Source organism: Mangifera indica, unplaced genomic scaffold (genome assembly GCF_011075055.1).
Source record: "Mangifera indica cultivar Alphonso unplaced genomic scaffold, CATAS_Mindica_2.1 Un_0034, whole genome shotgun sequence".
Classification (NCBI taxonomy): domain Eukaryota; kingdom Viridiplantae; phylum Streptophyta; class Magnoliopsida; order Sapindales; family Anacardiaceae; genus Mangifera; species Mangifera indica.
Genome location: NW_025401126.1, coordinates 1 through 72,089, shown reverse-complemented (window position 1 = coordinate 72,089; position 72,089 = coordinate 1). Strand labels below are relative to the sequence as shown.

The 72,089-nt window shown below is 33.0% G+C and overlaps 2 protein-coding genes and 11 non-coding genes across 13 annotated transcripts; all 13 read left to right on the top strand.

Annotated features, from left to right (window-relative positions):
• The first annotated feature begins 40,336 nt into the window (after positions 1–40,336).
• On the top strand, positions 40,337–43,686 carry LOC123206391 (amino acid transporter AVT1H-like). The gene is made up of 3 exons (XM_044623588.1): positions 40,337–40,674; positions 40,771–41,378; positions 42,859–43,686. Exons 1-3 carry the CDS (start codon positions 40,440–40,442, stop codon positions 43,402–43,404), a joined length of 1,389 nt encoding a protein of 462 aa, XP_044479523.1. The 5' UTR covers positions 40,337–40,439; the 3' UTR covers positions 43,405–43,686.
• An 8,367-nt stretch (positions 43,687–52,053) lies between these two features.
• LOC123206385 (phosphoglucan, water dikinase, chloroplastic) lies at positions 52,054–66,009 on the top strand. The gene is made up of 19 exons (XM_044623577.1): positions 52,054–52,432; positions 52,673–53,291; positions 54,376–54,462; positions 54,549–54,680; positions 55,910–56,035; positions 56,137–56,315; positions 57,343–57,427; positions 59,032–59,181; positions 59,284–59,336; positions 60,304–60,512; positions 60,621–60,739; positions 61,123–61,193; positions 61,339–61,456; positions 62,777–62,860; positions 62,974–63,060; positions 63,152–63,228; positions 63,352–63,517; positions 63,601–63,709; positions 64,900–66,009. The coding sequence occupies exons 1-19, from the start codon at positions 52,092–52,094 to the stop codon at positions 65,802–65,804; spliced, it is 3,717 nt and encodes a 1,238-aa protein (XP_044479512.1). The 5' UTR covers positions 52,054–52,091; the 3' UTR covers positions 65,805–66,009.
• Positions 66,010–67,328: 1,319 nt separating this feature from the next.
• Positions 67,329–67,447, top strand: LOC123206397. The gene has a single exon (XR_006500008.1). It is a non-coding gene; the product is annotated as a 5S ribosomal RNA (ribosomal RNA).
• Positions 67,448–67,780: 333 nt separating this feature from the next.
• On the top strand, positions 67,781–67,899 carry LOC123206396. Its single transcript, XR_006500007.1, has one exon. It is a non-coding gene; the product is annotated as a 5S ribosomal RNA (ribosomal RNA).
• A 333-nt stretch (positions 67,900–68,232) lies between these two features.
• Positions 68,233–68,351, top strand: LOC123206395. Its single transcript, XR_006500006.1, has one exon. It is a non-coding gene; the product is annotated as a 5S ribosomal RNA (ribosomal RNA).
• Positions 68,352–68,683: 332 nt separating this feature from the next.
• On the top strand, positions 68,684–68,802 carry LOC123206394. Its single transcript, XR_006500005.1, has one exon. It is a non-coding gene; the product is annotated as a 5S ribosomal RNA (ribosomal RNA).
• A 333-nt stretch (positions 68,803–69,135) lies between these two features.
• LOC123206403 lies at positions 69,136–69,254 on the top strand. The gene has a single exon (XR_006500014.1). It is a non-coding gene; the product is annotated as a 5S ribosomal RNA (ribosomal RNA).
• Positions 69,255–69,587: 333 nt separating this feature from the next.
• LOC123206402 lies at positions 69,588–69,706 on the top strand. The gene has a single exon (XR_006500013.1). It is a non-coding gene; the product is annotated as a 5S ribosomal RNA (ribosomal RNA).
• Positions 69,707–70,039: 333 nt separating this feature from the next.
• On the top strand, positions 70,040–70,158 carry LOC123206401. Its single transcript, XR_006500012.1, has one exon. It is a non-coding gene; the product is annotated as a 5S ribosomal RNA (ribosomal RNA).
• A 333-nt stretch (positions 70,159–70,491) lies between these two features.
• On the top strand, positions 70,492–70,610 carry LOC123206400. Its single transcript, XR_006500011.1, has one exon. It is a non-coding gene; the product is annotated as a 5S ribosomal RNA (ribosomal RNA).
• Positions 70,611–70,943: 333 nt separating this feature from the next.
• Positions 70,944–71,062, top strand: LOC123206393. Its single transcript, XR_006500004.1, has one exon. It is a non-coding gene; the product is annotated as a 5S ribosomal RNA (ribosomal RNA).
• A 333-nt stretch (positions 71,063–71,395) lies between these two features.
• LOC123206399 lies at positions 71,396–71,514 on the top strand. The gene has a single exon (XR_006500010.1). It is a non-coding gene; the product is annotated as a 5S ribosomal RNA (ribosomal RNA).
• Positions 71,515–71,844: 330 nt separating this feature from the next.
• LOC123206398 lies at positions 71,845–71,963 on the top strand. Its single transcript, XR_006500009.1, has one exon. It is a non-coding gene; the product is annotated as a 5S ribosomal RNA (ribosomal RNA).
• The last annotated feature ends 126 nt before the right edge of the window (positions 71,964–72,089 follow it).

The following is a 72,089-nucleotide window of genomic DNA, read 5'->3' as shown; positions in this document are numbered from 1 at the left end:
CAGTTATCGAGCATCGAGCGTGAGGAAATATTCAAGAAGTGGTATACAGAGTCAAACCTGTTCAAGAAACATTATGTATATAACATAGGTGAGAGAACCAAAATTGCATTTTGGGGTACACTCATGGACACATCCGGATGGTTGTCTGACGAGGTGAGTTCACTTTAACAAATGAATTTCGTATTTTGCTTAGATAATCCTTTTATGGCCTGATAACGTTATATTTCCTGTTTTTCCAGCATGTTGATTCGTTTTTGGGGTTATTACGTCGATGCTAGCATAGTGATACTACGAATGTTCGACAGAACTGGACGACAGTTTTGAGTTGCTTTGTTGGATACATCCCTCATGAGTATGCCACCTGGATGAGAGATCAGTATAACTATCAGTTCCCTCCGCTTTTTACACACATGGTGGATGCAGATTATCCATCTGAGTTGCATTTGCAGCCTTGGGGTGTGATCGATGAGATTAGTATTCGAATCCCAAGTACCTTTCGTAGAATAATGGATTAAGATCTAATGTATGTATTATATCAATGTATGCAGATTTATATCCCAATAAACTTCGATAATACGCATTGGGTAGCAGGGGTGTTAGATTTGAAGGAGTGGAAGATTACGGTTTACGATTCCTTACAGAGTTTCATTGCTGACCCAGAGCTATTTAGGCGAAAGATGTTGGGATATACGTCGATAATACCACATTTGCTAACTGTGACATCATTTTAGTCTGACACGGGCCGGAGTCCACGGGACGATCTATTTGTATTACATAGGGTGGTGGATATACCGCAGCAGGCACCCCTATCAGGTGACTGTGGTGTGTTCATGTTATAATACATCGAGTGTTTAGCACTTTGCCGATCATTATCTTTTGAGGGGGATGACTCGTTACGCCTGCACACACGTTTAGACACGCAGGTATTTTTTCAGGATATTGATTGACGATTATTTTATATGTTATTTGTATTTGTAAATATGTTTATTTATTCATATGTATATATGTTTATCCATATATTAATTCATTTATATGCATTTGTCTTTTATATAGTTACCATAAGCGAAAAATATAATGAAAAAAAACTATATAAAAAGATAACATCTTATAATCAGAATCTATCCTCTGTAACAATCACAAACATTAGATTTATAGAAACAAGTACAAAGACAACATTTATATTAAAATTAACAACCACAAACATTAGAGTTACAGAAACAAGTACAAAAACAACTACTATATTAAAATTAACAAGTACAATTAACAGGTACAATTATTTTCCATCCTTCTTTTTCTTCTTGAACTTGATGGTACAGAATTAGGTACTGGAACAGAGCTTTTGCAATATTGTCTTGTATGTCTAGGTTGGTGACATTGGTTACAGATAAGTTGTTCAACAACCTCTCCTTGCGAAGGACGTCTGTTTTTATTTATTAGACAGTCCGCATGACGACGATGCACAAACGGTGGGTGGATAACACTTACCTCATCTGGATGAATCCACTCTGACTGATCTCCTAATGGATCAACTGCCTCCGTATATACTGTATGATAAAAAGCTGTGTTGTAGTATGGATGCACCTATTGAATGCAGGTTATGAGCTTCATATATCTGGCTACAACAACAACATATATGCAGGGAATTTGTGATAATTGAAATTTTCTACAGGTACATGTCCGCTCCGTCAGGTTGACCAGGGCATCATATTGGCCACTACCAAGGACCTGGTATTGGTCAGATGTTATAAGACGCACCTCCAAGTTCGAAGACTTCCGTATACGTTTGGCGATCTTATCTTCAACTCAAGGTGTGACTGGGTTGGTACAAGCATCTGTAAATCATATAAATATAAACAGATCTAGTGAGTAATCAAGTATAAGTTTAGTAACAGACATTTATAACATATTATAACATTGAATATGAACTTACTGACATGATTTCTTCTTTCATAAAACCATCGCTGCAATGTACCTTTGATGAACTCGATTAGCATCGTAATAGGTAAGCCTCGAGTGTGTTTAACCAAGGCATTAAATGACTCAGTAATATTGGTAGTCATTACATTGTACTCATGCCCTAGAAAATATGCTTGTGCCCATCGATCGAAACCCACCTCACACAGGTATATAGCTGCATCAGGGTGTATACGGGCTAGTGACTTCATAACCTATTGGAATTCATTCTCTGTGTATGCCTTAGCTGTTTTCCAATACATCCATGTGACTTTGGCATTCTTTTTGTACTTGGACCGCATGTTACAATGGAGGTGGTGACAACAATAACTGTGGTGCACACTAGAGAATACTTTAGCCATTGCAGAAAATATGCTGACATGTCAATCTGAAATGATGGCTAAATGAGGCACCCCACCAATACAATCCCTCATCTTTGTTAAAAACCAACACTATGTGTCATGATCTTCCCTAGGACCAATCCCAAAAGCAAGTGGATATATATGATTATTCCAATCCAATGTAACAACAATAAATAGGTGACCCAAATATCTACCCTTTAAGAAAGCAGCATCAATACAAATAGCCGATTGAATATGTTGTTGGAATGCACGGATACTACAACCGAATGTCATGTAAAAGTATTTAAATCGATCTTGCTCATCTATTAGTGTATGTGTCACCGTTCATGGATTATAACGTTCTAAATTAAGGTAATATTTTGGTAGCAACATAAACGACTCTTCTGGTGTCCCCCTTAATGATTAAAGCGCCCAATTTCTCGCCCGCCATGCTTGTGCGTATGATATATCAATTTTATATCGGCCAGCGATATCAACAATGATCTCATTTGGTCGATAAACACGGTCAACTAATATGAATTTGGTCATCAAAATTTGTCCTAAAGCTCGGGCACCTGCTTACCTATGATGAGATAATATTTGATCTCTGCAACATGTGTGACGGCTATCCATACTACGTAATTCAAAACTATCACTTTCTCCCACCCTAACTGCTCGTGCATGCCATTTACATTCTTTGTTATGATATTTAACCACCCATCTAATCGTGTCTGATTTGTTCACCAAAAATTGATATCCCCTACAAAACTCGTCTTGATATATCGCATCAATGACATATTGTTTACTTGGAAATAATGTACCAACTTTTGGAGAATCACTATTAGTCGATACTTTTAAGCTTCTGAATGTAAATGGTTGATCAGGAAAAGGTGGTAACCAATGAAATGTATTCCCACCAGTAGGATTTGTTTCTGGAAAACAACTTGTACCTCCAATATCTTTATTAACATAGGTCTTCTCTTCAACCTTTGATTCTTCATTTGGAATATCATGTACAACCTTTCCATCAAATTCACTCTACTTTGAAAAAGTTGCTTCGTACCCATTAAGAAATTCTTCTACGTGATACAATGCATTAACATTAACTTCATTTATATATGCAAAATCTTCCTCTAAAAATTCTTGTTTCGGATTGATCTCGATATTTTGAATTTCTTCTACACCAATAGTTTGATTTTTTGGATAACTGCTCGGCTCACCACCTTATAAATCTTCATCTGTTTGTTGAGCCTCATAACTATCATCATTAACTGTAATTATAACAAAAACTAGAACACATTCTTTGAAGAGGTTAGATAGATCGTTAAGAACTTCAACATCTTCATCATTCGAAATTTCTACCGGAATACCGTCGTCGAGATGCTTCGATTTCATGCTTAACTGAATGTTAAATATCCTTCGATCTATATTACACTTGTCGCTCACTATTTGGATTAATTCTTCGAATGATGTGTGTTCTAGAATTTTAATCAATTTCCTATTACCTCCAACATATTTTATAACATTGTCACCCTTTTTCTATCCGTTTCCCCTCATATCTAATTGAAGCATATCCAACCATTTAGATTAATCCTATAATGAAATATATAATCAACATAAATAATATGACTGAAAATACTATTTACAGATGTCTATTACACAACTATACCTATTTCATAATTCAATTATATATTGTGACTATTTAAATATATAATGTTTTGGTATTACCCTTAAAAAAAAATAATTTAATTTAGAAGGGTAGTTTTGGTATTTAAGGAGATATTTGGGGTATTTTCGTTTAAATACTTTAATATAACGGTATTTTTGCTTAAATCCTAAAATTTGGGATAAATTTGTAAATTGCCCAAATAAAATGTATAATCAACATAAATAATACGACTGAAAATACTATTTACAGATGTCTATTGCACAATTATAGCTATTCCATAATTCAATTTGACAGAATAATATTATTAAACATAACCTATCTAATTTTTATTATTTTACTTATTACACACAACTATATATAAAATATTACATATAATTGCATTATTAATAAAATAATAACGATTAAAGTAATATCATATTATCTTATACTACTATAATATTTATAACATAACTTATCTAATTTTTATTATTTTACTTATTACATACAACTATAATTTATTATATAAAATATCACATATAATTGCATTATTAAAAAAATAATAATAATTGAAGTTATGACAGAGATAAATACCTCGAAATGACGAACTTTTCTCTTCTCGCCCGAAATCCTGAATACGAACTTCTTTTCTCTTTTCAAAAATTTCTTTCAAATATGTTAAAAATGAAAGAAAAGATGTGGTTTATATAGAAATAGAAGAAGAGTAGTTTTGGTATTATTTTGGGACATTTTTGTTTAAATGCCTTAAATTAAGGGTAATTTGGTTTAAACCCCAACATTAGGGGTAAATTTGTTTATTACTCTTAAAAAATTTAATTTAGAAGGGTAGTTTTGATATTTAAGGGGATATTTAAGGCATTTTCGTTTAATCACTTTAATATAAGGGTATTTTTGCTTAAACCCCAAAATTTGGGATAAATTTTATATTGCCCAATAAAAGAGGTAATTGTTTTAATTTCTCTAAAAAAATTGCATAATCTTAGAGAAAAGTACGAGCAAATACTAGGATTATTTATTTGTCACCAAAATTTGAATTTTCGAGTATTTTTTTAGAATCTATAAATGCATACAACCTCTAGATCTGGAGGTAATTAATTAAAATGGATTTTTTAAAATGTGAAAATATATCTATTATTTAAAATTACTGGTTGAGTTTAGAATTTATTATCCATGAAATTATTTAAAGGGAAATTATATTAAATGCCTATTTTTCCTATTTTTAAGCAAAAATGCCCAATTTTACTATTCCTAAGAAAAATGCCCTAAACTTTTTTTAAATACCAAAATTACCCTTCACCACATCTATATAAACCCTCTCACTCACTCTTATTATACACACTTCTCATATCACTCAAATACTCACTCTTACTCTCATTTTTACTCAATATCAATTAGTACGAGTTCATTCGGAAGGAAGAAATTCGTATTTTTGAATTCAAATAAAAAAAGTCAGTTCGTTAAAAAAAAGTATTTATACAAATCTTAACTCTAAACTTAATTTTATTTGTTAAATCTAGTTTGTATGTCATGTAAAAGGGGTATTTGAATATTAGATAATAATATAAGGGTTAAATGAAATGTTAGAAAAAGATGTGGGGCATTTTGATAGTACACAATATATAAAGGATTTAAATAACATGTTAATAATAGATAGATATATTTTGACACAAGACAACATATAAGAGTGTTAAATGAAATGTTATAAAGATATGAAAGGTATTTTGGATATTAAAATGAATTAATCGATGACAATTAATTAAAAAATAGAGTTTCACTAATAAGTGATATACCTCAGATTGGAGAGGTGATGTAACAAAAGCGTCAACCGATGCCCCCTCATGGCGACTACCCTAAGGTAATAGTAATAATAACTTGATTAGTGACATTTCATAAAAATAAAATCAAAATATAGTAACAACATTTAACATTAAATATTTCTAAGAAATTAAATACAGACCTCATGTGGCTGATAGGATGGTATTGACCTGTCAATGGGAGAGGTCGTCTTGACACCATCATGTCTATCTTGTACGAAGTTAATATAGTTGTCAGAGTAATAACAACATATAAATTTTTATAAGCAATAAATGAGATGTGGTTTTACAACCTCCTCGATTGGGGGCTAGACATGTACTCGTGACAATTTCCTATAAACGAGTTAGACGATCCTCTAATCGAGTTATCTGAGAGGATACATCATCGCGTAATCGAGTCATTTGTGAAGACACCTTATCGCAAAAATAGAAAATCTCACGTAAAATCATAGCACCCCAGTACGCTAATGCAATATCTACTATGGATAGACTGGGTGATACATGGGGGACACTCCTTTGTGACAGGATGGGTAGCGCGATCCTCAACCCCAGAAAAGTCTACAGTCTTGGCCGCTGGTATCTGAACTACAGGGGGACATGAAGGCTGATCCATAACAAGAGGTTAAGATGGCTCATCAAGTGTCCTAGGAGTACTGACGGGTATATCTGAATATGGCGTGATAGGAGAAGTCTCGTCTCCTATCGAAGGAGGGATCGAAGACAATGAAGAGGAATGCACATCTGGCAAACCGGTGTACTCATAGATGTCTGCATACCATGGTAAACCCTCCTCACTCGATGACGGAACGAAGCGGAAATGTGACATCATCCTATTCATGAAGATATATAACTCAAAATAATTGCAATATTCAATGAATCAATCGACTGACTAATTAACGATTACATACCAGGTCACGAGTGAAAATAGTGTCCATATGACTCCAGCTAGGGACATCCCACATACGCCACCTAAACATCTATAGAGATGCATGGATATCAATCATATCAACCCAATCATACAAGGTGTCCGACGTCTCATATATCTAATACTGCAATATAACCATTAATGATTAAAATAAATCAATTCGTATTTTTTCCAATTAATATATATAATCAATAAATTTAAACTTACCTAAAATGCAAAAGGAAATCCGTAGAGGTCATATTTATGCATTTTAGGCATCCGTTCGGAGCAAACTTTGTCACTCGCTTGTGACATAGACTTGTACATCATCTGCCACATGACAACACCCCAGGGGTAGGAATTAAACCCATCCAGATGATCAACCAACTGTAAGTATTCGACAGATACTTTCTTTCGTCGATCATTCCCTAACAACACCATATGAAGATAGTACAACAAGGCCATCTTGACGACATCAATATCGTCATTCCCTTATGGTTTGGCCAACAAAACACATTTTATGTCATGATACTGCACCTTTGAACAACCTCAAAAGTATGTATCTCTGATCTTATGTCTGAATGAACACTGAATATACGATAAAAGAGTAGTGAGTCGGCTAAATGATAACCCTGTTATCAAAGAAAACTCAAACGAGTTGAATCTCACGTCAACCCCATTAACCCTAAACCATAACTTGTCTCTGAAAGAAGGCCGATATAGCTGTCGTAGGAGAAATGCATGAACTAACTCTCTGAAAAATTTGGTTTCGGGCAGACAAAGGAGATGCTCGAAATATCCTCTCAAATAGTCAAAGTTGATCCAGGGTCAGTGTAAAAGTAATCTTGGACAATACGATGTGTTGTGCACGACATATAACCTCTGCCCAAAAGTATATGGACTCATCGAGGATTCGCAACTCACCTTTGACACGTTTCCTTTTACGAGAAGTATCCTGCAAAAAATTTTAAAAATTGATAAGACATTCATAAAAAACATATATGTAAACAAATGTAGAAATGACAAATAAAAAAACATAGAAAGATAAAAAATAGAAAAACAATCAAGACAAAAATGGCAAAAATAAAAAAAAATGAAACTGAAATTCGAATTCTATATGTTGAAATATCCTAGAATGTCAACAATCGAAAAATCTTTAAGAAATCTGAAAATTTGAGTCGATCTATCCTAAAATGACAAAAATCGAAAAAACGAAACTGAAATTCGAATTCTATATGTTGAAATACCCTAGATCTATCCTAAAAAAGTGAGAATAAAAAAACAGAATTGAAATTCGAATTATATATATTGAAATATCCTAGAATGTCAATAATAAAAAAATCGTTTGAAAATCTGAAAATATAAGTCGATATATCCTAAAACGATGAAAATAAAAAAAACAAAATTCAAATTCAAATTCTACACCTTGAAATACCCTTGAATATCAACAATCAAAAAATCGTTTAGAAATCTAAAAATACGAGTCGATCTATCCTAAAAAGGTTAAAATAAAAAATACGGAACTAAAATTCGAATTCGATATGGTGAAGTACCTTAAAATATCAATAATAAAAAATCTTTCAAAAATCTAAAAATACGAGTCGATTTATCCTAAAAAGGCGAAAATAAAAAAAAGGAACTGAAATTCGAACTCTACACATTGAAATACCCTAAAATATCAACAATCGAAAAATCAATGAAAAATCCGAAAATACGAATCGATATATCCTAAAAAGGCGAAAATAAAAAAAACGAAATTGAAATTCGAATTTTATACATTGAAATACCCTAGAATGTCAACAATCAAAAAATCGTTTTGAAATCTTAAAATACGAGTTGATATATCCTAAAACGACGAAAATAAAAAAAGCAGAATTGAAATTCGAATTTTATATATTGAAATACCCTAAAATGTCAATAATTGAAAATTCATTCAGAAATCAAAAAATATGTGTCGATATATCCTAAACGGCGAAAGTTGAAAAAACGAAACTGAAATTCGAATTCTATACGTTTAAATACCTTTGAATGTTAATAATCAAAAAATCGTTCGAAAATCTAAAAAATACGAATCGATATATCTTAAAACGGTGAAAATCGAAAAAGCAAAACTGAAATTTGAACTCTATACGTTGAAATACTCTAGAATGTCAACAATAAAAAAATCTTTAGAAAATCTAAAAAATACGAATCGTTTTATCCTAAAACGACGAAAATCGAAAAAACAGAATTGAAATTCAAATTTTATAAGTTGAAATACGTTAGAATGTCACCAATTAAAAAATTGTTTAGAAATCTAAAAAATACGAGTTGATATATCCTAAAATGGCGAAATTTGAAAAACCAAAACTGAAATTCGAAATACGAATCGATATATCCTATAACTAAAAAACCGAAATATCGAGCTAAAATTTCGTCATTACATTGTAAAATACGCCAAAAAAACACAAAAATAAAAAAACCGAATGTCAAATTTGGAAATTAAATATCGAAAAACCCTAAAACAAAAAAATGGATATAAAATTCGAAAACTACACATCGAGAAACCCTAGATATAGAAAATATCAATTTACCCCATCAGAAAATTTCTATTACAAACAGGTTCAATATTTATCCCTTGCCCCCTCAACAATTTTCTACTCTTTTAGTGCCCCTACAATTTAAAAAAGTAAATTTCCCCCAACCTATAGTTTTCACAACATTAACCCACTGTCTCATAACAAATTTCGCAAACACCCCCCGTGGACTAATCGCTCTCTCCCAACTCTCTAATGTTTTGAAAAAGCTACTTCACCCCCTAACCCACAGTCAATCTCTCCTGATTGTGGGAGAATTTGTCCTAACCATGGGATCCGCTGTTCCCACGGACAGAAGCTTCGGTTGTTCTAACCCTTTTTATGGTACAAAAATCGTCGTTTCTGCCTCCAATTTCAACACAAATCAAATGTACATATCCTATAGCAATAAACCCGTCAAGAAATTCAACCAAAACAACCAAGAATCAAAACATTTTATGTATTGTTCAAAATCGGAACCCTAGAATTTCAAACCAAAAAATCTCCCTCAAATCTCAATAATCTTAACAATAAATTCATTCAAACAACAGGAGGAAAAATGTACTAACCTTCTATGTCATTTTCGATCATCGAAAAATACAAAAATTGACAAAAATCTCTTCGCCGGTAGAACTACCGTGGGATGACTATGGGAGATGAGAAAATTTTAGAATTTGTACAGTGAAACCATGGGAAAATTAAGTGGAAAATAAGTAAAATCCTTGGTTTATATATAGGGGCAGTTTGGTTATTTCACAAAAAGGGATATTTTTGTTTAAACCTGATTGTTTTAGGTAATTTTTTTAGACCCCCTTAATTTTGATCATTTAATATAATTTCTGTTAATTAAATTAAGCAAAAAATAAGCAGTTACAATAATTAAGGAACTCTCCCAACCCTGTACTTATGCAACAGAATTATTTAATTAAATATAATATTATCCACATTCCTATAGACAAAAAAATATCCTTAGTTTTTTCATACTCTAAAGCCGTAAATATTTTATATTTAATTAAGATTAACATGTTTTTAGTTTAATACTATAATATTAATTATATTTTTAGTTTAATAAAAACTATAATATTCCAATGATGTTATTAGATTCAGTGTTCTATAACTTTGAATTAATTATTGATTTGTGCGTTCTAATAATTATGTTATTTATAATAAATATTTGTAAATTATTATCCATGATTTTATCGAATTTTTATAATAGATCATCCCAACTAAATAACCTTATATCTTTACATTTTTTGTATTTGTTAGTTGGTAAAAGGTGTTTGAATTAGGCTTGTAAGTAGGAATTTATTTTGATCGATATTTTATTATAGTATTTTTTAAGATGTTTTGGTGAATTTATATAATATTTATTATATGATAAAATTATATATATTTATTTTGATTATATAAATATATAAACATCTAATTATTTTATATAAGTATGTACATATAATATTACTCTATTTTATAACGTTGTTAAAAAGATTAAATTTTTTTTAATTATTTTGTTAAACACAAATTCTAAGATTTATACTTCTATTTACAAAACTCTGCCCATTCAAATGCCTCTTCTAAATTATTTTATGCCTAAACCATACCAGGCATTTTCTTTTTGTTCCCTCCAAAACTATAATCATTCATGAAAAATCTTGGTTTCTAAACCAGGTGACAATCTTGGACTATCTAATTCAATTTTATCTTTTTATTTTTTATTGTTTAATTTTCAAATTAAGTTTTATGTGTAAAATTACGAATTTAGTGTTTAATAAGAATAATATATTATTTTCCTTTATTTGTATATGTCCTATTCATTTAATTGATGAGTGTTGCTTTTTAAATTAACCACATATTTCATATTCCAGTACCATAACATGCAAGAAATATTAATGAACAAAAAGAAAAATTGTTCAAAGGATATTTACTTGGTTTGGATTCATTAGATGAATCTTATATCCAAGACAAAAGAAATCCTCTAGTTAAATCTAATAGAAAAACAAAATATTACAATTTATAATACAAGAAATCTAGCACATGAGCTTCAACACTAAGAAATACTCAACAAGGCACAACATGAGTTTCAACACTAAGAAAAACAAAGGGTTAGTAAAATGTCAGAACATGAAAAGACCCATATGCCCTTGCTAGGAAATGACTCATAAGTCCTTGCTATAATGAACTACAATTTGACCCTTCAATTAAAGTTTAAGACACTCAAATCTCACAAAACTCCACTTTGTCTTAAACTAAAACATGACTATAAACTAGAATATGTTAGTGGATATCCTAGAAACCAATTGTGTTATCAGTTTTAAGATATTTAATCTTGTAATAATATATCTGTAATAATAAAAGAAAGAGTTCTTTTTCTTCACGTTTGTATGCAACTTCAATTTTTATTTGTTGATTTATTTGCTTATTAAATAAATTGTATGTATGTGAAGTGTCCAAATTTACAAATTTTCGAAAGATCAAATCATCGAAGTGTCCTTTATGTACGCGATGTCAATTGTGCATGTAATATCCATAGGTACACTTAAAGGTATTCTTGTCTTTTTGCATGATTTATGATTTTATAGAATTTAATTGAGTAATTATTGTTTGTGAGCTAGAGTGGACGTGCACCATAGGGGTGGACGCTCGTTCACGTATTGTTAAGGGTAGAATCATCGTTTTGCATTGGTTGCATGAAAATGGCTAAGTGTGGGAAGATGAATGACCATGCATGGGGGAATGAATGCCTATTCATCAATTTTTCAAATTTAAAATTGGACAAGAATCAATTTTCTAGTGCTTTTGGGACATGCCTTTAATTGGATAACTTAAAGAACAATTGTTCACGGGAGACAAACGATTGTTCGTGGCATTATCTCTACAAAATAAAATAAGTTCATAGTTGTTTGGCTAATTTTTCTAACTTTACAATTTTCAGAGTAAAAAGGGCTGAGTTGGGAGAGATTTTGGAGCCAAAGGAGACGTTAGAGTTAGCCAATCCACACGAGGACTTTGCTTTCGACGGAGGAAAGGTAAGTAGATTATCTTTTCTTTACTAGCATGAATTAATTGTGAAAGAAGTATGACTTCGTTTTTGTTCTTGTGTTAAATATGAGTGTTGTGAATTAGTATGATGGAAATATGCTTGGTTTTTCTACAATTCGTACAGTGAAGATGTTATTTATAATTAGTAATGATGATGTAACATATGATGAGAAATTGATATATACTTTCATGATCTAATATATGAGTGCTTGATTGATGGTTGTTTTGAGATGGAAACATGTTTAAGGATGCTTAACTTGTGACTATGGACTTTGAACTATTATAGTTGGCCAAAAATCATAGAATTCAACTCAATTAGAAACCTGTAGATGGTGATGAACAATCGTGCCTACATAGGGGAACGTTGGTTCATTCCTTACAGTAGAAATAATTTCCTTATTCACCCTAGGAACATGCATTAGGTAGTGACGACCATGAACATTTGTTCTATATAGGACGAATGTCTGTTCATGGTGGGTCAGGATGAATGATTAGCACTAGAGCAAACGAACATGTGTGGTGAAGAAAATTAATGCTATTAGCCAAGGGTTTAAGTGAACGATTGTTTATGCTAAATGGTAATACTCTTTCATGGTTTATATGAAATGAACATGGAGCAAGGGCAATGGATGCCTATTCGAGCATAAAGGAAAATGACCATTTTACCCTTATATTGTGTGATAAAGAAGGGATAAGTATAAAAAGGTCGTAACAAAGGCAAAAAAGAAGATAAAAGTATTTTAAGGGTGCTTGACTGTGTGAAAGATGACATAGACCTTGATCAAAACAAAGCCAAGTCAAATAGAAAATATTGTACATCTTTTTTAAGCTACCAAGCTATATGTAGTCTGATAGTGAAAGCATTAGAACTATTCTTATATGTAACACCATAGCTAAGCCTAAGGGTATTTCAGCCTTTTACCTAGATTTAAATTCGGTGATTTCTTTATATTTCAATAGTACATGGTTGTTATGGAGATATAAACGATTGTGTATGGTCAGCAAAACGTCAATAAGTGGATTAGATCATGATCGTGGTGAAACAAGTGACTGTTTTAGTTATGCAACTAGACATAAGACTGTGTATGGTCTATACATGCTTGTATATCACTTTTAGAAATTAAAATAAAAATGCAGTAACCCTTAACTCTCTTACATTATCTTTCATAGCCCCAGAAAGTAGAAAGTGTGAGAGAGAGAGGAAAGGTATTTTTATCGCTTGTAAAGCTACTAGCGGTCACCAAAATCACCATTACTATACAAAGGAGGCTTTATCATCAGAATCCAAGTAAGTGGAACAAAATCCCTTATTTGATTATGGAGTCCTCAAAGTTTGTTTATTATATATATGATCCAAAGCTAATTAAGCATAAATGAGGTGATATGTTGAGGCACTTGTTTGTGTATGTGATTATAATGAACCATAAGCATGCCTAGCCTTTTCAGTTTGAATATTATGTGTTTTGAGAAGTTAATTCAATAATGTTGTTGATGTGGTGTGTGTACTTGTTATAAAACATGATTTCCATTAAATAAATTGTTTAGGGGACCTAGAGGTACTTTGTATCGGCCTAAATGTGTGCTTGAATGGCTTTATGAGTGACTAAAACAACATATAAACCTTAGGGTGCGATTTCCAGATAATGACACATGGCCATGTATGATCCCATGCACGTTTATATGTCATTCTAGAAAATTTGAAAGTTCAAAAATCTTATGCTCGTTCTAAGGGGAGAAATGCACAGTCGTCGTATGTTATGGGATACACGCTTGTATATGACTTTTCAAAAGTAGACGACGTGTGCCAAAGGACATGTGGTTATACACGTGGATCCAAGTATATAAGGAGTGCATCCAAGTTAACTCCCTGTGTGCATCTACCCTACACACGACTATGTGCTAAATGTCACACGTTTATGTATGTGGTTTAAGAGGCACACGAGTATAGGTTGAGCAATACAAGACCGTGTACCCCTAGACAAAGTCAAAAGATCATTATATCCTTAAGCTATGTGCATAAAATGGATGTGAGTTATATAAGAAGAATAATAAGCCAATAGAGGATACATAATTCTAGAAAGACATAAATGAGATGTCCAATTATATGGACGATAACACAAACTGAAATCGAATCGAATCTAAATCAAAAAGTCAGCAATCTTAAGGCTAGTGTTACACAACTAAATAATCACCAGTTATATGCATAAGTGACGATATTTGTGAGAGCAATAAGATTGGATACTCATGAGATGTATTATGCACTCTGCGCCAAAGCTCATAGGTGTGCATGGTCAGGAGGTGGCTTTCAAATATTCTTTGCATGATCAGTGGAATGCACCATATATGTACCTGAGGTAGGGGTCATCTTTGGATAGTTAGTCAATAGTTTCAATTAGCTTGTGTGATAAGGGAATAAACCACTATCAGAGATTTTTTTATGTGATCAAGGTGTCTTAGTTAGATAGCTTTATAGGTCATTTGGCCTATGCATAAGACACCTTAGCAACTTTCACTTAGGTATCAGATATGTCGATTCTAGCTTAGGTCTATACCTTTTTTATAAATGATCCATGTTAGGGCACTAAGGTGTCATAGTGTGACAATATTTAGCTTACAAATGGAAAGTGAGTTTTACTGCCAGATAATTTAGTATCCTGGGATTCTGAAAGGTCTTTACTTATTGAGTTATCCTTATGCGTTTCCTTTTGTATGTTTTACAAGTAAAGGTGAGTAATGGGGCAGGTAAGGATCCAGTGGTCAAACAAATAACTACACGAAGAGAAGGGTGTTTATGCCATTCTAGTTTTACCAGACATGTATTTAGCATTTTTATTAGTATCTTGCAGACACATTGGTTTACTCATGATATATATGGTCATTTTATGACAAAGATTTTAGATACTTTTATTTTATGAATTTGATTAATAAAATAGTTATTTTTATTACATCATCTTTTTAAATACTTTATAATTATGATAATACATTAAAGTTTTCAAATAGTCTAGTTGTGCACATCTCTTTTGGTATATTCTCATCAAGGGTATGTACCTAGAAATGGGTGTTACATTATGATATTGATACTTATAAGATGTTATGCACTTTGTGTACGCACTTGGTGTTAGGTGCCTTAGCATCTGGGATGCTTATACGATATAAGATGTGATTAGGGTATCTTTAGTTTGAATTGTGGTTAATAAGTGTACTAGGTGCACTTTATTATGATAGAAATTTGAAATATTGTATGCTTTCATCAAACATCCGAAGTGGTGAAATATGTCATTTGACATTAGTCATCTAAGATGAAACTATTGATGGAGTTATGACAAGAGTGTGTTGAAATGATTCAGATGGATATTTGAGATGCTTAGGAAAATATGAAAGTATCACATTGTGATTAAGAATTAGAACACACAAGTTATTGAGTTGTGTTGTATGTTGGGTGCTGAGAGGTCACTTACTTACTGAATGTTATTCACTCACCGTATTCTTTGTTATGGTTTTGTAGGTAGGTATATGGATCAACAGGGCAACAGAGGAGCCAAGGGGCCAACTCGTGATATTGTATAAGATAAGGGGCATTTTGGTTATTGTGACATATGGACTTCTATTTTATATTTGTGAGATTTTATTTCATGTGTACGCATTGTGGTACTATATTTATGGATTTCATATACTTTAAGTATTGTGGATGATGCGATCTAATTATTTATGATATTGTGGCATTTCCATTTTTATTGTGTTCCTCCTTTTTGCATGTTGCATGTGGATTAAGTTGTATTTCATGCTTTTGATTTTGCTGAGTGTTGGTTGGGGGTTTGAAAATAATTGGTGAAGAAAATGATGGAAAAACAAAGTGCATGTAACATATGAGCAAGAATCAATATAATACAAGCATAAATGAAGAAGATTAGATTTTTACCTATTCCAAGCTTGAATATTTGAGAAACTATGATGAAGGATAACTTCACACTTGTCAAGCTTCCAAAGAAGTCCACCAAACCAAGCACAAACCACCTTGGCCGAATGTATAACGAAGGAAGAAAGAAATCTTTTAGTAAGAGAGAAGCTTTTAGTTTAAATGAACATCTAATGTCTAAAATGAATTGAAATGCTTATATTTATATTGGTGGCTTAGTTAGCAATTAGGTAATTGTTACATGGTCCTTGTAAATTCTCAATTTAAACAATGGTCATGCATGTGTTCATAAATATGTATTAGCTATCTTAATTTTATCTCATAAACACCTTAACTCTTAAAATGTTATTTTATACTCAGAAGGTGCTAGCAAACCCCAAATAAAATCAATTATTACTTTCTAAAATGCTTGATTTATGATGTGACTCATTGGGTTTATCGTGGTATAACCGTGAGCCCTTTTTGGATGATCCAAAAAACATGTCTGAAAACTCAACAACTATAGTAAATATCTCATAATGTGTCATAGCTCTTAAACTATGATGAGAAAACACTCTATCAAACCTATTCTTCTGATAATACATTTCATGTAGGTAAGGTTCTTGCATTATCCAATCTTGATTGAGTTCAAGCTCATGGTTTGTCAAAGCCATAACTTTGATACTCTACGAATCATTGATCGATATATTTGAAATATGTCATTACTAACATCATTTATATGACTTATATTATAAATATGTCATTACAAACATCATTTGTATGACTTATATTATACTCTAGCCAAAGATTTTTGGTTTTCAATATTTATTGACATTCATTCAGAAACTCAGAACTGGATTATTCTCGAGTTAATAAATACTCTAAATTCAATAAATTCGAGTCAATAGATCATGTCTTAATCAACATTTTCCTCTGCATACAAACAACACATAACAAACATGGTTTTTTTGTCTGGATAATAACTAGCCTCGTATTTATACACTATACGAATCATATATATTTGTACTAGATTCAACCTGTTATTTCAGGTCAAAAGGTTAATTTGTGCACTAGTACAATCAAACAATAAGTCATTGACTATATTGTAATGCCTATATGGTAATTAGTCACATTCAAAAATAGTTCACTAACTATTTGTTGGACCCTAAGTGTTTTAATAATGATAAAAATCTAAGTTAGAATATCTAACAAAGTCCACAAAATGAATTAAAACATTACAAAGATTGACAAATTATGAAAAATATAGGAACTGAAGGATGAACGATCGTTAGTCTTGTATGAATGATTGGGAAAATACAAAATTCTTCTCATTAGCCAACATCTGTATCAACCATTTATGAAGTCATTCACACTTCTAGAATTCTAAAAAATTTTACTTGGTTTGTATCGATCGTTTTCATAAGAAGTACAATTTGTTCTAGGCATATTTTGGGTACAGATTGATGTGTCAACTCATTACTATACATGTTCCTTTGGAGTTAACATGGTCAAAGTCAAAGAAAAGAAGAATCAAAGTCAAAGAAAAAGTTCAAACCATTCATGAAGGTATTCAACCATTCATAGTGCCAAAATTACTCAAGACATTGGTCACTCATTTAATCGTTCCCCTCGTTGTTACTGCTTCTAGAATTTCAAAGAAAAAGTCATCAAGGCCTTGAATGATTGGTACTTTCAAATGTATCAATCGGTACCTATTGGCGAGAGCATTTATTATCGATCATTGGGAATTTTGATCAAGATTGACCTTACGTTGAAATTGTTGGTACTGACCATTCCCAAAAAGTGTCTAGTTTGTTCATGCACAGTTTTTTAGAGAAAATCCTTTTTCTTCATTTCTAACGAGAAAATTTTTAAAGATAATGGCTCTATTCCATTTTAAGTAATATTTTTCACTAAATAAAAAGCCAAAATCAATTGAAGAAGGGTTAGAAAGCATATTGAAAAAATTCGTACTTTTGCTCTCACAAAGCTTTTAATTGTAATCATGTGAGAGACCTTATGTGCATAACTTGTATTCTTAAACTTAGAGAGGTAATTTGAGACACAAAACTTACTGTAAATAAACATTTGAGGGTGAAATCCTATATAACTAATGTATTGGGCACAACCTCGGACAAACTATGTGTAAAGATCATTTAAGTGATAATGGAACTCTAAAACAATTGGCTTGGAGAAATGGACAAAGGAGACTTGCAAGAGAAAACTTTGAACCACTATAAATTGAGCTTTTCTTTTCTCTCTCTCTCTTTTTTTCATATTGAATTACATTTATTGCTTGTCATTCATTGCTCTTTGACTGTTAGTTGAGATAACATTAATTGTGTTTATGATTGAGTTGTTATATTCTCTTATTAAATTTTGATTATCTTCATCTCAAATTCTTTGAATATGTTTTAAAAAAAGACCATTTTTAAAGTACCTACTCACCCCATCTCTAGGTTCCTTTTAGCCATTCTTTGAGGTTTTACAAATAGTATCAGAGTTTGGGCTCAAGTTTTCCTAAAATCTAATGATTTTTTGAGTTAAACGATCTTTTTAAATGGCTAGCACTTCCACACTCATTTTCCTTACATTACTAGACCTTCTTTGTTTTGTAGAACAAACTACACAAAATGGAAAATTAGAATGAGACTTTATATTAGGTTTATTGATTTCAAATTATGGACAATTATTGAACATGAAAAAGCTAGTGGCAATGGACCATAGGACAAATGAGCCCACAAAAGAGATAGATTTTAATGATGAGAGTGAAAAGATGATGAATTTAAGTGCTAAAGCTATTTAATATTTTATTTTGTGTTTTTGATGGTACAAAATTTAATAAGATATTGACTTATGAGTTTACAAAGGAAGTGTGGACCATATTTCAAACCACACATAAAGGGACAAACCAAGTCAAAGAGTCAAAAGATATAACTTCTTTTTCGAGAATACGAGCTATTTGAGATGAAATATGAAGAGAAAATCATTGACATGTACAAAAAATTCTCAAATCTCCTTAATAACCTCAGAAAAGAGATTTGAGACAATTAAACTTATGAAGAAAATCTTAAAGTGTCTTTTAGACTCTTAGACTATGAAGGTCATGACGATTGAGGAGTCCAAAGATTTAAGCAAAATGGGAATAGATGAATTCATAGGAAGTCTCCTTACCTATGAGATGAAAAGGAAACCCAAGAAAGAAGAAGTCAAGGCAAAGAGGGAAATTGCCTGAAAGTGATTGATGAGAAAAAGAAACTCTTCTATGGATGAAAACAATATAAGTTTTCTTACAAGGAAGTTTAACAAATTTCTATCAAAATCCAAAAGGAACAAAGGGAAAGGATTTGCTAGGCAAATAAGAGGAAATGAAGATAGGGAAAGTGCAACAACGAGATCACTTGCTGTGAGTGTAAAAAGTTGGATCATATACGTTAAGAGTGCCTATTGAGGAAAAAGAAAAAGGAGAAGAAGGAAAAGAAATTTAAGAAAAAGGTTTTTGCCACCACTTGGAGTGGGAGTGATGACTCAAATGATAAAGGTGAGTCGAACAAAGAAAAAGCCAATATATGTTTCATGGCCAATAGTGATTCGGAGGATGAGGTAAATGATTCAAACTCATACTCCTTACATAAATTACAAGATGCATTTAAGTCTTTAATGGATGAGTATGAGAGCATGCAAATAAAATATAAGACATTAAAGAAATAACTAATATGCATTAAGAAGGAATATGACTCACTTTTACATGATCAAAGTGCCACAAATGAAAAAGGATTCATGTCTAAAAGAGTTGACAAGTTTAGGAACATAAAGAAATGAAAAAGAAGGTGTGTAGCTCTAATGAACTATTTGAAAATTTTTAAATAGGCACTAATAGGTTAGATAAAATGCTTGCATCTCAAAGAAGGGTTAAACTATAATGAGAATAATCTTTTCATAAACTCATATAGAGCCTTGAAGAAACCACATGCACTACATATGAAATGCAAATTTTGTGCATTTACTAAGCATACTATTAGGTCATGTCCAATTAAGAATGATAAACTTTTCAAGATTAAAAAGATTTGGATTCCTAAAGGGACAATGAGGGCTAACATTGTTGGACCCAAAACCATTTGGGTATTAAAAAGTGAATAAATGATTTTGTGATATAATTGTGCTATGAGTCTTCCTTAAGGTCCTCTAGCCAATGGAACTTGGATACTGGATGCTTAAAACATATGATAGGAGATAAAAGTTTATTCTCCTCTTTGAAGGTCAACGATGGTAGAAATATCAACTTTGGAGACAACTCTAAGGGAAACGTAATTGACAGCGGCACTATAGGTGACTATTCTTTTTCTATCAATGATGTCTTGCTTGTTAAAGGTCTTAACCATAATCTATTTAGTATAAGTTAATTATGTGATAAGGGCTTCAAAATTGGTTTATACTTTTTATGTTATGAAATAGTTAATGTTAGCACAAATGGAACTACATTCATTGGTCATAGGCAATCAAATGTTTACATTATCGATTTGCATGATATAGAATATAAAGACCTATGTCTCATGTTAACTAAAGAGGAAGACATGTAACTATGACATAAAAGGTTAAGGCATACAAACATTGATGTTTTACACAAACTTTCTAAAAGAGATTTAGTGAAAAGGTTTGCCTAAATTCTTTTTTAAAAAGGACTATGTGATGTTTGCATGAAAGGCAAACAAATAAGAATTGTGTTTCAACCTCAAGATCCCATCAACCTTTGTATATGGATTTGTATGGACCATCTAGAATCACAAGTCTAGGTGGAAAACATTATTGCTTTGTAATTGTTGATGATTTTTCTAAATTTACTTGGGTTTTGCTTCTTGCAAATAAAAGTGATACATTTCATGCATTTGTTCCTTTTGTTAAGAAATTACAAAATCAATTAGGTTATGTAATTATAAGCATTATAAGTGATCATGGAAAAGAGTTTAAAAATTCAAAATTTGAAACTTTTTGTAATGAACATGACATTGATCACAACTTTTCGGCACTTAGAATACCTTAACAAAATGAAGTTGTAGAAAGAAAGAATATGACACTTGTAGAAATCACTAGGACCATTCTAAGTTTTTTTAGGGGAAAACCATAAATTTTTCTTTTTATATCATTAATAAAGCCATGATTAGGTCAATCCTTAAGAAAACTCCTTATAAGTTATTGAAAGGGAAAAAACCTAATATTGCATATTTTCATCTTTTTGGTTACAAATGTTTTATGCTAAATAATAGTAATTACAACTTAGGAAAATTTGATGTCAAGTCAAATGAAGCAATTTTTTTAGGTTATTCTAGCACCTTTAAAGCGCATAGAGTCTTCAACAAGAGAACTCTCTTAATTGAAGAATCTATACATATGGTATTTGATGAATCTTTCAAGTACGTAAGAAAGAGAAATGAAGATGAAGTTATTGAGCTTATGGTGGATTTATAAATCAAGGACTCATCTCATTAAATAAAAAAAAAAAAGATCATCAAGTTGAGGTTGAGAATTAAGAAGATGAGCTCATGCAATCTCAAGAACCATAAAGGGAAATCTCCTATCTAAGCGTGAAGGGTGAAGTGAAAGAAGAAAGGATTATTAGAAACCCTACCCAAGGAGTGAAAACAAGAGTTTTATAGAGAAACACATGTCAATTTATGACATTCTTGTCACAAATGGAGCCTAAGAAAGTAGAAGAGGCTCTTAAAGATGAGAGTTAAGTGACTGTTATACAAGAGGAATTGGACTAATTTGAGAGAAACAATGTTTGGGAATTAATTCCAGGGCCAACTAATCATCCCATCATCAACACAAAATGTGTATACTGAAATAAGATAGATAAGACGATATTGTTGTTCAAAACAAGGCAAGACTAGTTGCTCAAGGGTACTTTTAAGAGGAAGGTATTGATTTCAACAAAACTTACAGACCAATAGCTAGATTAGAAGCAATTAGGATGTTACATACATATGCATGTCATTTTGATTTCAAACTAATATAAATTCAGCCTAATACTCATAATCAAGCTCTAACACTTCCACTTCCAACAAGCAAGGCCAAGCCCAAGTTCATTTCGCTTACCATTTGACCTTTCTAGCTCTAATGGGTTCAAATCACTCAATTGGATGCAACATAGTTACTTGGGTCCAAGAGTAGCAAGCAAGCCTAATGAAATGTTATTTTGTTTAAGTCATGTTTAATTAATCATTTATTAGCTCAGTTTATGCTTATGTGTAATTAAACTCTATTAGTAGTGTATTAGACAACATGAAGAGAACAAACAAGTCAAATGAAGCCTAAGGGAAGTAGACAGGTGCAAAGCTCAAGACATTACCAATTTTAGCAAGAACAAGGGATGACATATGGGGTAGCTCCTTGTTCCCTTTCCTTTTTGAGAATGTCACATAAACTAATGATATTTGGATATAGATCTCAAAAAGCTTTATTTTATTATTGTTTGAATTCAAATGTAACTTAATTTAATGTATTTTGAAGCCATATAAAGGTTTAACTTTCTTATGTAATAGTTTAGACTTTGATGAATGGAGAGTTGCTTTGAGTTAGCAAAACAACCTGTCCTTTATCTTTGATCTATTATGGCTAGATATAAGTGGTGGAGCAAGCTTAACTGGTAGTGATTTCATTAAGCCTTGGTTTGTGTATTAACCATATATCATTTCACATTCCTTGTTCTTATACTTCCCTTGGTCGAATTCACATGCATTGATTTCACTAAGTCTTAAACACTTGCTTACCTTAATTCAAATTAAACTTGCATAAGAACATATCATTTGGTATCAAGCCAGGTTGTTTGAGGTAAGTTCATTTTGCTTTTGACTTTGTTGTTGCTAGAAATTGCATAATTGGTTTGCTTGTTAAATGAATTTGTGTGCTTTCTCTTCTACTCCTCAATCTGATTTGCTTATTTACCTAAAACACCAATGCAACTCTTTCAACCCTACCATAACTGAGACACTACCATCCACTCTTACCTATAACACCACCCTAAAATCTGTCCAACCACATTTATAAAAATTTCATATCTTAGTCCACTAAAAATGTCCAAAAAGAGTGATTCTTCATCCTCACCCTATCTTTGGTAATTTGGGTACCAATTACTCCAAGGAGAAGTCCGTGAGCTTAGGGAACAATTAACACAAGTCTTACAAATTGTAAGAAACTTAAACATTAACCAAACACAAAACCCACCTTACCAAACCTAAACACCTTCACCACTACCACATCAACCTCAACACCATCGAAGAGTACCTAGACAACCACCTCTACTAGCATTCTATAAAGAAGAAATACCCATCTCTAGTGACTAGTGATAACGAGTGAACTCAAAAGAGGAAGAGACACATGGATGATGACCATGGCTTGGAAATTGACATCTTAGAGTTTGAAATGAGCCTTAGCCTAGATGATTTTGTTAATTGGTTATATGCCATAGAAAAGGCATTTGAGTCTAAAGGGTATTTCGATGAAAAGGTCATTTTGAAGTTCAAAGACTATACCTTATTTTGGTAGGAAAACCTTAACAAACAAAAAAGTAGGGACAAAAGGAGAGGGTGAGATCATAGGAAAAACTTAAAAAACTACTCAAGAAAAGGTTCTTGCCTAAGAATCACAAGCAACAACTATACCTAAAGCTTCACACACTTAAACAAAGGGATAGACGTGTAGAGGAATACATTAGAGAGTTTGAAAAACTCATGATAAGGAGTGACATTCTTGAATTAAAATAATAAACAATTTCCCGATTTCTTGGTGGTTTAAGGCAAAATGTAGCTAATATGGTGGAGTTACAAACTTACTACTCATTAATTAATAATTTCTTGATTTCTTAGTAGTTTGATGATGTAGGTAAGCTTGTTATCACGGTTGAAAAACAAAAAAGGCTATGAGACTCTTAGCCACGAAGGCCTACACTAAAGGTTCCTCTTCTTATACTGGACTCAGGTCATCTTTAAAAGACAAGGGAAAAAAAAATTGTTGATCAACCTAAAGACAAGCCTCACTCGACAAAATCAACCCAATATGACAAGAGGTGCTTCAAATGCACTTTCAAGCTAATTTTCCTAATCAAAGGGTGATGATACTCAAAAAAATACAAGCCATTGAAGAAGCCTATTAATGCATGGAAGAAAAGGAAGATGATGAGAATGATGACATGGCTGAAGTGTTAGGATAAATGCCCTAGAGTCAATTGATTTACAATTTGTAATTGTAATTTATCTTATTAATTAATAAAAGTATTTACAATTATGTAATTCATGTGTTTCTCTATTATATGATTGTGAGAATAACATACCTTTAGAATGGTGAAATTATGATAAGAAGATTAGACAATTGATCGTGGGAATCTTATGCACACATTAGATGATTTTTTTAGAAATGTTCATAATCTTGACATTATAATGATCAAGAGCACATTTAATGATGATAGGATTATCCTAGTGTTGAGTGATCTCATTAAAAGGTGGCGACAGTTCTCACATGTCGAAACTATTTAGTGACAACTTGGTGTAACATATAAGTGCACGTTATACACATGTTCATTAGAGTTATCCCATCAAAGGATATTCATATGGATGGTTGTTCTAGTCCTTATGGAAAAAATCCTCTAAATACCATGGGTGCATATGATCTTTTAACTTGAGATTGTTAGATTGTCTCATGTAAAGATCAGTATGATTTAACATTATCCAACATATCACTATAATAGAGGTATCATAAAGGTAGTAAATGGCCATGTAGTGAAATATATGGAGGCAGTGGTTGATTAATAAAAAATTTGTCACTCTTGAGTATAAGAAAAGATATCTCATATACGAATACTAAAAGACATTCATGACCGTTTGAATCTATGGCCATAGTGGGATGAAGTTGTAGCCTAATTCGTTTAAGTCATTAATATGTATCAGCTCATATCGAGGAACTACTAAGATAAACAAAGTTCTATGTCTTAGTCTTATGAGATATTAGTTGACGAAAAGATTGAATTTCACATAATTGTGATATTGTAAAAGCTTATAGAGATGTTTGCTTCCAATCTGTTTTTTGGGTGGCCATGATACTTTGATAGAGGCCAATCTTGGTCTATGTCTAAGTTCAATATAAATTTAGACATTATCTCTTTGATAGAGAGCTTATAAGTCACACACATTAAAGGGTTGATACGAACTAAAAGGCAATGATCATTTGACAACAATCTTAAGATCATGGAAAGAGAGAAACGTATTGATTTGTTTTAACTAAAATTTTTTAGTATGCATGGTGCCACATGGCATATTGCAAATGCACTGCATAGTTTCAACTAGACCTATTTAGGAGTCCAACTGAGTAAGGCCAAATGATTGATACAAGTCAACTGGCTGAGTTAACTCGTAGGTATGGTGTTTTAGTTAAACAAAGATTTTCAAAATCCTTGTTTGATAGAAAGTTTAGATTGAGTTTAAATCCTAATTTAATTAGGATTCTTATGTATTAAAACTTTCAATAAATTTGAAGTTCTTATTTGATAGAAAGTTTAGGCTGAGTTAGAATCTTAATTTAATTAGGATTTCTATACATTAAATTTTTTAATAAATTAAGAGTCTTAATTTAATAAGAACTCTTGGACACCTTATCATCTAAGTAGTTAGAGTCCTAACCAACTTAAGATTCATGCATACCTTATAAATAAAGGTGTTTAGTTTGAGTCAAATTTTTTAACATAACAATCATAAACATATATATCTTAAACACATACACAAGCTTCTATTGTTGTGATCTAATTTCTAAGATCCAGTCAACAAAAACCCTAGTAGTTTTTTTTTTGGATTGCCCCCTATTCGTGTTCCATATGGATACCAAGGTTTCACCTCAAGAAGGTTTGATAACAATCTTTACATAGCCAAGTAAAGTCTTAGAGAAGCCAACAATGTAGGTATAATTTCTAAACACCCTATGTGTGTTTAACATGTTCATGAATCTATGTCTTAAAATAAGGTATCTTAGATGGGTTTTAGGATCTTTGATAAATTTTAAATTTTTAATTCCGCTACACTTCTAGTTAATGACACTCTAAAACTTTATATAAAGATGAAGAAAAAGAAGAGGTGATTGAATAAGTGGATACTGGTCACATATTGGTGCTTAGAAGAGCCTTACACATCTAAAATACCCCTTATGGTGATCAAAGACTCAATATCTTTTAAATAAGATGCACCATCAATGGCAAGGTATGCTTAGTCATGGTAGATAGTAAGAGTTATACTAATATAGCTTCCACAACACTTGTAGAGAAGCTAAAATTGTCGTCCTCACCATAACCTTAAATATACAAGTTGCAATGGCTAAGCAACAGGAGTAATCCTCAAGTCACAAGGCAAATGCTCATTTCTTTCTCTATTGGTAAGCACTATATTGATCAACTTTTGTATAATATCATACCCATGGATGTATGTCATGTTTTGTTAGGGAGGCCTTGACAATTTGATAAAGATGTGAAACATAATGGTAAGATAAATGTCTACTCTTTTTTGTTCAATGAAAACCTCATCACCCTAGAACCCCTTAGCCTAAAACAACTCTATCAAACACTGAAAGGGCTAGAAATTAAGAGGGATAACCTATTTTTGAGTGGTAGCCGAATTGAGAGAAGCCTTATACAACATAACATGATTCTTGCATTATTAATAGTAAAGAAAAGATAAGATAGGGCAACGAGCATACCTAATCCCTTATTCCAACCATTACTAGAAAAGTTTAGGAATGTCTTCCCTAATGACCTTACACTTGATTTGCCATCAATTAGAGGGATTAAACCCTATATTGATCTTATTCCTCGAGTACCATTTCTTAATAGGACAATCTATAGGTGCAACCCTATAGAGACCAACCAGCTTTAAAAACAAGTTGATGAGTTGATTATAAGAGGTTTTGTGAGGAAGAGTATAAGTCCATGTTTATTGTCTACCTTACTTGTCCCAAAGAAAGATGGAACCTATAGAATATATGATAGAGCCATCAATAATATCACCACAAAGTATAGGTATCCAATTCCCTAGTTAGATGACATGCTACCATTAGATTTGAATGAAGGAAAGGGATGAGTGAAAGATAACATTTAAGACCAAGGAAGGATTCTATAAATAGATGGTGATGCCATTTAGCCTTTTATTGGCAAGTTTATTGTTGTGTATTTTGATGACATACTTATGTATAGCAAAGATCCTGGAGAGCATGTGGATCACTTAAGGGTAGTGTTTGAAGTGTTAAAGAGGCAAAAATTTTATAAAAGTTGGAGATATGCGAATTCTTTGTGGTTAGCATTGTTTTCCTTGAATATGTCATTTCTAAGAAAGAGGTTATGGTAGATCAATTCAAGGTAGAAGCAATTCGATCATGGCCCGAGCCTAAGACATTCACAGATGCAAAGAGCTTCCATGGCTTGGTTTCTTTCTATAAGAGGTTTGTGCCAAATTTTAGCACCCTTATGGCACTTATCACTGAATGCATGAAGAAGAGATCTTTTGAATGGACTTTAATAGCAAGCGAAGCCTTTGAGTTAATCAAACAACAGTTGTGTAAGGTTCTCATCCTTGCCTTACTCGATTTTGAAAAGCTTTTTAAAGTGGAATGGGATACAAGTGAAATGGGTTTTGGGGATATCCTCACTCAATTCAAAAAGTCTTTAGCTTATTTCAATAAAAACCTCAATGAGACTAAGAAGAGGTATTCCACATATGACAAGGAATTTTATGCCATTACGAGAGCACTTAATCATCGGAGTCACTACCTTTATCCTAAATAATTTGTATTACATTTGAATCATCAAGCATTGAAATTCCTTAATAAGCAACATAAAATCTACCTAAGACATGCCAAATGAGTAAAATTCCTCAAATCCTTCTTCTTTGTTTCTTTTTACAAACAAAATGCCACCAATGTTGTTGTCAATGCCATGTCAATGAGGCATTTGTTACTTTCTATTCTTGATGTTAGGGTTTTTGGCTTCCAATTGATGAAAAACCATTATGATGAAGATGAAGACATGTCAAGGATCATCAAGGAGTGCTCTAGTGGTCCCTATAGAGACTTTACTGTGCAAGAGGGTTTTCTTTTCAAAGGGAATTGATTATATATACCAAGGGCATCCTTTAGAGAACTTTTAATAAGGGAAACATATAGTGGCAATTTAATAGGTCATTTTAGCATTCATAAAACCATGAAGATCCTCAAGGAACACTTCCATTGGCTTAAGATGTTGTGAGATATCTAAGCTATTATTGCACGATATGGTACATGTCAAAGAGCTAAGGTATACTTCAAACCAAGGCCTTACACACCTTTACCTATCCTAGAGTAGCCTTGGGAAAACCTAAGTATGGACTTTATTATGACTTGGCCAAGAACACAAAAAGGGAAATACTCTATTATGATAGTTGTTGATAAATTCTCTAAGATGACTTATTTCATCAAATGCCATAAATTGAATGTTGACAAATATGTTATTTAAAGAGATTATGACGTTGCATAGTACTACAACCAAGCTATAAGTACTACCACAAGTCACTCTTCATTTGAGGTAGTTTATGAGATTAATCCACTCACCCCTATTGAACTAACCTTTTTACATATTGATTTGCAAATGCATAAGGATGCTCAAAAGAAGGGAAGACAATGAAGAAATTTCATGAAAACATTAAAGGTCAAATTGAGAAGGCAAATGAAGTTTACAAGATGAAGGCTAATAAGCATAGAAAGCCTTCTATTTTTTAACCTAGAGATTTGGTTCGGTTACACTTAAGGAAGAAGCATTTTCCTTCCAAGACGAAGAGTAAGCTAACACATAAAGTCGATTGTCCATTTAAAGTGATTATGAAAGTAAGAGACAATGCATACAAGATGGCATTGTCGGATAAATTAGGAGTCTTGACCACCTTTAATGTGGGAGATTTGTCACCTTACTTGAAAGATAATAGGTTATCAAATTTGAGGGTAAATTCTCTTCAACCTAGAAAAGATGATATAGATTCAGCTTAACACTTATAGTCAAGCTCCAACACTTCCATCTCTAAGAAGTAAGGCCAATCCTAAGTTCATTTCACTCACCATTAGACCCTTCTAGCTCTAATGGGTTAAAATCACTCAATTGGATGCAACATGGTCATTTGGGTCCAAGAGTAGCAAACAAGCCCAATGGAATGTTATTTTGTTTAAGTAATGTTTAATTAATCATGTGTTAGCTTAGTTTATGCTTATGTATAATTGAACTCTATTAGTAGTTTATTAGACAACATGGGGAAAACAAACAAGTTAAATGAAGCCTAAGGGAAGGAGGCAAGTGCAAAACTCAAGACATTACCAATTTTAGCAAGGATAAGGGGTGACATATAGGGCAACTTCTTGTTCCCTTTCCTCTTTGAGCATGTCACATAAACTAATGATATTTGGGTGTAGATCTCAATAAGCTTTATTTTATTATTGTTTGAATTCAAATGTAACTTAATTTAATGTATTTTGAAGCCTATATAAAGGCTTAGCTCTTTTATGTAATAGTTTTGACTTTGAAGAATGAAAACTTGTTTTGAGTTAGAAAAATTTTCCTTTATCCTTTCTCTATTGTGGTCAGAGATAGGTGGTGGAGCAACCTTGCCTGGTGGTGATTCTTTTAAGTCTTGGTTTGTGTCTTGGCCATATATCATTTCACACTCCTTGTTCTTGCACTTCACTTGATCGAATTCATATGCATTGAGTTTACTAAGTTTTAAACAGTTGCTTACCTTTAATCAAATTAAACTTGCATAAGAACACACCACAAACATTTTCAAATGGATGTCAAAAGTGATTTTTTAGATGGTTTTATTCAAGAAAAGGTTTATGTTGAACAACCTCTTAGCTTTAAAAATCATGAATTTCCAAATCATATGTTTAGATTAAAAAAGGCATTATATGGTTTAAAACAAGCTCCAAGAGCTTGGTATGAGAGACTAACTCATTTCTTAATTGAAAATGGTTTTTCAAAAGGAAATGTGGATACCACTTTATTTATAAAAGGACATATACAAGACACTTTAATTATTCAAATTTGTATTAATGGCATCATCTTTAGTGCTACTAATAAGTCTCTTTGTAGAGATTTTTCTAAGATGATGCATGTTTAGTTCGAAATAAGCATGATGGGAGAGCTAAATTACTTCATAGGACTTCAAATCAAACAAACAAAGGAATAGATTTTGTTCAACCAAACTTAGTACATCGAAGACCTACTCAAAAGATTCAATATACAAGATGCCAAAGAGCAATCTACTCCCATGAGCATTTCACTCAAATTGGATGCGAATGATAAAAGTAAAAATGTCGAAACCAAAACATATAAAAGTATGATAGGTGCATTGCTGTATTTAACCACATCTAGGCCAGACATCATGTTTAGTGTTTGCATGTGTGCATGTTTTCAAGCAAATCTTAAGGAATCACATCTAAATGCCATGAAGCTAATCTTGAGATACCTTAAGGAAACTCCAATTATTGGTTTGTAGTACTCCAAGGGATCCTCATTGAGTTACAAGCATTTTCAGATGCTAATTTCAGAGGGTGTCAAATAGATAGGAAAAACACTAATGGTATTTGTCAATTTTTAAGAAACATGCTTGTTTCTTGGTTTTTAAAGAAACAAAATTTGGTTGCAACATCTACCATGGAAGTCGAATACGTTTCCATGACTAGTTGTTGTGCATAACATTTATGGATTAAACAACTTATAGATTTTGGTTTTGAAATGAAAAAAATCCAATTTTTGGTGACAATATAAGTGTCATTCAACTTTTCGAAAATCCTAGACAATATAAACACATAAACATTAGACATCACTTTTTGCGTGTCCTGTTAGTAAGGGTGACATTTGAATTGAATTTATTGATACTAACCATCAACTTACTGACATTTTTACTAAACCTCTTAATAAGGATAGATTTTGCTTCATTTAAAGAGAGTTTGGTATGATTGATGCAAATCAAGTAAATGTTTAATGCTCTTATGGATATATGTATTAATTGTGATTTTATAAACTATCTTGATAGGTTATATGGTATATGTACATATCTTGATGCATATGATTGAAAATGATGGAGTGGAATTGTATTTTCATACACATTTGCATAAACGCACCTTGCAAGTTCGAGTCAAATCAATTTGAACTTTTGTTCATAATTGATTAGACAATGTCCTTAAATAGATGTAAATATGCAAGGTTTATACCTTGAAGTGTTTTTAATTTTTACAAAAATGTAAAATGTTTTGAAAATTTTGTAGTTCAAGTCGTGAACTACCATTCATTATATATGCAACCTATTCATCAGTTTAGTCAACTAGATTTTCAAATTTTGCAGCCAATTTTTACTGTGGAATGACTATCACTAATTAAGTAATGATCGTTCGTCTTACCCATTTTTTTAATTTAAAAAAAAGCTTTTTTAAATAATGATCAGTACTCCTAACAAGTATTGACCATTCACCTGATTGAAAAGGCATTATATCAAATACAGATTGTCAATCTGTCAAAACATTTCTAAACCTTAGTTGTTGTTGTTTGTCGCTCTCCTCCATGCCAACATTGATTTTTTTACTAAAAATCAAGTGATTTGAGTCGATTTGTGCACACAATAGCATACTCACTAGCATCCACATCATTTCTCTTCCATTTTTAGCATGGAAATTGCAAGTTTTCTCAATAAAGAAGTCTCAACAGCACTAAAAAAATGACTTTAAGAGTGAAAAACGCTTTCTCCAATCATCGTGGATCCATACATTATGACATTTAGGTATGAGATAAAGACTGAGCAAAAGCTTTGGAAGCCATTCATTAGCACTTGATTAGTATTGTTAAGTGTCTCTTCCTACCCATTTTAGTTGAATTGGGTATTGTTGATGAATTGATGGAAATAGATAGGAGAATGTGTTGGAAAAGATTGTTTATTATGCAAATTGATGTGTATATGAATTTAGTATACAAGTTTTACAGTTCTCTGAGGATGACTACAAATGCTCAAAATAATTAGGTAGATTATGTTATTAAATTCCAATTTCATGGTAAAAAGTGCAAAATGTCTCCTAAAATGCTTGTTGAATGGTTGGACTGTGATCACGAAGGTGTTCTGAATGCTTTATCTAGTTTCAAATCAAGCACAGCTTGGGATGACTTCATGGGTCAAGGAATTTACAATGCTCATACTTTAAAGTCTTCCAAGATGGTGAGTCTGATTCTAAGAATGCTTTTATAGAATCATCTCATACATGTTTAATGCTCGAAATAGATCAAATAGGCAAGTTACAGTTTAAGACATGTCACTTATGTATTGTGGGGTAAATTACATTCAGGTTGACATGACAAGATGGTTAATTGCTCTATCCATTACATTTGCCATGAAGAGCACAAGATTGACTTTGGAATGCTGATATCGTTCATTGCTCAGAATTTGGGATTTAAGTAAGGTCATAGGTTGAATATCAAGCACAGTGGCTATTTTATTGCACAATCCTTAATAAGGATGAAAATCATTGAGCTAAATGGTCAAGGGGGTTACTAATTCATTAAAGATGATGAAGAACAAGCACTGCCTCCAAAACCTGCGTATGAGCTAGTTGAAGACATTCCTCTTTCTAAACTTGTAGTTGAGCCAGTTGATTAGTTTGAATTACCTCTTGTCAAATCAAGTGGCATTCTAATATCTAGCTCGTGACTTGAGAAGAGATATAGAATTGAGGATGAATTAGAAGGAACCATCCAAGGATAACTTGCAAACATTATAAGCTTTATTAGAGAAGGTTTCTAGTCTCTCTACCTCAGTATGAAAGAGATCCACACTCATTTGAACAGAAAAAAGGACCAAATAAATGGGATGAGTTATATGATCATAGTCATGGATGCATATCACTTAGCCTCCTTTTAGCACCAAGATGAACTTTATCAAAGACAAGAGCAAATTATCTTGACTCAAGCTTAGATCATGCAGAGGCAAGATGAGATTACAGAAGACCAAGTGCCTCTCGTAAGAGCTTTGGGAATGGATAGAGAAATATCATTAAACATTTCTTCATGCATGCATTCCATCTCATTTTGCATACTTTTGGACATTTTCTCTTACTTTCCTTTAATGACTTGCATGTTAGTTGGTTTTATGTTTGTATTTGGTTGCTTATTAGGATTTTTAATTTTCCATGTTATGAAATGCTTTGATATTTCATATTAATGATGGTTGTTGTTGATGATGCTTATGATGGTTGTTGATGCTACTTATACTTGAATCATGGTTATACTTTGATGATTATGGTGATAATGGTTGTTGATTTGTTATTGTTAACAAAAAAAAAAGAGAGAAAAAGGTATGAGATAAAGCAAAAATGGTCATGCCAAATTTTTATAAATACTTGGTAATAAAGTGTAAAAGAGAGGGGGAGCTACATGCTTTTATGTAAGGAGAGTCCAAATGAGCATTTTTCAAATTTAACTTATTTCATAATATCTTTGTCAGCTCAACTTAATTTTTGTCATCAATCAAAAAGAGAGAGATTGTTAGACCCTTGGTGTTTTGATAGTGACAAAAACCTAAGTTAGAATATCTAACAAAGCCCATGGAATGCATTAAAACAATATAAAGATAGACGAATTTTGAAAAATGTAGGAACTGAATGTAACACCCAGATTTAGGTATGCCAATAAACTCTACTTTCAAAATTACCTCTAGAGTTCATTTTATAACTTGTTGTTTAAAGAAATTGTAAAAGAATTATTTAAAACTACTAAATGAGCAATAATTTTCAAAGGGAGTAAAATGGTCATTTTAGAAGGACTTAAGAGACAAAGTGGGAATGTAAATTGAGTGGCACACTTGAAATTATATAATGGTTCTAAGTATTTTTGGTAATTGGCTAAGGATAAAATAGTCATTTATGGAGAAGGTTAAGTGTAAATTAGTCCAAAATGCTTATAAAACAACCAACCTATTCATTCTCTTCTTCCTTGGCCGAGAATTCTGCATAATTTTACTTAAGTTTTTCTTCAAACAAAAATTCACCAAAAAAGCTAGCTAAACCACCTAATTTCTAGAGCCTCTAGTTATAAAAAAAATGTAGATCTATCAATTCTGGTAAGTTTTAAGGTAAAAAGTTTAATTTTTAAGAGATGTCAAGTTTAGAGTTTTAATGGATGATTATGTTTTTGGTTGATTAAGGTTGCTAGGAAGAAGAAAAGAAGGAAGATAAGCTTAAATCACCTAATTAGCAAAGAAAAGGTAAGAATCTCATACTTTACATACTTGAAGTAATTTGAGTTAGGATATTCAAATAACCTTTACTTGTATAAGTGTGTAGGGTATAGAATTAAGGTGATTTATGCTTAAAAGAATAAAAAAATTCATTAGGACTTATAATGTAATTTTTTTGCCATAAGGGTATTTTAGACATTTCTTATTCCTAGGGTTAGCTTAGTTGATTTTGTGTATTGAGTATGTGAGAAATGATGAATTGATAGAATAATTTGCACTAAGGGTAGGCATATAACTTTTGGTCATAAGGATAAAAGTGTTATTTTATGTGATATAGGTTAATTTTGCTTAATTATGTGCATGATATGTGTAAAAACTATTATAATAAATACGTATATTCATATGAAATGCATGAGATATATGTAAATACATGAGAAAATAATATGATGCTTGACGAGGCTTGAAAAGAATAAGAAAAAACAATGAATTGGCATATTTCATATTATAGTAATACATGTATACGTGAGGAATCATAACATATGCATGATTTCAAAAAAATAAAGAAAGAGGAAAAACATTTTCTAAGTTATGCATGTTTTCAGAAAATGGAAAACAAGTATTTTTGGTCTTATAATAACTCATATGATACAGGAAAGCAGAAAGCATGCTTAAAATCTTTACACGTGAGTTGTATTGTGTGGACAGCAAAGAAAGATATTAGTTATACTGTGTGGACAGCAAAGAAAGATATTAGCTATACTATGTGGACAACAAAGAAAAATTTCAGTTGTACTATAGGGATAGCAAAGAAAAACATAGAGAAATATGCGTGTAAGAGAGGATTGTACCTTGTATGGTGACTACGAGTACTGTCCTATGTAGTCTAGACCGGTCAATAAAAATATTTGATAAAAAAAAAGAATTAGCAAATATTTTATGAAAGTCATTTGCATTTGAATCATGCATGCAAGCCTATGTGGCTGATAAAAAGTTGAGAAAGATGTACAATCAGAAAATAGAAAAGTCATGACACTCATACATGCATAAATCATAACGAGTGAATCATATTTGTATAGTAAGAAAATGAATAAATGGGTGAAAGAAGAGAATTATGATATGTGTTTAATGCGTGTTCCGTGTTAATTATTTTGTATGTGAATAGCCCAAACACGCTGAGTATGGAAGAGATTAGTACTGGTATGAAATGCTTTGAGTATTGAGTACGATTTTCTTACTGAGCCATAGTCGCTCACTCTATTTATTTTAATATTTTACAGGTAAAGAGTTACAACAAAGGTTCCCGGGACCACTATTGAGACATGAGGCTAAGGGAGAAAGACACCATATTTTTGTTGATTTATATGTTTTTGATGTATATGTGAATATATGCATATATATATATATATATACTTGATATAAATATTGGTGGATATATATATATATATATATTGTTTCCTATATGTATATATGTGATTGTGTATATATATCTATACGTGTATATATATATGGCTAGTCATTAAAATCAGTTATAAAGTTTATGTGGGTGGTAATTTTATGATGGTTATTATTAAGTATTTATTTTGTTAATTTTGATTAAGTTACTGAAAATCCAGTCGGTTGGTAGGACTGGTTTGTGTGAATTGCTAATTAGGAGTGTTACAGGGTATAATAATTAAAAAAAAATTCCCCGGGCCCCCTAAAATAGGGGAACTCTTGCCGTTTTTCTGTAACACACCTATTAGTTAGGAGAGGTTACATTGAAAGACAAACGACCATTAGTCTTGCATGAATGACCGGGTCAAGACAAAATTCTTCTCATTAGCCAATCCATGCATCAATTGTTCATGCTTCTGTAATTCTAAAAAATTCCATTTACCCTGTATCGATCGTTCCATAAGAAATACAACTCGTTCCAGAAATATTTTGGGTACAAAATGATGTGTCAACTTGTTACTATGCATGTTCCCTTGGAGTTAGTGTGGCCAAAGTCAAAGAAAAGAAGAATAAAAGTGAAAGAAAAAGTCCAAACCATTCTGAAGGCATCCAACCTTGTTCACAATGCAAAAATTGCTTGTGACATTAGTCACTCATTCAATTGTTCATGGGTTCCTTTTCAAAGAAAATCCTCTTTTTGGATTTCTAATAGGAAAAATTTCAAAGATAATGACTTTATTTCGTTTCAAGTAATATTTTTCACTATATAAGGAGCCAAATTCAATTGAAGAAGGTTAGAAAGCATACTGAAAAAATTCATACTCTTACTCTCATAAAGCTTCCAATTGTAATCATTTGAGAGACCTTGTGTGCATAACTTGTATTCTTAGCCTTAGAGAGGTAATTTGATACATAAAACTTATTGTAAACAAACCCTTGAGGGTGAATTCCCAAAACTAATGTATTAGGTGCAACTCCAGACAAATTACATATAAAGAACATTCAAGTGATAATGAAACTCCAAACAGTTGACTTAGAGATGTGGGTGTAGGAGACTTGCAAGAAAAGGCTCTGAACCACTATAAATTGAGCTTTTCTTTACTCTATCTCTTTCATATTTAATTATATTTATTGCTTGTCATTCATTGTTGTTTGATTGTTAGTTAAGATAGTATTAACTGTGTTTATGATTCAATTGTTGTATTCTCTTATTATGCTTTGATTATCTTCATCTGAAATTCTTTTAAATTGTTTTTAAAAAAGAACATTTTTAAAGAACCTATTCACCCGCCCCGCCCCGCCCCTCTTCTAGGTTCCTTTTAGCCATTTTTTAAGTTTTTACATTATTACTCTGCATTAATGTCTTAGTGAAATGAGCATTATCATTACCCACACTAATATCATCTTATGATATTTAACGGAGACATTTAATATATCTACTGTGTGATATTATTGTCCAACTAATATCATGTCCATAAGGAATAATTCGATAATTCAATTTTACCTATAAAGTGAATTCTCTGGATAATTCACATATATACTTTATATTTGAATAAATAAAGAAAACAGTTTACGTATGTGAACAAAAGAACATTTTCTTTTATTTACAAATTATATTTACATGTATACAGGATGAAATGTTTTAAAACCGATAACACGAATAATTCTTAGGGTATATACTAATAGAAACTAGCTATCAAACATGAATATTTTAATGTCTTAAAAAAAAGAATATTTTAATTTTTTTGTGAATTCTTTGTTAGATATGAAACCAGTGTCTGACGGGATTAATGATATTTGGATGACCATACTTTTTTAATTTGAGCCTTAATGGGTTGTTAATGTATGAAACTTTGCAAAGATACACTGTTTGATTTTTAAAACCATGTCTTCCTTTTATTTTTAGGCGGGTTAGGAGGGAAGGAGTGTTGTGGTTGTCAAGCATACTTATTTGGCTTATTGCGATATAAATGTTTTAATATAGGACCTTAATTTTCTGTATTGTATAAATGATTATTGAATTCCGACATAATTTATCTTGTGTTCAACCAGAATGTATGAATATTAATTTTCTATCAATGGAACGTTATTTCCCATTAATCTAGCGACATTTGTAGCTTGAAAAGACATAAAGGCCATTGTTGACTCTGGAACAACTTTAACTTGCCTTGTAGAAGAAGCTTTTGATCCATTTTATCGTGATGCTTCTCTTACGTATACAAGGGGTTATTCCTCTGTTTAGTGTCTTTAATGAACCTTTACTTGTCAAAAATAAAAAGAGATAAATGGGAATCTAATAATAATAAAACACTCTTCATTTGTATTTATTATACTACAATATATTGAAGTCACAAGTACATAGTATTTACATAATTAAGTTTGAGTCTATATTACTCATGCCTCTCGATTTTTGCATGATGAAGCGTCAAATTTCATTATATCTGACAACAATAATTTTAAGACCGGACTGAATCGATCGATTTAATTAGTTGGACTAATCGATTCAATTGTTTGAACCAGAAATCGACTCTAAATTTAATCCAATTAACATGAAAAGATGGTTTATTCATTGACTCGATCAAACCTGATCAAAATTAGGTTTAATCAGATAAACGGATCAAAATCGGGTTTGACCGGATGAAACAGTCAAAATTGGGTTTGACCAAAATTTATAAAAAATTTTAAATTTTAATTATTTTTGAGTAATTTAATTATTTTTTATTAGATTGGATAAATTTTTAAAGGTTTGTAAGGAAAAATAAGTTCAAAAATAAAATAAAAAGAAAAAAATATCTCATATTCATTGAAATGTTTTTTACAGATAATAATTTACGAAATTATGTTTTTTTCTGTATTATGAAATTGAAACACTTTTTTTATTTTAATTGTTTTATTGAAATCAAATGAATAATTGTTATTCTTTAAAACGGATATATTCTAATTTTCATAAGTGTGAATACCCTAATTGATTTTATTTTTTATAAATTTTTAAATAAATTTATTTATTATAATTTAATAATAAACTGAATCGATTAATTTTTAGTTAAATCGATTGAATCATAAACTAATGAAATAATTAATTTTACTAATTTATATATACAAATTGAGGTAGCAATTTGTGATTGGGTGATTTGATTGTAAAATACCTCAGCAACTGTTATATTCCTAACCTACTTTTCTCATAACTTTTTTTTGTAATATTTATAATTGATAACTTTAGGCAAAACTACAAATTTAATTAGAATAAAGGATGCTTGGAGTAGGGTAGGAAACCATCATCAAATTCTTTTGGCTTTTTTCCCATTAATTAAAGCATGGCATTTTTGAAGATGTTTATTCCTTCTTCCACATATCTTGGCAATCGCACTTATGTGACTATTATTTTTCAAATGAGTATTGCAATGCAAGCCAGCGTAAAGCTAGCCACAAATATTGAAGAAAAATAAGTGAGCGGCCTTAATATTCGCCAGATATTTACGTGTGAGGGAAAATAAAATCACAAAATATGAAGCACATGTTGCAGCTTATGTCAACCATATTCTCTCAAAGTTTGCAGAATAGAATCTATAGTATTAATTTCACATTCCTGTTAATAGATGTGGTATTAAGTTCATGTGAATCGTTTCTCATCATTTTCGTAAGGAATTTTTATTGGGACAGACAGAGGTATGTTGTGTCATGTTGACATCTGATGCATTTGGAATCTCTTTTCCTCCCATACACTAGTTATGGATATGCTGTAAAAGATGCCAAAAAGATATAACACATCATGGGAATAAGAGTAAAGGAAATACGTAGAGGTGAAGCTTACCTCTCTTCCACGACAAACATATGCACAAAAAGCAACCTAACTTCACTATTATCTTCTACTATTTCTGTGGCTAGCCTAAATTCTTGTTACTTATCATTTCAATAATAAATTATTAGATTATTAAAAAAAGCTCAATGATTATATAAATAATAGAGAGTTTTTTGTTATTTCTAAAATCTCAAACAGACTTGAAGCTTAAAAGCAAAACCCCTAAAACAAGGGAAGGATAAAAACATTATTATTATTTTTAATTAGTGCATGTAGAGATGCAACTAGCTAGCCAAACTGATTATCTATTTTCAAGTGGAACATGAATTGTATGCTTATCTGAAAAAAAAAATAAAAAATATTTACATACAACTAGGGAGGGATTCATTGAAAATGATAGCCAAATTTTGTTCCATTACTGTTTTGGTAAATGAATATACATTTGCGGGGAATAAAAATCTAGTTCCATTTGCCAACTCTCTTCTGGCAATAATTGATTTGTCTCTTAGTTGGTGCATAAAATTGACATTCCTTGGTGCATTAAATATGTCTGTCCATCTTTCACATGGGCATCTACAAAGATACTTGCAATTGGTAGATAGTATTACGTAATGCGTTTTGCTTCTGTCATAAATATACCCATTAGAAATTGAAGAATCTCCCCTTTGATTTTCTTATGCTCGCTATAAATACACATACACTTTCACTTGTTTATTACTAAGCTATACCGACAAGTTTTATAATTCTATTGTCCCAAGAACTTGCTAAAAAGCATGTGGGGAAAAATATGGAAATTCATTGGCAATTTAAGTTGCTGTAATGGAGTTTGTCTCTCTAATGGAATTCAAGTTGCGAGTGAGACGGTGCATGGGGCGAACTTGGCTGCACAACAAGTGACTTGCGATATTGAAGTTTGTAAAGGAATCCCTACTGCTGAGGAAAAGAAGACTGCCGAGCCTAATAGTTCCTTTCTTCATGCGGTCCTCAATATGACTGGAATGCTCATAGGTAAACATTTTCACTTCTTCATTTTATCTTATTAATTTGCTACATATAAAAAGCTCAAAATTGATAACATATGTATCCCATGCATTAATATTTCAGGTCTTGGGCAGTTATCCACTCCATATGCTTTAGAAAATGGTGGATGGACATCTGCATTCTTGTTGATTGGACTTGGTGTCATATGTTCTTATAGTGCTCATCTCCTCGGAAAATGTCTTGACAAAAATCCAAAGTCAAGAAGCTATGTTGACATTGGACAAAATGCATTCGGAAAAAAAGGAAGAGTTATTACTGCAACTTTTATCTACTTGGAAATTTTCATGGCCCTTGTTTCTTACACTATTTCTCTCCATGACAACTTAATTAGAGTCTTTTTTGGAACAAAATTAAACTTATCATGGGGTAGATTATCTACATCTCAGATGCTTACCGTGATTGCCGTTTTAATAGCATTACCTAGTTTGTGGCTGAGAGATTTATCTTCTATATCTTTCCTTTCATCTGGCGGTATTCTCATGTCACTTCTTATTTTTATATTGGTGGCATGCACCGCCATCTTTGGAGGTGTTAAAGCAAACCATACAATTCCAGTGCTACAACTTGATAAAATTCCTTCCATTTCTGGCCTTTACATTTTTAGTTACGCTGGCCATATTGTTTTCCCTGACTTGTACAAAGCCATGAAGGATCCATCCAAGTTTACCAAGGTAATTTCGCAATTTTTTCTTTTAATATTTTGGATTCACATGACTTGACACATGATTGGGAATTTACGTGTCTCACAAAAAATGTGTCAGGATATTTTCTTCTATTTAATTTATGACCTATACAATAATCCAAAATTGATTATTTTGTGACATATATAGACTTTGTCCTCAGACCCATTTAGTAAACCAGTATCCCACACGTATTTGGTATTCTAAAGGCCAAAAGACTTATCCTCACCCAAGTTTAGTGTATATCCAAATTCTCACCCACAAACTTTTGAAAATCTAAATACTCACCCGTTATCCATTTTTTATTAAAATTATATGTTAGAGTTAAGGGTAAAACATCATTTCATAAAAACTCTAAAATATTATCTTTTTTCTTATCTTAGTTTTGAAAACTAATAATTACAGCCCCAACCTCATATTTTTCAAGTTTGAAAAATGATATCCCCCCCAACTGTTGATTTCATAATTTTCAAAATCTTATTTTCCAACCATCCCCCAAATTTATTGAAATTTCTTTCACCCCCATACACTTCAGTTTACTATCTTTCTTTCGACGTCACATCCATCTATCTTCAGTCGCCTCTTCCCCCAAGATCTAATCCGTCGTGTTAGTCTCTCCCTCTCCGGTGGTCTTCAGCATGAAAACCACGTCGTAATCAGCCACGATTGACAAAAGATTTAGTTGATTTTGATGAAAATCGAGCAAAAGATTCACTCAATTTCAATCAATTTCTCATCGTCATCGACCTTTTCTTTGGTGGTCGACGACAGCGCAACCATATCCTTCCTCCAATTCATTGAATAGAAGTATGAGGGAGTGTCAATTTGTTGAATTAAAGATGAATCATCCAAGCCAAAACCCTAAGTCGTGCACCCAAATTTCTTGGTTGATTTTAGTGTGATTTTCTTGGTGGAGATGGATGTTACTTTTGAAAATTATGAAACCCTAGAGGGGGAAAATGTCATTTTTCAAACTTGAAATATATAAGGCGAGGAGTGCAATTGTTAGTTTTCAAAACTGAGGTGAGAAAAAAGATAAAATTTTAGATTTTTTTAATAAATGATGTTTTTACTTTTAACCATAACTGAGAATTTTAAAGGAAAATGAATATCGGGTGGATATTTAGGTTTTCAAAAGTTAGTAGGTGGGAGTTTGACTATACACTAAACCTTAGGTGGGAATAAGTCCTTTGGCCTATTCTAAAACTTTATTTAATAGTTGGTTTTACCATATATAATATTTTTCACTCTCCCAATCAAGAGACAGATTCCAGTTTGCTTTTATTGTCCCTTTGTTATCTTCTATTTACGAAGTTTACATTAGATATATATGAAGTATATTATCTGGTTTTAGTGAAATAATTTATATAGTTAGAATTGACCACTATAAGTTATAAATTAATAGTAATTAGTATAGTTATAAATTTGTGTAGGTATAATTAACTCGTTTCTTTTGAATTTTTATTTTCAGGTTTCAGTCGTAAGTTTTGCGTTAGTGACATGCCTTTACACAGCTCTAGCCTTCATGGGTGCAAAATTGTTCGGCCCTGAAGTGAGTTCTCAAATCACTCTCAGCATGCCACCCCATCTAATCGTCACTAAAATAGCTTTATGGGCAACTGTGTTGACACCAATGACCAAATATGCTCTTGAATTTGCACCATTTGCCATTCAACTAGAGCACCATCTCCTTGTTTCATTCTCTTCCAAGACCAAAATGATCTTAAGGGGAACTGTTGGTTCTTTTTTACTTCTAGTGATATTAACCCTCGCTCTTTCAGTGCCATATTTTGAACACGTCCTTAGCCTTACTGGCTCTCTTGTTAGCAATTGTATTTGTGTCATTATGCCTTGTGCCTTTTACACAAAGATCTGTTGGGCTCAATTATCTAAACCCTTTATACTCCTAAACATTACCCTAATCACATTTGGTTCTGTTCTTGGGGTATTGGGAACAATTGTCTCTTCAAAGTCACTTGTGCAAAATCTACAGAGATCAATTCACGGGACAGGATAATGATAATCATTGAATTACATATTGCCGGAAGAATCATATGTAGGAGTTTGATTGATGATGAAGATATATTATAGTTTTTGTTGTCTACAAGTTTTCTATGCAACTGTTATGAAAGAAAATAAAAGGCAGTCAAGATAATATGCTTCAAGAGAACTCTTTTATGTAAATGCTGGTTGTAATATGGCATATACTTGATAAATTGATTTGCCATTACTTGTACAAGTTTTGATTATACTCAATAACCATGCTATATACTTATATTAGATAGAATCCCAATTTTCAGCATGTCGATTAATAACTTTAATTCCCCCTAACATATGATAAAATAACAATAATTTTCTTGAGGTTCTGAAATAACATAAATTATTCTACTGTTGAGTTTTAGGTGTTAAAAGAAATTATTGAAAAGCAATTTGGTAATATTTAGTAACTTATATTAACAACATCCCAATTTTCAACATGGTTGAAAAGAAATGCTATATACTTATATTAGATGGAATCCCAATTTTCAACATGTCAATTAATAACTTTAATTCCCCCTAATGTATGATAAAATAACAATAACTTTCTTGAGGTTCTGAAATAACATAAATTATCCTATTGTTGAGTTTTAGGTGTTGAAAGAAATGGTTGAAAAGCAATTTGGTAATATTTAATAACTTATATTATAACAATATCCCTTTTGATAAAAATTAAAGGGATGTTAGTTAAAATATCATACTTCAGAACTTTTAGTAACTATATCAAAGAATGGATAATTTTGTTCACTTTTAAAAAAAAAAAAAAAATTAAACTTCAAATACATATATTTTAGCGAAATTTGATTATTTGGCCCAAAGAAAATTGAGAACTAGGCATTTTAAGTATATCATAAATTAGCCATATAACACATTTTTTGGATAAGTGTCCCCTCTCACAATAACTTAATTCTTCAACTCTTTAGAAAACTTTGTTTAATCCCATTCTTCATAACTATAATCTCTACTTAATCAAATAACATTGATGTAAATAGGTGACTCATGCTGGTTGTTTGGATTATTTCTTAGATGGAGATTCCAAATATTGAAAGGTTTTAATGTTTTTGATGAAACTTATGACTGCCTATCAAAAAGTACTAGAGGCATTGATCAATTTTTGTACCCCAAGGTTGAAGACAAACTCTCCAGTTAGGGCAAATTGGACATCTTATAGGATTATATAAGGTGTTTGTAATTTTCAGATAGTGGTATTTTAATACCCCAAAAGGGAGGTATCGAATATCAACTAGGGTAAAAAAAAAGGCATTCCACTGTTGATCCTATTATATGTTTGATACTCTTATGGAGGGTATCAAAAGTCATTGACTATCAAGCATTAGTTTTAGGGGATAGTAATCAAACCATCATTTTGTCATTGATTGAATTTAGGGGATAAAAACCATTATTTTGTCATAGATTGAATTTAGGGGATGAAAGAACAATGACATTGGAATGAAGTTAAAGAGAGGTATGTGAGAAAGAGAAGTGAGAGGAGAGAAATGTGCGAGAAGAGATATGCAAGGGAGATACTTTTAGTGAGAAAGATTGTAATAAATTCATTGGTTGATGAGTTGGCCTATTGTATAAAAAGCTCAATGATGTGATGAAAAGGCATATGGCATGTTATCCAAAATTCTTAAATCATTTTCCTAGTTCTCTCTTTGATTCCTCTTCTTCCTCTAAATTTCTAAGCTTCTAAATCTCTTAATCTAATCCCTGCCTTGTTCTTCTTCTTCTTTCCTTCAATTTTAATTTAGTTCATAACACTTGGTATCAAAGCTAGTGATTCTTGGTCATGGCAAAAGGAACTTGAAACCAAGAATGCATGTGAGACTTATTGCAAGAGGTGCATGAAGTGAAGCAATGGCAACTACTATTGTTGAAGGAATATATGGTGAAACTTAATTAGAGAATTGAACTTTCGTTTTGGTGCTCTATCAAATCTGAGAAATTTGTGGTATTTTCCTTGTAAAACTCTCTCGATGCATTTTGAAAAAAACCCTAATGGCTAATATAACTCTAGAGAAGGGTGAATATCATTATCAAAACTTAAAGCACAAATTAAAACTAGCACAATTATAAACTTAAAGTAAAGAGTGAAGGATAAAAATGTTTAACATTCATAGTGGTTTGGAGTTTCTTGACCCAAACCTTCTATATCCACTTTTTTAAGAAATTGATTTAAAGTTTCACTCGTAAAGAATCCTCTCTTTACGATAGTCATTCTAGATTTTGTTCATTTACACTAGTTGATTATGGATTGGGTCCAACAATGGTTATATAGGATTTCACTCAATAAAGTTTGAGTATAGAAAATGTGAAGTATAAAAGCTTTTACAAAGGCTTATTACATAGAGTTTGAGCACAATACAATGATGGATTTTGGTAACACAATTAAATAATTTAGATCATGTTCACATCATATACAACAATAGTAATATGAAATTTACATGTTGTTTCAAAAAATCAAATATAGAAGTATGGCAAATACCTTGCACCTTGTAATTTAATTTGAAGTTAGGAAGTTTGAATCACTAAAATAAGTGATCTTTTAACTTGCACCTTTCAAGGAAAAACAATGATGTTTCTTGGCTAAAGGAAAAAGAAAAGGGAAAAAACTCTTTTTTTTTTTTCTATTTTTTCTCCCCCATTTTTATGCATAAACTTGATATTTATCAAGTGAAACATATGTCATTTTTTTTATTGGTTTGTAATTAAGAGTAAATAATAATTTTAATACATGTTAAATAATTTATGCCCAAAATTATTCATTCAATTTTCTAAACAATTTAAAATTTGTAAAATGAAAATTTTACCCCTTTTTCGAATCTTATTCAAAAAATGTCATTTTTACCCTTGGAAAGTGCTAGCCAACCTTGGATAAATATTTTCATCTTCATAGCACCATTTCCTTCCTTGAATTATGAGTGTGATTTTTAAGGTTCATAATGATGTAGTCGTGGGCTCATATCGGACGATATGTTTCGTTATATTATTGTGTAGCTCAAAATTATCGCTAACCGATATACTTTGTTTTCTACTACGAAACAAAGTTCCCACTAATCATGTGGTGTCATCTAGCAATGTCTCATGACCCTTACATCACAATGAAGTATAAGTTTCACATAATGTCAAATGAACATTTCTTACTCATACTTACCCTGTAATCTAATCCTTCTATCATTACATCCCGATTAAACTTGAATTCATAGAATATCAAAATCTAATATTTAATCGCTTTGAATATCAAGTAATACATCAGAACGTGCCACATTGAAACCTTTTCATGTGGAATTTTATTGCATTGGCTAACGTCTTAAATTTTTATGTTTTTTGATATTTGCACGAGAATGCGAAAGCAGTCGAGCCTATAGATCCTTGAATGATCATCACCTATCATCTCGCTTAAGCAACATATGATCAAATCAGCTTCTGAACAAGATATGCTTAGCCTTGTGGTATACACCATATGAACCATATGTCCTAGAGTGAAGTACAATCGTGATATCTCAAGTCAAAGGATTTCATGTGGACTTTTATATGCATTGGGTAACGTTTTAAATTTTTATGTTTTTCGATATTTGCATGGGAATGCGGAAGCAGTTGAGCCAACAGATCCTTGAATGATCATCACCTATCATCTCGCTCTAGCAACATATGATCAAATCAGCTTCTGAACAAGACATGATTAGCCCTGTGGTATACACCATATGAACCATATGTCCTAGAGTGAAGTACAATCGTGATATCTCAAGTCAAAGGATCTATACACCAGTATGATTTATGATGTATCATTGACTCTATATCAATGCCCATGTGATAATCGTTTAGCGGTCACATTTGATAAACAATATAATATAATAACCTTTGATCAGTTCTCCAACCATCAAACGATTCTATTGTTTACCCATGTGTACATCCGCCTAATATCATCCAATGATATATTATGGTGATATAGCACACGCCCATTATACAATACTATTGCTTAAACAAATTGCCTATGTAGGAAACAATTTGATGATATTTATTAAAACTCATCGAGACCTTTCACATATCATATGTATGTAGCTAATATGGATGTAATATAACAACATATACATAAAAGTGATGTAGTAAACATGCAAAGTATGAAAAAACTCTTCCTTTATTAACAAATGTATATACAAGATATATAACCCTAAAACCGACAAAGCTTTTGGTTTTTAGGATATACTCTAACATACAATTCTTTGAAAGATAAGTTTGGCACTTCGAGAGAGAACAACTCTTTAAATGAGAGGAAAAATGTACAGCTTTGTCAAAAGTGTTCTCTAACCTTTTCAAACTCAAAAAGGCTTGTATCACCTATGTCCTTGGTTACGATAATACCAAGACTATGAATGTTTTTATAACGATCATCTCTTGTTAATATAAAATTCTCACGATTAGTTGACATGAACTAATTCCTCTATCATGGTTCTAACATTCTAATAACCTTTATCTACTTATAAGTTTATAGACAAAGGAAAAATGTCATTTTATTAATTCAAAATATAATTACAATTAATTACATAGCTATAAAAATTGTCTTTAGAGCACTTACTCTAACAAGACATTCATTACAACCTACTCTACATGACATGATGATCATACATGTCATTTGGACAATTGTGCATGTGCAAAATGTAACCTTTTTCCTACAAATGAACAACCATTTTGGTCCTTGGAACGGTCATTCCGTCAACACATCACGAGTGTTTTCATTGAAATTTTTAGATCTAATCATTCCAACCTCCTAAACACACATTTCTAAGCATTTTCTTAACCAAAACAAATGCATTTTAACTCTCCCAAATAGACATAAAAAATTTTAAACCAAAGATAATCATTCATCATTGAAATATATAAGCAATTTCAACATAATCGTTACTTACATACAATTCTACACTTTGAAATTCACATATTCCTTAAGAAAATCACATTTTGACCATCAAAACATCAATCCACAAATCATATAAGGAATGCAAAGGTATAAACTCAACCTAGATCACCATATAGATCAAGAAAACCAAAAAAGACTTAAGCCTCCTACTTGGTTGCCTATTAACAAAGTTTAATGTCAAATTTCTTTTTTTTTTTTTTTTACAATCTATTATCAAAATCTCCCTTTGGTTTCCAAAAAATATAAAAAATTATGTTTTACCATTCTAGGTTTATAGAAAGTGATATATTCATGTGAGACGTGCCTCTTCAAATAGAATTTTGAATCAGATAACCATCAAAATGAACGTTATTGTCATGAAAATAGTCTAGAAAACTGAATATGAAAAGAGTAAAAGAAAACTACTCACTTTGGACTAAACAGGCAATGGTTGAAAGGTTATGTCTCCTTTATTGATTCTTTTCAAACCTACCCTTCAAGCCATCACTCTCCTTCTAATATCAAGCAATAAATAATTCACATCAATGCCACACTTTTCCTTTAAGAAGATTATGTTTGATGCCTTAAGACAAATCCCAAATTCAGCCAAAGATTGTCACTCTCTCTAGTTGTAACACCTACAAGTACTTAGCAAAGTTTTATTAGTCATTTTGGTTAATTTATGAGTTAAATTGATAAGTGGGTTTGTAAAATTGACAAAGTGTAGAAGGAATTGAATTTAAGTCTATTGCATGGTTATGAATGAATGGTGCATGATTGTTTGTATTGTTTTAGGTGGACGATATAGATATCGTGCCACATTTGATGATTTAAGAGGCTAAATAATCGCTCATTAAGGATTCAAGGTCATTCTAGCAGTCATTTGATTTGAAATCTATATAAAGAAGACACATCCCACACAATGCTATTTTATTGATAATGCATAATCATTTTGAAAAAAAAAAACCCAAAACACTATATATTTTGATGACAAAATAGATTTTTCCAAAAACCTAAAAGAAAAGGGGAATTTTCAAACTCATTGACAAGGAGTTGAGGTAAGCAAGAGTTGTTTCATTTAATATTTAGATAAATTTTTGTGTATGGTTTTGGTTTTTGAAAGAATTTTGTTGCCTAAAAAATATGATTTTCATGACAATAGTTGGTCATTGTTGAATTATGAGCATAATATATAATGTTAAATGTAAGTATGGCCACGAAAAAATGTGAAATTGGAATGGATTTGTTATGATAGATCATTTGGATTTTGTTGTTTTCTGTGATAAATAAAGTGTTAAAAATGTGTTGATATTATTTAGATTATGAAATGGTTAGTAGAGAGAAGAGAAAACTTGGTCAAATAGCCCCAAATCATAACTCCAGACATGATATACAGTCATCCAGAGGAAAGGGATAATTATGCATTAATGTAGAAATTAAGGTATTATGCAAGCGAATGATTGTGGAAAAGACATGCAAGTACATTTATTAATTAAGGTAGAGATGTCACACCCGATGGACAACTTTACACTGGACATATGCAATCATTTGTGATGCATTTATTAGGATTCAATGAATGCTCGTGCAAAAGAATACATGGACATTCATATTAGTGAAAAGACAATAATGTCTTTAGGTCACATATAGTTATGAACGTATAAGAGAAAGCATGTTCATGACTCAAGGTTATATGGTTATTCAAGATAAATAAACGATTGTGCATGATGAATGAGCATGAACGATCTTGAAAAAGGAAGTCATGAACATTTATATTGAGTCAGAGCACACGTTCATTCATGGGTAATACATAATAAAAAAACACACATTTATGAAAATAGATAACTATTTAAAGAATTGTCTTGTGTGAAATATTAAAAGACAATAGAGTACGTAGAATTACCAAGTTTTGCCTAAGAGAGGGATTTTGATAAGTCATGATTATAATGAGAATATACATGATAGGTAGAGGCTAGATAAAGCCTTGAAATAAGATTTGCATAGCTCGGGAGAGCATGATATTGAAAGTGGAGCTTTGGTTGATTTTTTAAATTGATTTGAGAATTGAAAACAAAAATTCATCATTTTTAAAGTGAAAAAACACTTCAAATACATAGATATATATCAATTAGAGGAGGATGATAATAAAAAACGGCTAACACAATTTTGAAATATAAGGTAATCTTGAATGTGAAAGTTGATTTACTATATATGGTTAAATTTCAACGACAATGTTTATCAAAGATGTTTAGAATGCATTTAAAAAATTGGTGGAGAATGACTGAAAACTGACTTGATATATGAAAATGTCTTATCAAACTTGAGATTGATGGCTATGTGGGTATCAAAATGGGAGATGCCTTTTTTTTTTTATAAGTCTCTCAAGGTTTTTACTAAATTTTTATAATAATTATAAAATATTATGATGTAATAAAGAATGAAAATATAGAAAACAACTTTTTTATATGTTTTTAATTTATATCATTTCCCAGATTTTATGATTTTCTTGTTTTCCACCGAGGAAACCAAAATGCTAAATAGTCGGAAAAAGAAAACAATGAAAAATGAACACAAAATAAAGAATGAACATGCTTAAATTTACTTTTTAAGTACTGACCACCAGGAATTTAATTAAAGCACAAGATCCAATGAACGCTTGGTTGTAAGATACTTAGGGTTGTGTGTCAGGAGGGATCATACATCAATGAGGGCAATGCACATTTCCCCACGAAAGTTTTAGTTGAATTTTAAAAATAGACTTACCATAGTTTAAAATTTAAATATTTATTTATTAATAAGTTTTTATTATAAATAAAGATAAAATTATTATTATTTTATTATTAAATCTTAAAATTTAAAGGATTTATATTATTTTATTTTTTATTTTAAAAAATTTATAATTTTTTTATGATTAAATTTTGAAAAATTATAATTTTCTCTTTAAGAGTTTTAATTTTTTTTATGTAATTCATCGAAATCTGATGACTCAATAGATTGGGTTGTCACGGAAAAAAAGTGTCGACACTTCTTCTTTATAACAATCGAAACCGTTAAGCCATTGAATTCCAATGAATTACTTGAAAAATTGAAATCCTAAGAGAAAAATTATAGTTTTTTAAAGTTTAATTATGAGAAAAAATTGTTAATTTTCTAAATTAAAAGGAAAAAATTATATAAATTTTTAAAGTTTTAGGGTTTAATGGTAAAATAATGATTTTATTCTTAATTTTAAGAAAAAATTTGATAAAAGTTAATTTATACGTAGATATTTAAAAATTTTAAATTATCACAAAATATAATTTTAAAATTTGACTAAAATTTGGATAAAAAATAGCGCTTTGCCCTGTCCTTAGCCATAAATGAAGGGAAGGTCTTGCCTCATGTTCATGCTTCAAAAATCAATACGGTGCACTCAAACTCTACCGAAAAGCAAGGGATCTACTTTCCAAAACAAAGAAAAGATAAACGCTACATAAATTGTTTGATTGTGTCTATTACACGTGTAGCTTTCACTTTTTAAAAAATTTAATAATGTTCTTATTAGTCCACTATAATAAGAAAAACCTAATTCAATCCCTTTAAATTCAAGAATATTATACTCTGTTATAACTTAAATAATTAAATTTACCCTTCAATAAAAATATAAAAACTAATAAGATGAAAGTTAAAGGTAACCTAAACATACTTCTATTTTATCTTTAAGTTATTTCTATGGGAAAACAAAAATATCCTGACATCATTTAGTAGAATCTAAAAATTGTGGTCTTTGAGGGATGGAAGAGGAATTTTATGATCTTACTGGATCTACTGGAAATTCATCAAACCTTAGGACGAAAATTCATTTCTCGATTCTTCAACAAGCAAAACCAGAACCAGAGCCAGCTCTCATTAATCAAATCTCACTCAACTCAATTCCTCTTCCCATGCAAATGGATTCTCCAACTCTCAACACATTAAACCGCCCATCAACTTTCCTCCATAATCCGAAGCCATTCAAATTCGTACAGACTAAATTATTCTTCTTCAATCCAAGGATTTCTTCTCCTGTTCATCTTCGCCAAACACACAAATTCTTTTCTGGTGTTGTCTGTGGCGTTTCTTCTACTGAAACAAGGTTATTTTAACGATGACATCTCTTGATTTATTTCCTTTTTTTATGTATTTGTCTTTTTTTTATTGAAATTATGTTAACTAAGAAGCGCCAGTATTAGATTTTAATTTTATTTATGGCCCTGAATTTTATTTCAATGAAATGAACAATATCTAATTTCTTGATGTATATTATAACTTATGGAAATTTGCAACAAGTAACTTATGCTAATATTAGATAATGAGTTTGGTTACTGTGTGTCAGAGAGGAAGAGAAGAAGAAGATGAAAATGAAATCTAAGTCAGGAGTTGGCAATGTGAGATTAAGTGTCAGGTTAGATCATCAAGTTGAATTTGGGGAGAGCGTTGCAATTTTGGGATCAGTTAAAGAGCTGGGGTTATGGAAGAAGGCTGTGAAGATGAATTGGAGTGAGAGTGGATGGGTCTGTGAGTTGAAATTGAAGGGGGAAGAGAGTGTTGAGTATAAGTATGTCATTTTTGGGAAGGATAAGAGTATGGTATGGGAAAGTGGTGATAACAGGATCTTGAAACTACCAATAGGAGGGAGTTTTGGCATAATCTGCCACTGGAATGAGACAGGGGAGGCTGTGGATCTACTGCCTTTGAGTGTGCAGGAGAACAAGGATGATACTAATGATGTTGGTGAGAATGGATCTACGATAACTGATTCTTCTGCTGAAGCTCTTCTGGAGGTGGAGACCAGTCCTTTTGTAGGGCAATGGCAGGGGAAGGCTGTCTCATTTATGCGTTCAAATGAGCACCAGAACCGAGAATCAGATAGAAAATGGGACACTTCAGATCTTGAAGGCTTAGCTCTAAAGTTAGTTGAAGGTGATCGGGAAGGAAGAAACTGGTGGAGAAAGGTATGCTTCTACATCCTATTTTGTCTGCAGTTTTTACAAGGTCTTGAAATAGTTCAAGACAGGCACATTAACAAGAGCTTCCTGTATCTGTGATCTGCACTAGTTTATTATTATTATAATAATTTTATTTTATTTTTGAAATTTTTATCTCTTTTGGGTTTGTGTGTGTGTGCGTAATCTCTGTGTTAAAAAAGAGTAGGCAGATGTAAAGATATGGCCTCTTTATCACATGCATGACTGTACTTCCAAAATTTAAATGTGTTTGACCATGCCCTTAATGATTTAATGGTCAAAAGGGTGAAATCGAAGATAATTACAAGTACATTTTACAATGGATAGATGCATCTTGGAAGTGAGGCAGTGATTTTAATGTGATTTCTTATTCCTCACGTTTCTTGGTACTATCTTTCTGTGTTATTACTGCTAAGTGACGATGTTTCTGAATATTCTAAATTGCTGTCTAATATTTATCCTACCTTGCTAATAAAGTTCATTTGCTTCCATTGATCTTTTAAGCCATTTTAACTGAATGGTTATTGGCTCCCTCCTTCAGAGCAATAGAAGGCTTATGTACATTTTGCCAAAGATCTTATGTACTCACTGCAGATCATTGCTGCTGATGAGACTTTTTAGGGACTGGGCTTTACATGGCTTTTGACTGGTTGCTCTGCTACTTCTAATGGAGCACAATTTTGGTAACCAGTGCATCCTAAGTGCATGCACCTTTCTGAGGATTTGATCATTCTGTGAGGAAGAAAATATTGAGGATGTTGCCATTTGCTCATAGTTGTTTTCTCATTTATTTTTCCTTTTGTTGGCATATGTTTGTTGGATATTTGATTCATATTAGTTGCCTTGTCTTCTATCATTTTGTATCTTAGATGCTTTCCTTTTGTTTAGTGAATTTCTGAGTTTATGATGAACTATATTTTTTGTTAGCATGACCTAAATTGTGTTCAGATGTTTGTCATTTACTGATGTAGATTCTTTTGTCCCATGTGCATGGTGCAGCAACCATTACAGGAGTGTAGAAATAAAAGAATAAACATTAATTAACTTTGTCCTGTCTTTGCTTTGTTGAAAGCTTGAAGTTGTGCGTGAGTTATTAGATGATAATCTGCAACGTGGGGAGCGGTTGGAGGCTCTCACATACTCTGCTATATATCTGAAGGTACTGTCTGATACTTATCATCTTTTTTTTTTTTTTTGGGGGGGAATTTATTCATCTATCATTTTTTAAATATTCTTCTTATGCAGTGGATAAACACTGGGCAAATCCCCTGCTTTGAAGATGGAGGTCATCATCGGCCAAATAGGCATGCTGAGGTTTCAAGGCTTATATTCCGTGAATTGGAACGAATTTCCTGTAGGAAAGATACTTCACCTCAGGTGGTCTATTGTTTTCTTTGATACAAGTGTTAGACAACATTATAATTTAATTTTTTTGACCCCTTTGGATACGTTTTGTTAGACTTCGGTTGTTTTTTGTGTGATGTGAAAGTCGAGTTTAGTCATCTGTGTTGAGAAACTTATATTTATCGATCTAATGTAATCATTTTGACTTCTATCAAACCTGTAACTTGGTTTACTTTTTCTGCTCTTCTCACTCATGAAGGTAAAACATGGTTCATTTTGGTTGTGCCTGGGGATTTGAATTCAGCAACTTTGATGAATAACGCTACACATAGAAACTAAATTATGCAATGTGATATTTCCTGCTATGATTAGAGGTACAAAAACTAAAAATAAATTAAACAAATCGAAACAGATTATTATGGCAATAATACATTAGTGCTACATTATTGCTTATAAATTAGTTTGTATGGAAGAGATTTTTTTATCTAGGATTACTCATTTTTAACATGAAAAACACATTTTGTTAGACAATGATTGCGTAGCAGTTAAATATATCAGCAACTGAACCAATCTTCACTTAGAGACAAGAATAGTATTTATACTACCTATAGCTTTTGAATGTCTTGTTTCATTCTTATTATCAAATTTGGTATACGAATTACTACTCATGACAGATAAATAAAAAGCTACTGAAAATTGTCTCTTTACGTTAATTGCTGTTTTCCTGATTATGAAGTTATGTGGGGCAAAGGGTTAGCATCTACAGATTCACTTTCCGAATAAACATTCTTTTTCTAGGAAGCTTTGATAGCCTAATAAGGAATTTCTTTTGTATGGGGCTATCCTTGTTTATATGTTCAGTGCGAATTTATATTTTTTGTATAGTTTCAAGGACAGCTTGTACTTTTATTGGATAACATGTCCTTTCCAAACTGATCTTCAGATCATAGGAGGTATTACTGCATAATTAGAAAATAAAGAATAAAAAGGAGTGAATTGCACCATATGGGATCTATCCCATATACCAGAGCTAAGAAAAAGTGAACTTAAATTTGTTAAATAAAATATCTCATTTTTAAGTGCCAACTTTCATCCTCAATTTTAACTATGTGTGCTTGCTTTTTTGTACTAATTGGACTATAGAAAAAAGAATAAAGAAATTTTCATTTTGTGTTATCATATTAAGTGTTGACAACTTGTTCTCCAGTCATTACATCTCTTGTTGTTATTATCCTTATGATTAATGTTTCACATGATCTTAGGAGGTGCTTGTTATTCGCAAGATCCATCCATGTTTACCATCTTTTAAGGCAGAGTTTACTGCATCTGTTCCTCTTACTCGAATTAGAGACATTGCTCATCGGAATGATATCCCTCATGATCTCAAGGTAGTAATTCATAGAGCAGTTTGTTTGTCTTGTATTTTATTATCATTAGGTTTGCTGAAATCAGGAAAGTTGCATTAATAGATTTCTGAATCATAATGCAGCAAGAAATCAAACATACAATTCAAAACAAACTTCATCGTAATGCTGGCCCAGAAGATTTAGTTGCTACAGAAGTCATGCTTGCAAGAATTACCAAGAACCCTGGAGAGTATAGTAATGCATTTGTGGAGCAATTCAAGATTTTTCATCGTGAACTGAAAGATTTCTTCAATGCTGGAAGGTTGATTTATAATGCATAAAACAGTTTCTTGACAGTCTTTGGTTTATTCCATATTTTATTTAGATGTTTTTGTGATTGACCTTCTTTCTCATCCTTTCCTGTCATTATCTTGTTTATTCTTTTTGCATGATTTCATCCTAAGGAAGTTAATATCAAGGGATACAACTATTGGCATAAACTTGTCTGCAATCTAACGAATCTGATTTCAACTTTTAATTGAACTACCTTGGGAATTTGAGCCAAATTTTTTTGCTAAGTTTCCAGAAACTATTGTTTCATGGATTTTCTCTTTCTCTCTTTCCACTTGGCATTTTTAATATTCACTACATTTCAATATATAATAATTAAGAATTTTTTTTTTTTAGTTCTTTAGAATCTTGCAATTCTTGATTTGATCCTTATCACTATTTTACAATTTGCTTATTGAGTTTTTTTGGCAAAAAACAATAAAGAACCAACATCACTAAATGAAGAATCGATAGCTTTGGGTTTGAGCTATTCCTAACATTCAGTTTCACCTTGAACTGGTGAGGATGATGTGTGATGTTAATTAAGCAATGACTAATTGTTGGATGAAGGGTTAATAAAGGAAGCCACTCAAGTCAAGCGGTATTATTGGAATCAGCTCTGATCCTATCATGACAAAGATTTTTCTTTAAAGCAACATTTATCATAGGCCAACCCTGTTTTCCTATAACTTTAGGAATAATCACAACAGCTAGAGGCCAGTCTTAAATCAGTTTGAACTAAAATGAGATTGACCTTTTGCAAAACATTTTCATGAATTCAATGTTTTAGTTTGACAATTAGTGCCAGTTGTCAATAAATCATCCCAAAAGTTAGAAGCTTAGGTTACTCACTTATATCATATAAGATATTTGGGCATATAGTGAAGATAGCATTTAAACCATTGATGGGATGAAGTTAAACCGAATGTTAGAAGTGTCTCATCAGTGGAACATCTTGTAGACTGATTTTAAATTTGTGATTGAATATGCATTCATTTATGACTTTTTGGCTGTTATAGTCTTTCAGAACAACTGGAGTTGATTAGAGAATCTTTGGATGAACAAGGAATTTCCTCTCTCACATTGTTTTTGGATTGCAGAAAGGTAGGTCATTGTTTTTTCTAATATTCATATATTGCTGTCATGAATCAGAGTGTATAAAAAATGATTCTTACACCTAGATCTTGTTCTAAAAGCTAAATATTTTTTGTGAACTTCACACTTGCTTACAAAAATCTCACTTTCCACTGATTTGTTATTGTTTCTAATGTTATGATTGTTCTGCATATGAGGAAACTTTCTATTTTTCTTGCTTAGAGATGAAATTCCTTCATGTATTGTACCATTTCTACTACTAAATAATCAGCTGGTCATTTGGACTATGTCAAAGCTTTGAGGTCGCTAGTTAGGTTTTGACTTCTTTTTCTTCAGTTTTCTTATTCAGAACCTAAGTCCCCTTAATCAGCCAATCTACTGTTCATGGAGGACTGTTTACATATTCCTGGAAGAGCCTGCTAAGTTTGGTTTCTTGCCATATTTGATCTTAAATCATAACCATCTGTTATACTTTGAAATACTGTTCATGCAAATATTTTTCTGCTCCTTTAGCATTCTGGAAATTATCTAAAATGTTGGAAGACAACTTTCTGTTGCCAATTTTCATCAGTTTTGAGAGATTACTTTTTTATTTTTAAACATTTTGTACTAACAATCATGGACAAGGATGATGAATTCATGTTATATGTGTTTGATGGATGTTGAATATCTGGTTGTCTTATATCTTGTGTTTATTGAAAGGCACCTACCAATTTGTGAAAGGTTACATATTTTTTGTAAGGCTTTGTGAAGATCTTATTCAGCTAGAGTCTTAATATTATTATCAGACTTTTCTTAATCTTGATCCAAGCCTCTTGTGTTTGAATCCATGAATTCTGTTATGTAAATTGTTACACATTGAGATTGTTTTGAGATCCACAAGTATTTCATGTCTTGGTATGCATCTGAAGTCTGTTAATCTATCAAATCATGCTCAAAGGTTGTGTTGGAATTTTAATACTATTGTTACCCTTCACTATTAGCTTCACTTGTGGGAGTAGTTAAATTTTTAATGGTGACCACTTCCTAATGGTGTATTGTAAAATACTCTGCATGAAAATCTTTAAGAAAATAGAGCTCGTCTATTCAAAGCACAAATGCTTGAGTTTTTACCTTTTTAATGTTAATTTGAAATTGAGTAGATTGAAGTGTTTTCATCATCATTATTGAACTTACTTTAAGAGACAGCTTTCATCAGTGGGGTCATTAACTTACAGCACTCAGATTATGTTGTTCAACATCATAATCTGATGTTGCAAGTCAGTTACCAGAGATGCTTTTTCAATCTGCAATCCTTATTGTTTTTAGCTCTTAACAATTTAGAAAACTGAAAAAGGGAAAAAAGATGTAAAAATCAAAAACCTAAGTTGAAACTAGCTTTTATTGCTATTTATTGCAATATGTTGAGATGATTACTTCTTTTACCTGTAAATAAATTCTTCAACAATTGTTCAAACTTTGGATCTCTCTCATTTGTGATTTAGAGGACACATTTTCCTATTTCCTGTTATAGTATTTTGTAGTGCTTGAGAATATTTTTAATTTAGTGCTCTTCAAGTTTAAATTTGCACCTGCTTATATGCATCAAATGATATGAAGCATATGTGTTCTAGAGTTTGGACAGCGTGGAAGAACCTAGTAATATCATGGAGTTAATTAAAACCATGCAATCTTTAAATGCTCTGAGAGGAACAATTGTAAAGGGTCTTGAAAGTGGATTAAGGAATGATGCTCCTGATGCTGCAATAGCAATGCGCCAAAAGGTGTAGTTTTTTTGTCTGACTTTCTCCAGCATGTGCTTGACATCAATGAGCCACTGATTCTTGTTTTGTTCTTTTTCCTTTTGTTGGTGGGCCTTTTTACAGTGGCGTCTTTGTGAGATTGGCCTTGAGGACTACTCATTTGTTCTTTTCAGTAGGTATGTATAATTTCTTGAACATCTTTGAGGTAGTTTCTTGTGGCATCTTGATGCAGGATAAGCGCTAATGGGGTATTAATCTCCTCTTCATTCACCTCTTCCACCCAACATCCCTCGTCTCGGGTCATCCTTCGACATCTTTTCTCTCCATGTTTCAGCCTTGTTTTCCTTCCATGAATCGAATGCCTTGGTCCCCCATCACATCTACATTATTATTATAATCCAAATGCTTGCAGATTGGTGCAAACAATGTGTAATAAATCCTATAAGAACGATCTTCGTTGCCCGGTGTAATCCATCTTTAACGAAACAAAATTGCACCCAGTTTCTAGAATGAAAGAAAAATAAACTGAAATGAGCAATAGATTTCCCTGCATAATCCAGTTCAGGGAAGATCTTTCCTGATATGTGGCAAAGGATTATGATGCTTTCCAAAATTTCAGGGAAAGGTTCCTGTTTCGTTTTTTGAACTGGTTGGTCCAATTATAATTAGATCAAACCTTAGTCCTGATTTCTTGTGTATTATTCCGCAAAATAGGCTAAATAATCATTAATTCCGAATGGTTAAATTTATAGGCAAAAACTAAACAGGTACATAACTAATCATTTTCACACCTGAATTTATTGTCCAATTGTTGTGTGAATCCTGACATGCTTGCACAAACATATAGATCGAAATGTTACTTGACCTGCTTTATGTTATAAATAAATAAATAGAATGGAGATTCTAACACGATTTCATGGTCAAGCTGGATGTGGCATCATGTTGATTAATTATTCATCCAACTGCTGAGGTTTATAAGAAATGACCCAATAATAACGTGAAGCAAGATGTAACCTCAATAAATGAAGCTGACCAAATGGACGGCTAGACGTGAAAAGAAAAAGACTGTCTGAAAACAGGGATTTTCTTATTTTACTGTTTTAGTTTAGGAATTGATGCATTTTTTGTTGTTGTTGAATGTAGATTCCTCAATGCACTTGAAGCTAAGGGAGGAGCTCACTGGCTTGCTAAGAATATGGAATCAAAAAATGTAGGCTCCTGGAATGACCCACTTGGTGTCCTAGTTGTTGGTGTTGGTCAGCTTGGTTTATCTTGTTGGAGACCAGAAGAATGTACTGCTATTAGGAATGAACTCCTTTCCTGGCAAGCGAAAGGCCTTTCTGCAAAGGAAGGTATGTAATTTATCTTTTGGACTGCTAAATGTTTAACAAATTTGATCAATTACAAAACCATATGGGAACATCTATTTATCTCCCTGGTTTTTCTTTCTGTTTGTGAAGGGAGCGAAGATGGCAAAATAATTTGGCTACTAAGGCTTAAAGCTACCCTTGACAGGGCCAGAAGACTTACAGAGGAGTATTCTGAAGCACTTCTTCAAATATTTCCACCAAAAGTAGAGGTATAATTGACCTTTTCTTTCGCTTTCGTTTATTTCTTTTTCCCATTTTTTTTCTTATACTTTTGTGCTAAGCAATAAAGTCATTATACTATCATGTTATGACATTGAACAATAATATTTATTAGCTTTTTACTTTTTTCTTTCTTTGTGTAAAGGTTAATTAACTACTTCTAGAGCACATGCTAATGTACTATGTTTACTTAGACTTAAAAAGTTTGTGGTACATTGAGGATGTTGATGAATTTTTTTATTCCTGGGTACATCGTCCTATATAAATCTGTTTTATATTGTGTTATGTGCATTGTGGAGTGAGAAAATAGTTAATTGTTTTGAAACACATTAATGTGGAATTTTGACTAAAAGGGAATCCCTGGCTGTTTCAGATTCTAGGAAAAGCTCTTGGAATTCCTGAGAATAGTGTAAGGACATACACTGAAGCTGAGATTCGAGCTGGGTATGCTTTTATTTTCGAAAATGACAATTTTCTTATTTAGTGACTATAAAATGCTGTGGGCTTTTGTATGTTGCTTAGACCGTCAGGATTAATGCTTTAAATAATGAGAATTATCTAATTTTGAAATGGAAAACTTCATCTGCAGGATAATTTTTCAGGTTTCAAAGCTCTGCACTGTTCTTCTGAAATCTGCTAGAAGTGCACTTGGTTCTCAGGGTTGGGATGTTCTTGTTCCAGGAACCACTCTTGGAACCATAGTTCTGGTACTTTAAAACTTTATTTGTGGGTGGGATAAGCTATTTTTGACAAAATTACTAGCTTGTACATACTTGAAAAACTATAATTTTTGCCTAGATTTTTTTGCTTGAAGTTACAAAAGTTTTTCTCCAGTAGACATTTGAAAGAGGGAAACTATGAGGCTATGTTGGTAGACGAAGGTAATTAGAAGTTTGTTTAGTAACTTGGCACAATGCTTGCACTTTGTGGATTTGATAACATTTTGCAGCATTGTAATGAAGAAAGGAGAGAACTAGGTTTGTGCATGTATGTGTGCTAAAAATTAGGTTTTGTGTGTAAACACATCTTACCATGTGAAAAAGTACTGTCATGAAAAGAGAGAATGTAATTGCTTAGAGAAGAAATTGTGTTGGTCCCCCATAATCAAGTTAAAGGAGCCTCATTTTTTAATTTTTTTATATTTATGAATTTATCTTTAAATTAGAATACTAATTTTTACTTTTCAAATAAACCCATCTTTTTAAACCTTGATTCCCCGTGCTCTTATTACAACCCTACATTGGTAAAATGTTTTTGAGAACTAAAATGTATTTTTTTTATAATTAAGAAAGATGTTTTTGTGAGAAGATATATTATGTTACCAACAGTATGAAATTTTAAGCTTGTAATGCTTCTCATAGTTTTTATTTTTATTTAAGTTAGATATTTAGTTTTCCATCATCAATCCCCAAAATAAGTCAATTTCTTGGCTTGTATTTTCAGTAAACATTCTTTAAGGGCTACAACTGTCTATTTAGATGCAGAAAGAGTTGATTTCATATAGATGAACAAATTATATCAGAAGGTTTTTTTCCTTTTTGTTAAGTTATAATTTCTTTTCAGTATTCAATTTGAATACAGAAGATTTTGATTTGCGAAGACAATGATATTGCAGGGAAAATTGCTTGAGTGAAGATTATAAACTAATTATGTCAGAAAATAAAAAAATGAATGATATAGATACACGGAATTTGTGAGGTGTTATAAAAACAATAGTATTTATAAATTTTTTAAATGAGGTGTCTAAAGAAGTGGGCTTCTTTAGTTTAATTTGGGGATAATAGAACTACTATGTGAAGTATGTATTTACTTATTATGTTCTGTGTAGTGTGGGAGGAGTGGATGATCCTTCTAGTCCTCTCAAATGGCTGTCTATCTCAGAAAATAAATTCTTTTTTCCAGTGAAATGCTTTGTCCACTGTTAATAACATATTATGTTTTTTCTGATTCTCTTCTTATCTTTCTTTTTTTTTTTTTTTTTTTTTAAATTTTTACTTCAATATTGTTATAGACTTCTTTTACTTCAGGTTGAGAGAATTATTCCAGGATCACTGCCAAAATCTGTAGGACCTATTATTCTTGTTGTCAACAAAGCTGACGGAGATGAAGAGGTCTGAATCTGTTATGAACTATAATATGTTCTTAACTTCGGTTTTTTATATCTCAAATCTGTAGCAGCATAGAAGTACCTATGAATGTAACAGTTAAGATATTTTCTTGGCAGGTGACAGCTGCTGGTAGTAACATACTGGGAGTTATACTTCTGCAGGAGATGCCTCACTTATCCCACCTTGGTGTTAGGGCCCGGCAAGCAAGTTCCTTTCCTCTTTGAATGTATTATTGGAACATAATGTTGCTCTTGAAGCAGCCATAAATTCGGTACTTGAAATTATCTATTTCAGGAGAAGGTTGTTTTTGTGACATGTGAAGATGGTGATATGATTGCTGTCATAAAAAAGCTGGCTGGAAAATATGTGAGGTGGTTTTTTCCTGTTTTGTCTGATGTGTTAGATTTAGTTTGTAACTTCTTATCTTCTAGAATTTGTAAAAGCTTTCTGTCATTGATTATGCTCTAATGCATTTATTTGTTTGTTGTATTCAGATTGGAGGCATCTTCAACAGGTGTAAACATTAATCCATGTTCAGCAGATGATAGCAGGAACGATTCTGTTTTGAAAAATGTCTCTGGTACTGGTTTGTCCACTGTTGAAGCCCCTGGTGTTCATGTCACATCTTTGTCTGATATTAATGCCCTATCATTGAGCCATGTATGACTGTGCTTTCTATCTTTTCAATGTTGTTTGATTCCTGGTAATTTTTATCATTGACAAAAAATTTTATGTTCATCCAGGGTGAATCTGTAGGAATTTTACAACTTGCAGATGCAGATGCTGTAACTTGTGGCTCGAAGGCTGCAGCATGTGGTCGTTTAGCTTCCTTGGCAGCAGCTTCTGATAAGGGTAATTTTTGGGTTTCTTCAAGGAAAATCTTATGCTTTGATATTTATGATATCAACTGGCCACACGATTCAAGTTTTTTTAATTTGTTGAAGCATTGCAACTTTTATTCTGTTTTTAGGAATCCTTTTTGTTAGCATTTGTATGTTAGCTTTGTCAATAGTTACTGTGCGTAGATAATCTAATTTAACTGTAATAGTCCTTAAGGGAGAATTTTTATCATATTTAAAGTTAAATAGCCAATTTTTTTTATCAAAAAGCAGGATATTGATTTTTGTAAAGTGTTTTTACCAAAATGAATTTGGGAATTGAAAACAGCTATTAAAATTAAAATTGGCATGTGCAAGATCCTGGAGAGTTCTGCTGTTAAATAAGGGTGGGCTCACCAAGTTGTTAATATATAACTAAACAACTGGCAATTAATTTCTTTTATTTTTTAATTTTATTTTGAAGTTCTTCTTGGACTCTTATCTTCTGTATCTTTAATTACTTAGAAAGTATAACTAATTGAGGTTAAATTTCTTTGGTATCCTTTTACGGTTTTACCACAAATATAAAGGTTTTTCTTTTTTTTAATTCTTCGAAACATTGTTTTATCATGACTCTCACATCAAGCATCAAAATCATAAATTGTTTGCATATTACATGGCTGAAAAACGAACCAACTTGACCTTCCCAGCATTGTCAAAAATTAGTCCAAATTTCTAATAAATAAGTGAGATCATGTTTTACTTCTGATAATTGTCTGTTCAACAAAATCAATGCAAGACTCTGGATGAAAACAGGCATGTTTACTGTTGAATGAGTACTTTAATGAAGAGTAAGTCATTTTCTTCATTGTAACATTGAATTTGATTCATAATTGATCTTCACCTTCACTATGACATCCTGATCCTTCCTTAGATATATTTTCATTGAAAACTACATTTGAAAAAGTATGTAAGCTTAACTGTCGGTCATAGAACATGATGTTAGGGCAATGTTTTATTGTGTTCTACTGTTCTTAGTTTCGCTTGTTAAATATATTGGGTATCCATGATAGTTTCTTAAGAACTGCAATAGTTCAAGCATTTTTATATAGACTTGAGGACATATTTCATGTGTCCTGATATACATGTACAATTTCATTAAGCGGTAAACGTAATTTTGTTATACTAACTAAATTTTTGTTGGCGTTGTTTTCTTGATGGCAGTTTACAATGAACAGGGGGTGCCAGCTTCATTTCATGTCCCAGCAGGAATAGCTATACCTTTTGGCTCTATGAAATTAGCTCTAGAACAAAGCAAATCAATGGAAAAATTCATGTCTCTTCTAGAAAGAATAGAAACGGCGAGAGTGGATGATGGTGAACTTGACAAACTTTGCTGTGAACTTCAGGATATAATATGTTCTCTACAGCCACCTAAAGACACCATGGAAAGCATTGAAAAAATATTTCCAAGTGATGCTCGTTTAATTGTCCGTTCAAGTGCCAATGTTGAGGACTTGGCTGGAATGTCAGCTGCTGGACTTTATGATTCAGTACCAAATGTTAGCCCATCAAATCCAACAGTATTTGCAAATGCCATTGCTCGAGTCTGGGCATCACTTTACACTCGCAGAGCAGTTTTAAGTCGTCGAGCTGCTGGTGTACTTCAGAAGGAGGCTGCAATGGCTGTTATGGTGCAAGAAATGCTTTCCCCTGAGCTTTCATTTGTGCTTCACACTCTCAGCCCAACAGATTCTGATAATAGTCGTGTAGAAGCTGAGATTGCCCCTGGGCTTGGTGAAACCCTAGCTTCAGGTACTCGGGGCACACCCTGGCGACTGTCTTGTGGGAAGTTTGATGGTCATGTAAGAACATTAGCATTTGCCAATTTCAGTGAGGAGCTGCTGGTATCCCGTGCAAGTTCTGCTGATGGAGAAGTCATTCATTTGACAGTTGATTATAGTAAGAAACCACTGACAACTGACCCAATTTTCCGTCAGCAGCTTGGTCAGCGTCTGTGTTCAGTTGGTTTTTATCTGGAGAGGAAGTTTAGGTGTCCACAGGATGTGGAAGGATGCCTGGTTGGCAAAGATATCTACATAGTCCAGACACGGCCACAACCCCACTAAAAAATCCTCCGCTTGGGTCTGCTCTTTGGTAAGATGGCAACTATATGCCGCAGCTGTATCTTGATTATCCTGTACTAAAATAAACCATGATGTAAATTTTTTAAAATTTTTGGCGCATATCAGTGCACCCTTTGCAGTAGTTTGGTTAATACGCTAGACATCAGGCGTTTTGAACTTGAATATCGAAAAATTAACAATTGGCTTCTTTCCAGTGTAAGGGTAATAAAAAAGCAACCGCTGAAATGAAAGGGAGTAAAATCCTAAGAGTCCCCGAACAATTCCGCCAACTATTATAAATTATAAATTTTATCATATCGTAAATGAGGCAATAGTAAGAGAGAGTAGTGTGCGTTACCTTTTTTGTCTCCATCTAAGTAGCGTGAGAGCTTGAGCTGTTATCCTGGGGTGGCCATTGTACTAAAGATGCATTAGGTTAGCGAGAGTCTTGTCTGTGTTAGGCATGAGAGGTTAGCGAGAGTCTTGTCTGTCTTAGGCGTGAGAGGAGACGAAAGGACCGTAGACCTGAAATTGCAATAAGCCTCCAGCGGGCGTAGTTAGATTGTTAAAATTCCCCATATGCCCCTAGAGGGTTTGGAATGGAGCAAAAAGTTCGGAAGGCGATAACTTTGTGCTCGAGTGTCCGATTCGAGCAAAATTTTTTTTGAAACTGCATAGAATTTAGAGGAGAATATGGTGGGCAAGTTCCATTGGAGCTTGAGGGCTTTGGAGAAGGCCAAAAAATGCATTTTTCGTGTTAAAATTGCACTTTTTTTAAAAATAACATTTTTAAAGGTCATTTTCTACCAAAAATTCAGGTAATTTTTCCAATTTCACAACAGAAAATGTTTTTCTTGTGTCCAAATATAATATTGGTTAAAGAAGCAGATTGATTAGAGTTAATATAACCTTCTGTATAAGATAATAAAACTTATGGAGAAAAAACAAACCAAAGATGCTTTTGGTTTTGCGTTAAAGGGTTTTATTTTTAAACCCTTTCGTCAAGGGTTCAAGACCCAGGGAAAGGTAAACAACTTGAGCCAAAGGGTGGGCTTGGGTTACGATGTAGATATGTACAATACGCCATTACTTTTTTATAACGAATAAATATTCAACTCACACCAAGTAATCCCTCCTGATTGAATAAATATTGAAATTTTTATTACATATTTTGATGTTTCGAAGCGCTTCATCTTAGCACTATGTTATATGTACACACTTTTAAGTACATAAATGAGAACATACAAAAAGATAATCATGTGATTGACTATTAATGCAAAATCACATAACGACAAGATGAGATATAAAAATTATATACTCACTCATTTGTGCATTCAAAGTGCAATGAACGGTGGGGAGTCCTCGTGTTACACCCTTCATTTTACGTCGGTGCGTTTTACGTTTTGTTTTACCTTTCTCCGGTGCCCGTGGGATTCGGGATCGCGTGGTGAAATGGAGAGGAAGGCGAATGGGAGCGTCGAGGATGCGGGAAGCAGGGTTAAATAAATATTTTGCGCGATGAATGGTGGGTGCGACCATACCAGCACTAATGCACCGGATCCCATCAGAACTCCGAAGTTAAGTGTGCTTGGGCGAGAGCAGTACTAGGATGGGTGACCTCCTGGGAAGTCCTCGTGTTGCACCCCTCGTTTTGCGTCGGTGCGTTTTACGTTTTGTTTTACCCTTATCCGGTGCATTAATTCAAAATCATGTGATTGACTATTAATGCAAAATCACATAACGACAAGATGAGATATAAAAATTATATACTCACTCATTTGTGCATTCAAAGTGCAATGAACGGTGGGGAGTCCTCGTGTTACACCCTTCATTTTACGTCGGTGCGTTTTACGTTTTGTTTTACCTTTCTCCGGTGCCCGTGGGATTCGGGATCGCGTGGTGAAATGGAGAGGAAGGCGAATGGGAGCGTCGAGGATGCGGGAAGCAGGGTTAAATAAATATTTTGCGCGATGAATGGTGGGTGCGACCATACCAGCACTAATGCACCGGATCCCATCAGAACTCCGAAGTTAAGTGTGCTTGGGCGAGAGCAGTACTAGGATGGGTGACCTCCTGGGAAGTCCTCGTGTTGCACCCCTCGTTTTGCGTCGGTGCGTTTTACGTTTTGTTTTACCCTTATCCGGTGCATTAATTCAAAATCATGTGATTGACTATTAATGCAAAATCACATAACGACAAGATGAGATATAAAAATTATATACTCACTCATTTGTGCATTCAAAGTGCAATGAACGGTGGGGAGTCCTCGTGTTACACCCTTCATTTTACGTCGGTGCGTTTTACGTTTTGTTTTACCTTTCTCCGGTGCCCGTGGGATTCGGGATCGCGTGGTGAAATGGAGAGGAAGGCGAATGGGAGCGTCGAGGATGCGGGAAGCAGGGTTAAATAAATATTTTGCGCGATGAATGGTGGGTGCGACCATACCAGCACTAATGCACCGGATCCCATCAGAACTCCGAAGTTAAGTGTGCTTGGGCGAGAGCAGTACTAGGATGGGTGACCTCCTGGGAAGTCCTCGTGTTGCACCCCTCGTTTTGCGTCGGTGCGTTTTACGTTTTGTTTTACCCTTATCCGGTGCATTAATTCAAAATCATGTGATTGACTATTAATGCAAAATCACATAACGACAAGATGAGATATAAAAATTATATACTCACTCATTTGTGCATTCAAAGTGCAATGAACGGTGGGGAGTCCTCGTGTTACACCCTTCATTTTACGTCGGTGCGTTTTACGTTTTGTTTTACCTTTCTCGGTGCCCGTGAGATTCGGGATCGCGTGGTGAAATGGAGAGGAAGGCGAATGGGAGCGTCGAGGATGCGGGAAGCAGGGTTAAATAAATATTTTGCGCGATGAATGGTGGGTGCGACCATACCAGCACTAATGCACCGGATCCCATCAGAACTCCGAAGTTAAGTGTGCTTGGGCGAGAGCAGTACTAGGATGGGTGACCTCCTGGGAAGTCCTCGTGTTGCACCCCTCGTTTTGCGTCGGTGCGTTTTACGTTTTGTTTTACCCTTATCCGGTGCATTAATTCAAAATCATGTGATTGACTATTAATGCAAAATCACATAACGACAAGATGAGATATAAAAATTATATACTCACTCATTTGTGCATTCAAAGTGCAATGAACGGTGGGGAGTCCTCGTGTTACACCCTTCATTTTACGTCGGTGCGTTTTACGTTTTGTTTTACCTTTCTCCGGTGCCCGTGGGATTCGGGATCGCGTGGTGAAATGGAGAGGAAGGCGAATGGGAGCGTCGAGGATGCGGGAAGCAGGGTTAAATAAATATTTTGCGCGATGAATGGTGGGTGCGACCATACCAGCACTAATGCACCGGATCCCATCAGAACTCCGAAGTTAAGTGTGCTTGGGCGAGAGCAGTACTAGGATGGGTGACCTCCTGGGAAGTCCTCGTGTTGCACCCCTCGTTTTGCGTCGGTGCGTTTTACGTTTTGTTTTACCCTTATCCGGTGCATTAATTCAAAATCATGTGATTGACTATTAATGCAAAATCACATAACGACAAGATGAGATATAAAAATTATATACTCACTCATTTGTGCATTCAAAGTGCAATGAACGGTGGGGAGTCCTCGTGTTACACCCTTCATTTTACGTCGGTGCGTTTTACGTTTTGTTTTACCTTTCTCCGGTGCCCGTGGGATTCGGGATCGCGTGGTGAAATGGAGAGGAAGGCGAATGGGAGCGTCGAGGATGCGGGAAGCAGGGTTAAATAAATATTTTGCGCGATGAATGGTGGGTGCGACCATACCAGCACTAATGCACCGGATCCCATCAGAACTCCGAAGTTAAGTGTGCTTGGGCGAGAGCAGTACTAGGATGGGTGACCTCCTGGGAAGTCCTCGTGTTGCACCCCTCGTTTTGCGTCGGTGCGTTTTACGTTTTGTTTTACCCTTATCCGGTGCATTAATTCAAAATCATGTGATTGACTATTAATGCAAAATCACATAACGACAAGATGAGATATAAAAATTATATACTCACTCATTTGTGCATTCAAAGTGCAATGAACGGTGGGGAGTCCTCGTGTTACACCCTTCATTTTACGTCGGTGCGTTTTACGTTTTGTTTTACCTTTCTCCGGTGCCCGTGGGATTCGGGATCGCGTGGTGAAATGGAGAGGAAGGCGAATGGGAGCGTCGAGGATGCGGGAAGCAGGGTTAAATAAATATTTTGCGCGATGAATGGTGGGTGCGACCATACCAGCACTAATGCACCGGATCCCATCAGAACTCCGAAGTTAAGTGTGCTTGGGCGAGAGCAGTACTAGGATGGGTGACCTCCTGGGAAGTCCTCGTGTTGCACCCCTCGTTTTGCGTCGGTGCGTTTTACGTTTTGTTTTACCCTTATCCGGTGCATTAATTCAAAATCATGTGATTGACTATTAATGCAAAATCACATAACGACAAGATGAGATATAAAAATTATATACTCACTCATTTGTGCATTCAAAGTGCAATGAACGGTGGGGAGTCCTCGTGTTACACCCTTCATTTTACGTCGGTGCGTTTTACGTTTTGTTTTACCTTTCTCCGGTGCCCGTGAGATTCGGGATCGCGTGGTGAAATGGAGAGGAAGGCGAATGGGAGCGTCGAGGATGCGGGAAGCAGGGTTAAATAAATATTTTGCGCGATGAATGGTGGGTGCGACCATACCAGCACTAATGCACCGGATCCCATCAGAACTCCGAAGTTAAGTGTGCTTGGGCGAGAGCAGTACTAGGATGGGTGACCTCCTGGGAAGTCCTCGTGTTGCACCCCTCGTTTTGCGTCGGTGCGTTTTACGTTTTGTTTTACCCTTATCCGGTGCATTAATTCAAAATCATGTGATTGACTATTAATGCAAAATCACATAACGACAAGATGAGATATAAAAATTATATACTCACTCATTTGTGCATTCAAAGTGCAATGAACGGTGGGGAGTCCTCGTGTTACACCCTTCATTTTACGTCGGTGCGTTTTACGTTTTGTTTTACCTTTCTCCGGTGCCCGTGGGATTCGGGATCGCGTGGTGAAATGGAGAGGAAGGCGAATGGGAGCGTCGAGGATGCGGGAAGCAGGGTTAAATAAATATTTTGCGCGATGAATGGTGGGTGCGACCATACCAGCACTAATGCACCGGATCCCATCAGAACTCCGAAGTTAAGTGTGCTTGGGCGAGAGCAGTACTAGGATGGGTGACCTCCTGGGAAGTCCTCGTGTTGCACCCCTCGTTTTGCGTCGGTGCGTTTTACGTTTTGTTTTACCCTTATCCGGTGCATTAATTCAAAATCATGTGATTGACTATTAATGCAAAATCACATAACGACAAGATGAGATATAAAAATTATATACTCACTCATTTGTGCATTCAAAGTGCAATGAACGGTGGGGAGTCCTCGTGTTACACCCTTCATTTTACGTCGGTGCGTTTTACGTTTTGTTTTACCTTTCTCCGGTGCCCGTGGGATTCGGGATCGCGTGGTGAAATGGAGAGGAAGGCGAATGGGAGCGTCGAGGATGCGGGAAGCAGGGTTAAATAAATATTTTGCGCGATGAATGGTGGGTGCGACCATACCAGCACTAATGCACCGGATCCCATCAGAACTCCGAAGTTAAGTGTGCTTGGGCGAGAGCAGTACTAGGATGGGTGACCTCCTGGGAAGTCCTCGTGTTGCACCCTCGTTTTGCGTCGGTGCGTTTTACGTTTTGTTTTACCCTTATCCGGTGCATTAATTCAAAATCATGTGATTGACTATTAATGCAAAATCACATAACGACAAGATGAGATATAAAAATTATATACTCACTCATTTGGCATTCAAAGTGCAATGAACGGTGGGGAGTCCTCGTGTTACACCCTTCATTTTACGTCGGTGCGTTTTACGTTTTGTTTTACCTTTCTCCGTGCCCGTGGGATTCGGGATCGCGTGGTGAAATGGAGAGGAAGGCGAATGGGAGCGTCGAGGATGCGGGAAGCAGGGTTAAATAAATATTTTGCGCGATGAATGGTGGGTGCGACCATACCAGCACTAATGCACCGGATCCCATCAGAACTCCGAAGTTAAGTGTGCTTGGGCGAGAGCAGTACTAGGATGGGTGACCTCCTGGGAAGTCCTCGTGTTGCACCCTCGTTTTGCGTCGGTGCGTTTTACGTTTTGTTTTACCCTTATCCGGTGCATTAATTCAAAATCATGTGATTGACTATTAATGCAAAATCCACATAACGACAAGATGAGATATAAAAATTATATACTT

Coding starts and splice junctions, on each gene's coding strand:
- LOC123206391 (XM_044623588.1), top strand. CDS start 40,440: ATGTGGGGAAAAATATGGAAATTCATTGGCAATTTAAGTTGCTGTAAT. Junction 40,675..40,770: donor TATGACTGGAATGCTCATAG/GTAAACATTTTC, acceptor TTAATATTTCAG/GTCTTGGGCAGTTATCCACT. Junction 41,379..42,858: donor ATCCATCCAAGTTTACCAAG/GTAATTTCGCAA, acceptor TTTTATTTTCAG/GTTTCAGTCGTAAGTTTTGC.
- LOC123206385 (XM_044623577.1), top strand. CDS start 52,092: ATGGAAGAGGAATTTTATGATCTTACTGGATCTACTGGAAATTCATCA. Junction 53,292..54,375: donor GAAGAAACTGGTGGAGAAAG/GTATGCTTCTAC, acceptor CTTTGTTGAAAG/CTTGAAGTTGTGCGTGAGTT. Junction 61,194..61,338: donor GAAGCTGAGATTCGAGCTGG/GTATGCTTTTAT, acceptor CTTCATCTGCAG/GATAATTTTTCAGGTTTCAA.